This window comes from Drosophila biarmipes, chromosome 2L, assembly GCF_025231255.1.
Source record: "Drosophila biarmipes strain raj3 chromosome 2L, RU_DBia_V1.1, whole genome shotgun sequence".
Taxonomy (NCBI): domain Eukaryota; kingdom Metazoa; phylum Arthropoda; class Insecta; order Diptera; family Drosophilidae; genus Drosophila; species Drosophila biarmipes.
The window spans coordinates 7,734,736-7,795,683 of NC_066612.1; the positions used below are offsets into that span (position 1 = coordinate 7,734,736).

Genomic DNA, 60,948 nt, shown 5'->3' on the forward strand with positions numbered 1-60,948 from the left:
ACTGGGCACCCGAAAATTTGGGAGAACTAGGGCCTTCCCTAAATTAGCCAAAAACAAACAAATAAAAGACTTAAACAAATAAATCAATTTGGGGCACGGTAAAAGTAGCTGAAGGTGGGAAAGTGAGTCACGATCATAAGATAATCATTAAAAAAATATATATAAACCATTTAAGTAATAGTATGTCAAAAACTTGCTAAAAAATGATATAATAACTCAAAAACAGTTTTATCTTTTCCATCACAAACAATATAAGAATATTATTTATTTTAGACATTCAATTCGACTACCGAATATTTATATTTTGTATTTATTCAATCACGATCACCCTTTCCATTCTCACGCTGCCATTCCCATCCCAAACTACATCTACTCATTTTTCTAAGTATTTCATTTACTTGAATTTCACTTTGAAATGCAAACCAGACAAAAACGTGGCGCACAACGCATCCGCTAATTATCCACCACCAAGATATCACCCACCCATTTTCCATTTCCCGCCTCCCACACCCAAAAAAAAAATCAGACACCCGTGGAAAGTGTAAACAAATTTTGGAAACGTTTTCTCAAACACAAACTTAAGTTGGCAACCCTTTTTTAGACCGAAAGTTTTCACTTGCTGACTGATGCGCTGGGCAGCTGAAAAACTGTGGAAATGGGTGGAAAATAGGTGGTGATTGGGGGGTGATGGGGTCGGGGGTTGGGCGGTGGAGTGTGGGAGAGCTTTACAGATCAAAGTGATATTTTTTTGTGGCTGCAGCTCCGTGCTTCTTGCCGCTTTGACGGAACCAACAAACATGTTCGCCACTTTATTTACATTGGCTTCCGGTTGAATTCGGTTCGGCTTTCCTCTGGCTCTTCGCTTTTATTTTGGTTTTCCACAGTCAATCGGTATTTTCAGCATTTATTTGTTGTTCTAGCGAAATAAAAAGCAAAAAATATGCTTTAGCTTTCGTTTGTAAACAAACATTGGAAAATTTAACTAAAAACGTGAATGAAAGAAAAAACATCAAAGGGCTTAAAGATAAATGTAAATAATAGTTGACCCATCGCATTAGGTTAGATAATCGCGGCTAAAAGCTTTTGGCCCTAAAGATTATTATCTAAAGATTTCAGTGGGTCAGTCGAATAAAAACAAAACTCATTCGATTTTCGGAGCACGTTTTCAGCAGCTTATTAGAGACAGAAATATTATCTGAACCGTTTATCGGAAAGCCATAAAGTTTTCATTATTACACGGGAATCACCTCATACCTTTCCTTCGGTACCGTTGTCTCTTGTTTAATTACGTTTTATATTGAGCCCGAAAGGGGCCAAGGGCCCCAAAGAAAACAAAGACAATCACGTGCCATGCGCAACGTTCTAAATTTCAATTGAATTCGATTTAATTAGCCGAAAGCGTTAGAAAAAGAACCATTCAAAGTTGTCGTGTCCCCCGAATAATTGTTAATTTGTATGCCATGAAAGTAGACTGGCTGGCGAGGGTGGGGCCTTCCAGCAGATGAGACTGACATAATTTGCATTTAATAGTTCCTTCTAAGTGCTCATTTTTTCTGTCTTGTTTTCGGTTTGATTGCGTCGTGATTCAGTGGTGGCATTTCGAAGGAAATGACACGAATAAAATTCTCATGGCAGCTGAGTTCGTTTTGATCAGCCACTGCCAGTGTAATAACAAACACATTGCCCAGATATGTGAATTATTTTCATACTCCTACGAGTCGACGGCCGGCATATGTGCAATAATCCCATTCCTTTCATTCGGTCCCCTTCATTCGCTTTGTTTACTTAAGCTGAGCTTTTCAAGGCGCTAAAAATATCCAAGTGTGTCGTTCAAAAAACTGACTCACTCTCGCAATTCCTAGAGAAGTAGCCGTATAGCGCTTGGGATTGCAAATAAATTAAATAAATAAATCCCAGAAAATTATTACAAAAGAAAATCGTTAGCTTTTGTCTGTAATTAAGTAAAATATTTGAATATCAAAGGTCGAGTGCCTGAATTAATAATAAAATATATATATCTTAAAATAAACAATAGAGGGACCACAAACTTCCCCCCTCAACATGGAATTTATTTAAATTGAGGGAAAATTCCAGACACAAACAAGTTGACAAACCTGAACAAACTGCCAAAGTTTTAATTAAATTATGACAGGGTTTAAAGTAATTCAAACGAAAACCGAATTGGGAGCCTATCGGTTACCTCATTACCATTCAAACTAAATGGAGAGATGTGTATTTAATTTGCAACCATAATTTGCAATACAGCACACCCATGTAAAGCAGATTTTGGTCCGGTCTTTTGCGGTCTGCTCTGGAAATTCAATCACTGACCAGGAACCAACGAGGGGGTCTGTGGGAGGCTGGGAAACTGGGAAAGCTGGGAAACTGGGGGCTTATCAATGGTATACGCATTTCAAAGCAAACATTTTAGGCAGATTTGTGCACACAGCGCAAACCGAAGGGGGAAACTCGGATATACAGATGGGGGGAGCGGTACTATCAACCGAGTAAGTTTATCTTTTGGCATGTTCAAGGACAATGGCATCCTGCTGGATGACTGCATTCCATTTGCACCCGCTCGTCTGCCCTGCGCAGTGCGCATACATATTTATTAATTTGTTTATTTGTATTTACACGCTGCTAACATATTCATAGACAATTGGCAAATGTAATTAAATACGTTTGCAAAAGCCCTGCCAACTTGGGCTGGTTGGTTCCTCCCCGCATTTTGGTTTTCGGCCCTCGGTTTTCTCGGTTTTGTTTCGTACTGGTCGTGTTTTCATATTTTGAACTCAACTCGCCATGTGGAATTCTACCCCACACTTCAATTCGGTTTGGCTTTGTGTGACAACATGACAATCCGTGCTAAATGCGAGACACATTTTCCTCTGCGGCATAAATAATTGCTAACAAGTCAGAAATCTGAAATCTGAGTAGCAAGCGGGACTTTCCCCTTTGAAATACAAGTTCTACATTTGCTAATCAGCTAATTAGGATTGCAAGATAATGTGTGATTTCATTTGGTAAGTACTTTGATTGTTGGACTCTCTTGTGCGACAAAAACATATACGAACTTGGAACTTCTTTAATAAAAAATCATTTAAAATTACCACAGAATTTCTGGTGCAGCTCTATTATTATTTTAGACTGCTTGTCACGTGGATTGGAGGGTATAAGTCAGCTAAGTAACTTGGCTAACAGTTTAAGCTAACAGTTTATGTGCTTTTATTAATCGAGTTGATGGCCTTTGAAGAGGATATTTTGGCTAAATCACTCTTGAATCTCACCGAGTTCTAAGGTAAACATTTTTACCGATAAACTAAGGAATTTGCAAGGCTATCGATGGCGCATTCTCCCGGATCTATCGCCACCCAACACTTTTAGTTATACCAATGCCTTGGGAGAATATCAAGTAGCTGGATTTTTATGGAATTTTATAGCCACCTTCGCCAATCGTTTAAATGCTGGATTGGAAATAAAAAAAACCCAGCTGGCTACCTGGAGGACCTGGTGATACCACCTACATGTTGGAGTTCACGGGTAATGGAAGTGTAGACTTTGGACTAACCCTCATTTTGATGAATATCTGGGCCGTCAATCTGTTTTCCTATCCGAGTCACCAGCTGGTGGAGAAACCTCTTCCCACTGAGGATCTCTTCTGTCATGATAGTGCTACTTTTAACTTTTCAGTTTGGCAATGGAAACTTTTCTACTTGAGCTGCTGTTCTACTATATCAATGCTTTTCTTGAAGGTTTTTAAATTTTATTACATTATTAAAATATAAAAATAAAATTTGTTAAAAAATAAATCTAAATTATAACGCTGTTGTACAAAGTTCTGTAAAATCATTATACATTTAATGTGATTTTTTATTCCTCTGACACTCGGTCACCTTGGCAATTTCCTCAATATCTCACCCAGTTTTCACAACCCAGCGAATCCCATCTGTTCCATCCTTCCCTCAACCCATCAACTGTCGACTTTATGCTAACGTTCAGATATATCTATTCGAGTCTAAACAATTGGCGGGGAAAAGTTTGCGCCCGATTCGAAAGTAAAACTTTCCTCTTGCTGACAATTCTTTGTTGGCGCAGCTGAGCCTCCTTTTGCACCCCAAGCCCATACAAAACTAAATCCAGATCAAATGGCGCAAAACTTTTCCGCTCCAACGGGGTTGACACAATCGAAATCGGACTTTTCCAAGGATTTATGCGAGATTAGCAGAGGGCAAAAGTGGAAAAAAACTGCTTGAAGGATTCTAAATTTATAAATGGGCATCAAGTGTTTGTGAGTTTTTCCCTCCAGGTCCTGACTTACATTTGTCACGACGTCATTGCTTTTTGTTCTCACACACGACAGAAGACAACAATTCACTCTTCGCAATTAGTTAATGTCATTTGATAAGCAACAACTTAATCAGAAGACCCGAGCCAAGGAAAAGGTCAAGTATTTGTAGCTCCTGCTAATTTGTTGTGTTCGCCGGGAACGTGTGTGTCAAGTGTTGTGACTTTGTCACGTAGCAAAAACTTGTCTGTGCCGTAACCCCGATCCCCGAATCCCCTGCTGCACCTCCTCCAAAGTTGGCTAATGAGACCAACAGCCTCGGGCCGAGTTTCTGAGTCTGAGTCTGGGCCTGGGTTCCCGGGTTTCGAGGCTCCCCCAGCCAGAAAATTGACGGCAGCTGCAAAGACACAGATAGACCAGCGGCTGTGGAGATATCCTCAGATAAAAGGGGGTCGGAATGCAGGGGAGACGGGAAAGACAGGGGGCGGATATGGCAATTTTTGTGCCTTGAAATCGATATGGCATCAAAGGCACAGGCACATTATGCCATTATCCAGGGACGCGGACCGAGGAAAGGCCGCCAGCCACAGAAAACAAAAACATTTTGCAGATATATTTTTATTATGCTAAAATAATCGCACATAGGTTAAGGGCAGTGGAGTGAAGGTATGAAAATGGGAGGCACCAAAATTAATCGGAATTTTTATGTTTTAGGAATTGGTTGTAAAAAATACGTTTTTTAAAAATAATTTAAATTGTAAGAGTGCTACGAACCTATTTTCTTTAAAAAATTGAGAACCTTGTTAGAATCAAAAGAATTCTGTTTAAACTAAAAAAAACAAAATATCTATGAACTTAGTTTAAGCAAGTTTAGCTGGAAGGACCAAATTCAGGTCTTAACTATAAGGAAAACATAAACACAAAATATATTATATTTTTTATAAAACTTTTTTGTTGTTGCGAATTTAATTGGTATAAGTCTTATATTAATGTATCTAAAAACAAGAAAATATTCCTTCATTTGGAACATTTTTTTACATTTCATATTTGTAGCTTTCCAATTTGGAAACCCCCTGAACCACTGTTCCAACTGGGTGGGTGGTGCTCGGTGGTGCCTCGGATGTGGTTGTAGGGGACCGTTTCCGAACGCGAATCCGAGGCTAAGTTACCTTTTCGGTTAGCAAAGCAACAAATTATCTGCGAGATGCATCTGAATATTGCAAACAAAAGATAAAAGCCGAAATGCAACGACAACCGACTCATAGTTGGCTGCCACAGCCGCAACATGCCACGGACGCTGTCCGCCCCTGCCCCCTTTATGGACCCCCTGAGCCACCAAATCACCATCTCCATGTCCATGTCCGTAGCGGTTCGCCTTTCGCTTGCAGCCACGCAAAAGGTGATTTATTTGAACATGGTTATCAACTTAGTAGAATAACAGGAGCAGCCAAAGCGCCGCACCGCCAACAACAGCAGGAACTACAACAATAAGCAGGGCAGCGGATCCCCCGAAAAAAATGAAACGATTGGAAATCTTTTCCCTAGAGTTTCCTGACTTTTGGATACCAGGTTTTACAATTAATTCACCTATTATTGTATTCCCTAAAATACATTAAAAGATTGTATTTTTCTTTCTGCCTTAATATAATTTTAGATATAAACATTAAAAATAATATTCATATATATTTTGTTTTCTGAAAAAGCCTCTATATTTTGTTTATTGATAAGTCCAGAACTTTGTTCAAACATTAAATAATATTATTTTTAATCACTTCTTTAAACTGATATACCCTCCGTAACCTTCTTATCCACCGGGTATCAAAACAACAATGAAGAGCAAACAATGCCAGATGGAGAGCAGCAACGTGCAACGTGCAACTTGAACTTGTGCTCTGACTTTGGCTCTGGCTCTGGGTTTTGGCTAGAAAGTGCACAGCCGTAAGATACGATTGCATTTACATGCATCCCATATCAGCGCCTGCATCGGGGCGTGTGTATGTGTCCGTCGCCCCATCATGCCCTGCTCCACGTCCCTGCCTGTGGCTCTATCTCTATCTGTCCGTCTCTATCTCGCCGTCTGTCTCTGTGCGCACCCAAAACACACACCCACTAAAGAAGGCAGAAGGCACGAGGCCAGGGTCCCGAAACAAAGACTTCATGCACTTAGAAAAAGTATTATTATATTTATTAATCTAATAATAGAGGTCGGAAAAAAAGAGGTAGTGCATTTTAATTTTATGTCTTTAATGTTGAGGATCTTCTGCGTCTAAATCATATAAGCCTAATATGTATAGTTATGGCAAATATGAAATAAATTATAATTTTCTAATCATTTAAAAAAATAGTTTTCTATTAAACATATTTTGAAAAGCTTTTACATGTACATTATTTACAAGTAAACTAATAAAATTGCAGTTTTAATGAAAACTTTGTAAATATCATACATAAATTTAAAAATGCCTCAGATTTTTTTCCAGTGCGCCAATACCCATCCCAATGCCCCACACCACACCCAGGGACCGACAACTATCCCGAAAAGAGCAACCGGCATACAATTTGGCCGGCAGCGAAATTTATTTGAAATCAATGCTTCTTGTTGCATTCTTCAGTTGCAGCGGCATCGACGGCAGCAGCCACAACTTTCTGACTCTGGATGCAGCCGCTGCCGTTGCCGCCGGTAGTAGAAAAGGGTTCTACATTTCGGCCGGCAGAGCATATGGGTTCACAATGGACCTGGATGGATATGGACAGACCGCAATGTGGGTAGGTGAACAGTTTGGGGCGAATATCATCAGAAATTGTAGGTATAGTATATTTAAAAATACTTTAAATTTATATAAATGGATTTCTAATTATGAAATTACATTACTTTAATGAGGGATTGACAGTGTTTTACCCATTAATTTTTAAGGAATGTATCATTTATGGATTTTTATGAATATTGACTCATTGTTGTATTATAAAATTGATGTATGCATATTTTTAAAAGTCATAAAAGATATAATTTTCTAAGAGCTTAACATATTCTTTAAAGATACTTTTCGTAAAAGTAAGGGATATATTTTTACAGCTCATTGTCCTAGTTGGCCCGGCCGAAAAAGCCAGAGCGCCGAAAAACTTTCCTTGCACTTGCCATTAGTCCCCCGACACTCCTTCGCTCCTTGGGAAAGACAATAATTGAATATATATGGGACCTGGAATTGTAAGAGCCGATATGCAGCCGTTCAAATATATGTATATCGTATGATGATTTCAGGCACTCTGAGCAGCTGGCCGTGGATTTCGTCCGCCTTTTTCCACCGGCTAGATGGTCACGAGTTGGGGCGATGTTAACACCGCCTTGACTAAAGATTTCCGATTCGAATTCGCGTCGAATGCCAACTGCAACTGCAATATTATTCGGCCATTAAAAGGCCGTTCCCGACCGGCAGCATAGAGACGGCTAGCTGGGATTTGAGAATGATAATGAAGTCCAGAACGGTAAACGCTGCCATGGGCGAGAATAATCCAGCAGCAGGTTTAACGGACTGGTGGACTGCATAATTCCGTGAACTATTTCCATATTTAAGCGGAATAAGAAAAAGATGAACAATAAAGGAGGTCATATTTCTATGATTTCATGTCCCACCAAATATAAGCCTTGCCCTAAGTGTGTCCCCACTCTGTGCACTCAGCGTTTTGCTCAACATTTAATGTACTGAGCAAAGTTTACGCTTTCCCAAAATCCATCCCAAGTACACCGAAAAGGGAGCCCTCCTGGCCGAAAATAAGGAAAAAATACAAGAAAGAAAGATTGTTTAAATCAATAGGCGCTGACTGGGCGGTCGACTGGCTGCCTTTCGGCTGTAAAAGTGTGAAATGCCAAATGCCTTTGCCTTTCTGTTTGCCAATGCATTTAGATGGTAGATGGTCTGTCCGCCGGTCAGCCGGGGGCTTATTTCATTTTCTTATATTTGGTCATTACGAGATGGCGACTCTGTCTGTCGGCGAGTGCGCTTTGATTAATGCCACAAACTGCACACACACCATATTCAATGGAGTTGAATCGGGGGCAGGGGCCCGGGCACTGGGTACGAGTATGAGATCTCCGGTAGATCTGCACAGGTTTTCGGGCCGCGATTCACACACATTATTCATGTGCATTGTTCGGGCTAAATAAACACAAAATCTAGACGCAAGAATCTGCAACCATTCTTTAGTCGCGGTACCGCAGCCCCCTTCTGGCCCAATCCCCCCCATCGACAGTGCAAATTCAATGGCTCTTTGCATACATTTGCGTTTAGGCAGCCATGCGTAGCCCGCTCATTCGCCGCCAACCGAATCACAATCAAAACAAGAAAACGGTGGACAGATTTAATATGAGAAATGAGGAATTTTCAATGCCCTTTAGCTGGTTTAAATTGAGTTTTTAAGACGAAATGCAAATCCTTTGAGGTCTTTTTTTATATCATTTCCGAATTGGAACTCATAACAGTTGGAAAATCTATTTTGGTAGGAACCACGCTTTAAAAGGATATTTCAGTTTTAAATGGAACAGAGATATGATTATCTACATTGTACCATATTTGAATTATTTCTATAAATCTGTTATCTAAAATTTAAAAACTCAATTAAAATATATGTGCCACATTTAATAAAAATTCCAGAAATTATTAAGTAAACCAAAATTCATCTGACTGACGGAACATGTTTTAATAATGTGTCTTTTGTCAAGTTCATTTACTAAAATGGTTAGGAAAATAAGATATTTACATTTTCAAAATCCTTTTCTGAGATATGATTTTAGTTGCAGGACCTTTCCCTAAATTCTGGGACCTTTCGCATACCCTGCAATCTATCAGAAGCCAGGCTAGTCTCCGGTAAAGTCTTTGTAAGAGTCGCCAGCGGCGTCGGCGCACCACCGCCAACAACAACAACCAGCCACAGCCATCGGAATCGAGGACGGTGAGCTGCAACAATGGCCATTCAGTTGCTGCCGCGGCTGCAGTCTGGCCAAAAAACAAAAAACAAAGGCCAAAATACGAGTAACAACAATGCAAAAAAAGAGAAGGAAAAAAGCGGGGAGAAATATGTATATCAGATTTAAAATAAATGTAACTGCGCGGCTCATTATGCCGCGCTTACACAGAGGCTGCCGGCCAGGGGGTTCCGAGGGGGCAGGGCGACCCCAACCCCCCAGCAAATGGAGCGAAGGCTGCGCATGCTCAGCAGCCTGGCTGCACTTAATGGCCTGGGCAATCAACTTGGATGTGGATGTGGATGAGGAGGTCTTTTTGGCTGGATGGCTGCCTTGGCTGCGACTTTTGGAGGCTCGGTGGGTCCAACATGCCGGCTAGTTAGGCGGCAGGTAAGCACACAGTGAGCCCTCGAATGGGGGTTTTATTGTAAGTACTAATAATTACTTTCATATTGATTCAGTTAATATAAATTGAAAGCTCTTCATGCCAGTTAATTGTATTCCATTTGCATTCTGGGGGTATGCTTATTAACATTATTAGTATTTATTTAAGATTAATAATGTGATGTCTACATATATGGAATAAAATTTATTTAAGATTTTTAATTTAACATGTTTAATGATGATAATAAAGTTAGTGCTAAATTTATTTTGCCTTAAGTAATAAACTTTAAAGAAAGTAAAATTTTGTATTGAAAAAAAAGTTTGTACCATTGACCATTTCTAACTTATACCAAGTTTAGGAAGTTGTAGAATTACTTACCTCAATAAAAAAATGTATACTTAGATATTTGAATGCTATGAAAGTCTACAAAGTCTTTCCATAAGGAAAGATAAATAAAAAATCTGCAACCTGAATGTACATTTTAATGAATGCATAATTAGTTAAAGAGTTCAATCCATCGAGGCCCCACCGTACATCTAGTTGGGGATCCACAACGCATTTTGCGCATTTAAATAAACATTTCTCAGTCGAATGGAGGCAGTGGAGTCGGGGTATTGGATGGGGAATGGGGCATTGTTTGCTGGAAAAGCTGCAAATAGAAGGAAGATCCACGGTCACAGACAGTCAACTTGGAATTGGCTGAAACCAGGGAGGCGGTAAAAGGGGTACTAGAGTGGCAAGAGACAGCGCAGAGCTGGAGATACTTTCACTCCGTAGAACAAAGCTAATGTGTTGTCTCTCCAGCACGTGCATGCCAACCTGCCCTGCCGCCTCCTTCATATTTGCATGATCATTTCATATTTCCCCCCGCCGAAGAGCAAACAACTTAATCGATTTGCGTTCATTTGCAATTTGTAATCGAAGTGCACTGCCCCGCCATTCGTGCAACGTGTGCTGCACACATGCCGCAATTTGTTGCAACGATTAGTGGAAAAAATTGCATTTCCATGGCTTATTAATTACCCACGATAGCGGCCACAAGTGCAGCATATTTGCAACGAATTATTCTTGTTCTTTTTTGGTTTTATTTTGCGGGCTCTTGTGCGGCGTTCTTTGCATTCAATGCCGCTGGAGGAACGGTTTTTGAGACATTTGTTGGTTAATTATCATGGGAACTTTATTTATGGAAATCGACTTTTTAGTTGTCACCCCAGGGGAGTTGATATACGTTGCGCCTACTTAATGGTATAAACCATACCAATATTAGAATATCAAATACTATGTTCTATACAATGGAGCTCATAGATTTTTAATCATAAAGTGAATTTTGTTCAGCCGTGCTAAAGGACTTAACTTTATTTAAATAAATAACTAACAACTTCTTATATACTTCTGCGACTTCAAACGTTTTTTATTATTTAAGTGACATTTTTTGACGTACAATTCACATATATTACTCCTTTTAAAGGACATTGTCCCCTGGGCAATAATCAAGCATTTAGGCGCTTTAACGCCTTTTAAGCCCAGTGCGGCGATAAGCGACAGCAGACACGCAATGGCAATGACCAAATCCCAGACACCAAAGTGTTGCATGTGGGGAATCCCCCTTCTCCTACCCATTCCCATCCCTATGCCTGTTCACCTGTCACGCCACTGGACTTAAAGGGGGGCTTAAAGGATGCTCTGGGTGTCAACAGTGCCGGGTCGTATCATTATCACGCAGTCCCAGGCAAAGGCAAGGGAAAGGGGGATGCCAGGGGGATATACACACGTAGTACAGATCGTGTGGGGAGCCCGGCTGAAGTATCTGTGTGTCATTAGGCGCACCGCACTGTCCCGCTGTTTGTCACCTCGTTTCAAGTGTCCGGTAATGAAGTCAACTGAGACGCCCGCACCTGGATTTCGTATCTCTCGTTTTTCCACCTGGCCACCCCTCACCCACTGAATCTCGAGTTGTCCGAATCGTTTTGCCAGCGAACTCTGCCTCGAAAACAAGGCGGTTTGAGTGTGGATCTCGTTTCACTTCCACTCCGTTCCTCTTGTTGCTGCCACGTGTGCTGGCTGCAACATGTTGCCGGCGGCAGTAGCAACATGCAACACGCGGGCAACAGGTTTGCGTGCAACATGAGCAGCTGACTGGGTTTTGCATTTAGTGTAACTTGTTAGTGGGAATGGTAAATAATTTAAATTCGGGCATCACATTTCATAACATTTTTATATAAACATTTTAAGTTTTAGAAAATAAAACATGTAAAAGAATTACCTATAGAAACATTTTAAAGACTAAGCGATAATAAGTAATTTCGTACCTGAAAGCAATCTATTTAATCTATTCATTAACTTTTACAAAAAATTATGTCAAGTTAGGATAACCCACTTTTACTTTCCAATATCCAATCTATAAGAACAACATACTATTAATACCAAACTTTTACTTAATAATAGTTTCTTAAACAATACCATATTTATTTTTAGAAAATTCGCACAAAAGCCTGCCGTCATTATATTCAAATTTTAGCGAAACCAATTTCAAGATGTCAGTTGTACACTTCGAGCAAACTCAGGCCCCAGCCATAGCATCTCATTATGCTCAACCCAATTCCGTTCTTGAGAAGGCTTTGATTACTTTATTAAATGCGGACAAGACCTGATCCGAAAAGAATAATAATTATTATGGAAATTCTCTTGCCGAGTCTGTTGTTTTCAGTTTACACTGACTTTGTGTCGAGTCATTGGGAATGCCACCCACGGCTTAAGCACACAGTACGAACTCGCATGTACGGATATTGTTTGCTATATGATCGAAAGCCAAACAACTCACGATATTCTAATTAAAACACATGCGGACCTGGCTGTGGATCATGATCATCGCCTTCGCTTTTGTATGCTGCCCTTTCCCCGAGTCGATGAAATTACTGGGAAGTGTGATTCAGCACATTCTCGAGTATCGTTTCAAAGCTAATGTTGGATTGTTGATTTCCATGGCCCAAAGTTCGATTCAGTCAATAGGGGCTCGAACTTTATTTGAGGTCGTTTTCAGTCGCTGGCAGTGTCTTTTATGTCGCGATGACAATTTACATTAGGAAGACAGACAGGCAGATGGATTCGAGGGGCATGGTACCTGATGTGACAGCAAATGTGGGTTCGGCACAGCACATTCGATTCGAAACGAGAGCAGCTCCGATCGAGAACCAGAACGGGAACGCGACACCCCGGACATGCCCCTCACATGTGGCTCTAAACCAGCCAAAATGGAAAACCTAAACTCGGGCGTAATAAATGAACATGGCTATAAATAGGTGATGTTAGGGATGGTAACGTGAGGGGCTGGGGAATTGTCCTTTAGATAGATAAATATCATTGAAAAAAAAGAGTATCAATGCAATTTTTAACGAAGATTTTTTAATCTGTTTTATTAAAGATAGGTTTAAACTAAGTACCATAGACATATGACTATTATGATGAGCTTGTGTTATGATGCATTTTTTTATTTGCTCAAAAATAATTAGTCCTTTAATAATAAATACCCTAAGATAGAATGGACCTTCAAATGAATAAAAACATTTCTGAATAATTAGTTTAATGCACCATTAAAAAACCTCTCACGAACCCATCTCTATTTAACTAGGGAACCCTTGTGCATGCCCCGCCGAACATGTTTGGTTGCATATTGAGCACACACTCCACATGAAAAGTGTGGTGTGGCTATATTGGATCTACCTCTATAGAGAAGGTTGCATATGACGCGGGAGGAAGATCGGAGAAATTAACAGAACGCAAGCCATAACTCAAGGGCAATGAGCTGCATAATTGCGCTGAGTAATTCTCACTTTATTTCGAGGGCAATTTCAAATGGGAAACCCCAGTCCCCAGACCAGACGATCGGCATCCGTTTTAGATTAAATAATACGTGTGTACATTTTCAAGTTCGCTTGTAACCTCAGCTTTACTCAGCTGTCGATAAGGAATCGATTTTTTTCAATATACGTAACTATTTGCATGCCAAAATTGAGAAAAGAACTCAGGTATTTTTCAATGAACAATTTTATTGTTTGGTAAAAAATATAGTGAATAGAAGGGGTTATGCAAGGATTTTTAGTACATTTAATACGATTTAAAAGCAAGGGTTTTTCTCTAAACGCTCTTTCATGAAGCCTTGCACTTTAATAAGGTAAACTGGGCTACACCAGGTTCCATTTTTAAATGTCAGCACTGTTGTCAATTTAATCAAATTAATTCCACACATATCCCTATCTAACATTTTAATCATATCTCGCTGCCATTCAACTTCAATTTTCTCTGGCCATTGCCAAAAAGGGGAACGAGAACTGTCCAAACTATTTTACCTGTGCGGAGGAGCAGATGAAAAAAGTGAACAGGAAATTTTTGTACTCAGTTCGTATTATATATTTTTATATTTTGTTCCTTTGGTCCCTTTTCCGTTCCCTCTCGTTTATTATCGCATATCAAATAAATGCGGGATTATGTGAATATTTCGCTTAATGAGAATTTCTCGGACCACACGGCAGCCGCACACAAAAAGATATAAACCAACCTATAGGTACGTGTATGCAGGATCTGACATTGACCGGAGACAGAGTTGGGGCAACAAAATGAAGAGAAGCGAACCTGTAAAGTTGTTGCTTTGTCTTCGCCGGCGCTCTCCGTGGGCATTAAGAGATGCCTATCGGTGACACCTGAAAGAGAAGAAGGTGAAATGCGATCCGATACGATCCATGGCAAGGTAAGAAATACAAAAAAAGTGAAGTAAACCAAATAAAACAACAGAAATTATTACTCTCGAAGGCAGTAGCCAGGGCACAATTTCTTCATCTCGACCTGCGGATGGTATTGGGTTTCGGCTGCTGCCTGATATTTACCTGTGTTTTTGCCTCTTCCTCCTCATTTTATTTGCTGTCGCTTCGACATTTATCTTTTCTTTTATTGGGCTCAGGGTCTTGTGTGTCGGCATATCTATATCTCTCTATCTGGCTTATTTTGTTAACTTCCTTTTTCCGCTGCTGCCTCGCCGCAGCTATACGCTCTATATAGATGGCTTTGTGCCGATATGCCAGTGTAATTTATGCTCGCTTCTATTCAAATAAGTTGAAATAAAATATTCCCAAGCGAGTGGTTTTTGTTGTGAAAGTTTTTCGACATCGAGACGATGGCTCACTAATTGCTCGGCTCCGTTTCTATATCCTAGATCCCCGCGCCCCCTGGATCCAGTGCTATTTCTTCATCTTCGACACGTTGCAGCCAGACAAAAGTTGCCAAATTAGCGCAATCGTATGGAGGGTGCATGCAACAAAGTATGCAACATCTCAACCACAGCCGAACGTGATGCGGTTTCCGTTTTCCACCTACACTTATTTTTCCGAACTTTCTATCAACTGCCGCTAAGTGTTTGTCTAGGGGTTGGCAAGTTTGGCAGCTTAAAGATGGGCGAGCTAAGCCCATAGAAAAAAATACGAAATATACTTCATATTTTTAGTCATTTTTCGAAGACTTATTTATGCTAAAATTTTAATGTCCAAAGCATTTATGCCTAAGCCTCGTAATCATTTTCCCTGTAAGGTATAGATCCCCAAATCAAAAGCTTTAATAACCGTGGGAGACTGAATTAGCGCCATAATCAATCTATATTACAAATATCCGAAAAACACAGATGAAATTTCATAAACCTCAAATGCTAAATACTTCCGCCTTCGGTTTACACAGCTTTCAGACGATGATTGATGGCGAATGGTCGAGGGGCCAGAGTTTGCACAGATTCTACTCGAGATCTCCCCGCAGTGTTAAATGTGCTCATGTGATATTGTACGTATACGCGGCTAAACATGTAATCCGCTGAGCCGGGCACTAAGTCCCTAACTGTCAACCAGTCGCCGCAATGATGCAGCATGTATTGCCGAACCTACGTACAGTGCGTTTCATAAACGGAAATCCAAGGGTATGCCAAGAAACGAAGGAATCTTGATCAATAAAAATATTGAATAATATTAAATTTAATTATTAACGGCTTATTTTCTGCACCATAAAATATAATATTAGTTCAGTTAATAACAAAATCAACGTTTGTATCTTAAAGATACATCTTAGGCCGTTTATATGTAGGCTTATTAAATATAATAAAATGATGCTCTTTTAATTTTTTTTTAAATTTTTTTAATATAGGATTATGTGGATTGATCCGTACTGTCTCTTCTTGAGGTTGTGCCTGTCGGCCTGGGAATAAGTTCCTTGAGTAAGCGTAGTAGGAATCGAATTGCGTCTGCGAAAATTAATTAAAATTTCCTGCGCTTCAGCGAAAATTGCCAGCTAGTAAAAATGCATCTTAATTTTTTTATGGCTTGCATTTTAAGAACAATTCCAGAAAACAATTAAGACAGAGCCACACGAACAAGCACGAGTACAAGCAATGAAAACTCGTTATTTAATGTTGCCGGTTGCCAAGGCTGTTATGGATGCCCGGATTTTCCGATATTGACTTTGCTTACCTCCAAGGGCTTCATTCGCGACTTTGGCTTCGGAGATTTATTTTTGTTTCGCAGCATAAGCCGCTTACACGGAAAATCTTTGCGTGTTTCATTTTTGGTTTGTTTAACGTTGAGATTAACATGGCCTCTGATTTGTCATAGGGGTTGCCACTGGCATGGGCATGGGTTCAACATTTAATTACAGTCGCGGGGTGAGTGGGCGGGCGGCGGACCGTGGGACGATGGTCCGCAGATACATCTCAGGGATGTGTCCTTCAACTTTGATGTCTTCGGTTATTTGATGCCAATTAACTGATGAAAGCTTAGCCGGTCAGAAAAGTAAGATTGCATCGGCAACTGTGTCCCTTCTGAGCTGGGTAATATTCCCTTGATTAAAAGTTCGTCTCAGGCCGAATTAATCTATTTTGGGAATTGATTTGCCGAATGCATTTGACGTGCGCAGATTGCCTGCTCATTAAAGGATGCCTAAAAGCCTTGCTCTTCTTTTAATTGGGGTAAGTCTCCCAATAGTCGAATTTTAAATTGAAGTTAGATACACTCTTTATTGTTAACAATTGAAGCAACTTAAAAATACCTGATTTTTCTTCCATTCCTAAAACTTAAAACAATTTTCCAATCGCTTACATGAGCTTTATGTGCGTAAGCGCCTCCGGCATTTTCCGAAAACTGTCTGTTATTCGATGCCAATTAACTAATGAAAACTGAACTATTCTGGCGTTCCTGGCCGGGCTTTGTTTATCATTTTCCCCAGCGACAGTTGGTATTGTTCGGAAATCGGGGAATAGGTTCGGCATAGGATACATGCATGTTGGACGAGCAGGGGGAATCGGACAAAAGGCGAGCCTCAAACAGACGGCCATCAATCAGATGGAGGGCAGGGGTTCCCATTGAAGGCAGGGAATGAAAACCTTTGCCAGACCGAAAATGATTTACATGTGAGAGCGCGTGTCTTTTGTTTAATTGTTGCCTGCCCACACATCATTACAACACCACTTCCCTGGATCGGTTTACTTTTCGATGGTAATTGATTAATGTCCGTGCCACATCGGTTCGCTGGGGTAAACGGTTTTCGGTTTTAATTATACGTTAGCAGGCCATAAATCATAATCCATCAAAGATTTTGCAGCTCAAGCTCAGAAAATTCAAATCGCGATTGAAACTAAGCCCCATACCCCCTCCCCACTCCCTCGCCAAGCAAAGGAAGTAAATACTTCATGGAAAACAATACCAAATTTTTGCTGATGCAAAGGCTTCCTCATAAGTTGCCAAGTGCTGGCCGTAAAGAAGACCCCACTGACATACAGAAAAATCAGGGAAAAGGGGCTGAAAAGGGGGCGTGTCCGGCGGACCGCCCGCTGACTCAAAATTCCCGGCCCTCGGTTGCTGATTACCGTTGATTACAATCACTTCAGAGCCAAAGAGCGTTGGGGGTGTGCAATTGCAGTGCTTAACCAATAGGCTGGTAAAGATACTCCGTGGGATTCTACAACAAAAGATATATTTTAAGTTTTATTTGTACAAAAATCTATATTAGACGCTTTTTTGTAAAAGTACAAAACGTAACAAGTCGGGAAATATAATAAGAAATATTATTTAAAAAAAATTGTTTACGTAGGAGCTAAAACTTTTAAATACCAATAAACTTAAATTCAAAATCAAGAAAGTTTTCTGAACTCGAGTACTTTGACTAGAACTCTGTTAACTGTTTTGTAAAATATTGTGCTTTAACAGTAAAAAAGAAAGTCTTTCAGAATTTTAAAAGTGAAAAAATTAAAAATTTTAGAATTCTTACAGATATTTTTAAAAGTATGAGAGCTTTTAAGATGAAGTGAAGAGTTACACATCATTTTAATATTATTATTTATATATGTATAATATATATAATGTAGAGCTAAATTTGAAGAACTCTAACCAAAGTAATCGTTTTAACCCACGAACCCCATCTAAGGGTTAAGGTTCGTAAAATCATGCAATTGTGTAAATGTATCTGAGCAAATCGGTCGATGTGTGTGTGCGGCTTAACATTTACGCACGCAGCGGATTGAACTGTGTTTACAATTTTTCTATTGACGTTGCTGCTTTTATGTGGATGTTGCCTTGTTGCGTGGCTTTACGACTACAGCAAAAAGGCCGCACCGTTAATTCGATTCAATTTTGAAAATGTTTGGCTAAACACGGAGAATGGGAGTAACGAACATGCAACATGGGGAATGCAAAGCGATTCCGAACCGGGGGGCAGCTCATTTGTCAGACTCTTCGGAGGCATTTGTCTTACTTGCCGAGTGATCCGCGCAGCAGCAACATCTAATGCACAGCAGCGACATGTACAGCAGCAACATTTGCAGCAGCGGCAGCAGCACCGGCAACAACTTCGCCAAATCGCATTAAGGACTCTTAATGAAAGTTGCCGCATCCTTGCCATGGCAGACACATCGTTTGTACGATGATTGATTTCACGCCAAAACGATTTCAATCAGCATTTCCGTTCCACCATCTCTTTTTTTGCGCTTTCTTCCCACCCTGAACAACTTATTGCATTATCCGTATGGGGGTTACGTATATTGAACGTAAATGGGATTGGATGGGATTCGATTTTGGAAGCCTTCGATGAGTGCGTCTTGAACAAGCTCGGGCAATCGGTTCCGTTTCCATTAATTTTCAAACTGGGTCAGGATTTCAGTTGACTTATAGGGGTTACTCGAAAGGGTAATTCGCCATGCATTTCCAGTTTTCCATTTATTTCAAATATTATTTTTATGCTAAGGGATCTTTGAAAGAGAGCAAATATGCTACCATAATATAATATTATTTTTAATAAACACAATGCTAGTCCTTATTGCTCTTTCCTTTGTCAAATTAATAGATAATAAATACAAATAGAAAGATGATTCCAAAACAGGGTTACTACATAATTTTAATGATCAGTAGAATGAATTGCAGTTTAATTGTAGAGATCGTTTGATTGAAGAACCCAAACCCAGCACACTTATCCCGAATTTCCTCAGTTTCCCTTTTCCCACTTGATGTAAGTCCGATGCGGGTCAGCATTTCCCTCTCACTGTCACTGCCCACTCTATATTAACCCCATATATTAACCCTCAATCTCGCTCATGTGTCTAGACGGCAGACTGAAGCCCCAACCTCTTTCCCCCGCAGAAAAAAGCGAAATCTGTCCTTAGCCGCCAGTCAACAACAAATTTATTACCTATTTAGCCTTTAATGGTCCTGGAAATATTTTCATCCTGGATAAATGTTGATGTAAGCCCACTCTATCCCTACGTACACACGATTGTGTGTGTGTGAGGGCGACAGTTTAATTTGTGATTAATTGACGTTAAAAGGGTTCAACAATCAGGCAACCACTCCGACCCACTTCACTCTCTGTCAGCCAGCTCCTTAACTCAATTTTATGGAACGGAAATGATTTCATAACTTGGCGGATGTTTAATATAGAATTCAATTCATTTAAATTTAAGCATTCCCAGGGAAATTTAAATTGAGTTGGTAACGAAAATGTCTTTCGCCGGGGATTAACATTTGGCGCTTAACACTTTGGGGGCATTTATATCCGTCGGCGTCTGAAGACGTGACACCACAACTGCCAAAGCTTCCGTTTCATGTCTGCTGTGGTCTTTATACTCCTTGTTTTTCTTTATTTTTTTTATTTTTTGGTAGGACAACAAAGGTTATTAACAGTCTAAAGACGTGCAACTTCCCGCAAACCAAACAAATGGAGAAATAAAAGTAAAGAGGGACAGAAATCTCCCACGCCGCAGGCAACTAAAAGTCGAGTGTTCTCTATTCCGCACTGACCGCTTGATTAACATTTTCTTAACATGTTCCGCCGAGAGAAGGCCAGAAAGGGCCTGAAAAAATAAGGAGGAATACGAATAAAATGAAAGTCCCACCTTGTTGTATTAATATGCCCGCCGTGGCCATGGGCAATATGTCAAACATGAATTCCTAAGCGGAACACGTACGCGTCCAACACTCGAAATTCGTGGAATGCCTTCCATTTTTTCGTGCATCCATTTACACCCAAAGGACACAAGTTTTGGGCCAGAGGAAGTAAAGTTTTAATGCCCTCGCTGTGGATGTATGCTTAAAAAGGTGAAGAGTTAATGCTATAGACCCCTGTATTCCCCAAGTCCCCCAAGTTGCCCGTCCACCCAAAAAATCACTCTTCCAAAGTGCACAGATCCGTTTGCATGCAATGTTTATCCCTTGGGCCTGCGGAAAGGTGGAGACTTTATAAGTTTATCTAGCCAGGGACAAGACTAACAAATTTTCAGCAAATTCCATGCACAAAGAACATGGCCCTAACCCCCCTTTCAGCCCATTCTAATTGAATTGAATGCAAAAATATCAAACGACACAAGAAAGTGTTTCAATCTCGACTTTGTTAACTGGGAAAAATCATTGGCTGTATCAATCCAAATTTCCTTTATTAATAGAACCTGCAAGATTCATAATTTAAAAAAAAATAATAATTTAAATTTCTCTTTAATTTCCTAATTATACATTGTTTTAATGATAATTTTAATATAATTTATAGTATTTTTCCGGGTGTACTCCAGTGTAAGCTCAGTACATAAACGATTCATAAGCGAGTACATTTCATCAGTTTGCTCATCTACTCTCCGCTCCTTTTGGACTGCATCCTTTTGTGGACGCAAATCTGATTCGTCCTGGGCCTGTGTCCTCCGCCTCCTCGTCTGGCTTTGGGGTCTCCACTCGACTCCATTCGACTGTAGTCATGTGCACATATCAGTTGTCTGGCAGCTGTCTGCGGCCTTGAGCCCACCACCCACCGTACAAAGCCCAGAACTCAAAGCCACAACTTAATCGCTTCCCCCGGAGGACTGAAATCGGGGGAACGAATATTAACAACTCCGGAGAGAAACAAAAACATTTCATTTTATCATTTAATTTGCCATGTCCTAAAGGTACAACGTAATGGAAACAAACAGTCGCTTGAAAGTTTGCATGTCAGTAGATTTAATAAAGTCATAAAGTGAAAGAAATATTTGCCTCGTCTAATTACCTTACAGACATGGAAATTCATTTAAACTTTGTCAAAACTAATTTTACAAAGTAGTAAGGAAATATTTTTTGATTTAAGATGATTTATATTAGTTTAAATTAGTAGTTCTGGAATTACACTGATATTAGCAAAAATATCTGAATAATAAACAAAGTAACTTATAAATTTATTTTAAATACATAAAAACCATTCAGGAACTGCTCCCTGAAAGTATAAATGCTAATCTGAAATATGTCCAATTAGAAACGTTTTACGGGGCAAATAAAGGCAACCCCGAGGAGAATATATGGATTTGTGGTCACCACTTGGTGTAAAAAGAGCCGACAACTGGCATGGCTAATGCTCTCCATGGGTTTCGCTTATTTATTTATAACATTTTTTGATCGGGTGCAGGAGCGTAACGTTTGAACTTACCCTCGAAAGGAACCGCCACATAATAGAGCGATTTTTTGGTACTGCTTATGTTGGAGTGCTGCCTAATTTAAGGAATACAAAGTAGCTAAAATATATATTTTTATAGCTAGAAATATAAAAAAATAATAAATAATATTATTTGTTTCTAAATCAGTATGGTTATTAATTTTTACATATTTTATATTTAAAAATTATTTATTTTTAGCCTCTAAAATAAACAAATTTGGCTATGAAAGAGCTGTGACATCACTGGCTGTCTAGGTGGGATTGGTTTGGGTTCCGTTTTCCGAGGAACCGCCATCGAGTCGAGTCACTTGGCTGCCTTCCCGCTTTGTTGCCTCTCCCCTCGGGCTCTCGAGTTTTTCCTGTGGGGCACGCGCACGCTCTGGCACTTCCTTGCGCCTTTTTGGCCACAGAAGTGGAACAAATGGTCGCAGGACGAGAAAATGCCCCGCACAGCTGCCTGCTTTGCATAACTTTGCCACTTTAAATCGCCCTGCTCCCTGGGCTTCTCTGGGTTCCCTGCAGTCCCTGTATTCCCTGTATTCCCTGTTCCCACCATCCAAATCGCCATCCTCGGCGGCATTTTCAATTTCATGGTTAATTGTTTTGCACGCGGCATTTGGTCCGAGTTCAACATCTCGGCATTCAACGTCGTCTGCGCTGCCTCGATGGCACATTAAGTTTCATAATTAGCACACCGAAATGATTGGAAACTTTTTGCGTGGCGAAAATAAAAAAGATTCGTATGGCAAAAAAGTGTCTCTGCTGGGCGCAAATAAGCAACATATGGATGAGATCGTATTGGAGATGCATCGCTAGTACACAGCGAGGAAATCTAATATCTTAAAAAAAAAAATCAAAAATATTTTTTGGATAATATTAAACCTTTTTTTAAGATCGTCAAAGTAAAAACCTTTAATCTTCACCTTTATTTTGAAAATATAACCAAAATATAAAATAGGTATTTTATCTCTTAATGGGTTTCTCTGCATTCTTATTTAGTGATCACTTAACCTATAGAGATTGCCTAGGTGTCCGAAATGCTCCAGTAATTCTCTGCAGGCCCCATAAATTTGGCTGCAGTGTAGGCGAGTGGCAAGTGCATTCCACACCATACGATTCCATTCCAATCCGCAGACAACAGCCGCCAGTTGTTTCACTTACTCAACAATTTTACATTGCCCCGGCAGCTGCAGACCGAGGAGCACTTTTATCTTTGACATTTACTAATGACAAATTTATTCACGCTGTCACTTGGTCGCCTGTCCCTCCGGCTCACTGTCACATCGCAGTGCCCGGGTCCTCCTTTTCGAGGTTGCTCCATTTTGGCCCTTGTCTCGAGGTCCATCCTTTGTGCCGCGCTCCTTTGTGTGGGGAAACTAGAGCAGGACTCGTCACAAAAGCCGCGGCTCGAGATTTGTTTGCACCACTTTAATTAGGAGACGTTCCCGCTTCTCCTCATTTAACATTTGCCATTGAAGTGGCGCTCTTTGATCTCTTCGGCCCACGTATTGATTGATTGATCGACTGATGGATGGCTGCGACTGGTTGGAACAGTAGCCGAGTCTCCGAGTAATTAATCAAGTTCATGAACGCACAAATAAATGACATTAACGACTGCAGAAGATGGGGAAAACATTGAGAAAACGGAGACTATTTTTGGTAGTTGAATGCTCCACATATGTGAAATAAACAAATAAGGAAGTTAAATAAATGAATAAGTTAAATGAAAGATGATCTATTGATCATCGGTCTAGTTCCGGTTACAGTTAGGAAAATTTAAAAAATGATTGTTTCAATTACACAACCATTACAAAAACCATTCGAATTTTATATAATGATCGTTAGTTAGTTAAATCTAAATAACTTCCTCTTTCAATCCAATTGAATAACGAACAATAAAAAATTCAACGTATGCCTGGGTAAACAATTAAAATCTCAACGATTTCAATTTTCTTGCCCACAATTATTTTAAGCTAAACTCGAATTTTACAAAGGCAAACTTCCGGATATACGCCCTTCAGCCGACTCTTCAATAGATCAACTCCCTGGAGGCCCTCGAAAAAACGACGCTGATTGGTTTGGAATCCATAGAGTGGGCCAATTATTTGCGTAGGCCTTTCGGTAGACATCAGATTCTCAAATCTCTCCACAAGAAGACAATGCCAAAATCGGGGGGGCAAGGAGGAAGAGAAGGCGCCTTCTGATGTGGCATTGTTATTGGAATAGCGACGTGCCCCCAACTCTCCTCCTGCGATAACAAACCATCCTTCAAAATGAAATTGCGCGGAAGCATTTGCAGGCAGTTTATTGGCTTCATTGTGAACCCTTTCATCCGGGCTCACATATATTTATATATCATTCTTTCCCCTGATTAGCATGGGGCGTGCTCGGAGAGCAGCCATTGAAGCGGCAATAATTTGCTTCGCTTTGCATTGTTTAAATTTTACAAAATTTATTGCACACCGCCGCATTATATACATGTTTATTCGCCAGCCAAATCGTTGCCATTTCATGTTTCGTGCCTGGCAAACATTAAGGCGAAAAACGAAATGAATTGCAAATTGGTCGGGTTCCAGCGACTTTGGCTGGCAGATCCCCAGAACAGACCATCCAGAGAGCCATCAAGATCGTTTCGGTTTCGTTGAGTGCGAGAAGTTTAATGATCGCCCAGCGCTGATGATTTTCCAGAAAAGATAAATGACAACGACCACCGAAATCGCCCGGAGGTTTATGCATATATATGCATAATGAAAACAAACAATCATTCGCACAACGTGTTGAGAGCGGCGGAAACAGAAAGTAGGTTCGAGTATTTAAAAGATGAAGGGGGATAAATAATTTCAAAATCGTGGGAACAAAATGTAGTTATCAATTTTTTACTTATATTTAGGAAAGTAGCCAAAAATATTGGTAAATCTTTGTCGTAAAAGCCAAGCTTCTGAGGTTACATGCGTTTTTTAATCATCGAAATGAATTAATTTTAGGCGGAAGGCTAATCTGCACACCAAAAATTAATAATTTATTTCATCATTAGGGACAACTCGAAACTCTTCCCTTAATTATACCTACACCATCTTATAATCTTTGAATCCATCCCTCAAGTAAGAACCTGAAAGAATTCCTTTCATATGGGAATTTCAATGGCAAGTCTCCTATCGTTTTCGCCCCCTCGCTCAAAACCAATTAAATATGTATGAGCCCAATTTGCAATGTGCCCAAGACGCCTGCCTGCTGTTCCTCGTGCTTTTCTTCTTGTCCTTGGCCTAGGCCTAAGAATCTTGTGAGATATTTTTTAATCAAGCCCAAGACACAACACCTTTCGCTTTCATTGCGCTTTTATATCGCCAACATAACGAGCAGATTGTGCCCGGCACGTTTCATCATTAGTCGGTGCAAATATTTGCATAATGTCCGGGCAATATTTGCCATTAGGACCAGCCGCCGGAGATCCGAGCTGAAGAAAAGAAATATCTTCCGGGGCTTAGGGACCAGAAGCCTGACAAACTGCCGGCCATTGAGGGAGATAATCGCAGCTGCTGGGCTGACCATAAACAGCATTAGAACCGCACTCACTTCCCGACTTCAAGAGGGGGTGGGAGTGCAAAGCCCCACCCCGCGGCACGCGGAGCCCTATGCTAATCATAGTAATTCGAGTCGGGAAATGTGTGACAGTTGTTGGTCTAATCCCCGCACAAATGTCACGAATCGGGCCCTCGGAACGCGATCTCGTTTGTCTTGCTGGCCGGAACGCGAGGCAAAAAGGTGTCGGCAAGCCAAATGTAATAATTTTAATGATTTTTCATAAGTTCAAAACCCGGGGAGCGGGGCACGCATGCCACAAGAACAGGACACCGGGCCCAGCAGGAGAGGATGGCGCTTAAAGGGGTGGGTATTCGACCAGCGAGTACCCTAGGATTTTATTTAAATTTTTACTTTTAGAAGGAAGTTGAGGGACTTCCATAATAAATATATTTGGACCACATATAAAATTAGAGTAAAATATTTCCTTAAAGACAAAATGGTGTTCACTATATCTCTGATATTATATAATGTAAAAAAATAAGTTATTTGATTTAGGTTAGGACTGTGGTAAAATATATTTATACATTATAAAACTATACATTTTTTAGGAATTTTGGAATCAATGAATTTTTTAACTTAAATTTATTAAATTCCATTTCCCACAATAGACCCTCGATACCAAGGGTATCTAAAAAACACTTAGGGGTAGCACTACCCCACCCCTTAGCCCCCTCCGCTCACTACGCCCCTGCCACCTCCTTGGCCTGCTGTTGTGACATCGCTCTTGCTGCTGCACCCCTTTTCGGCTTATTTAACATGAAGACTTACACACCACTGAATGCATTGTTGGGATGTTATAATTGCGCATATTTTAAAATACAAATTAGCAACGCTGTAGCTGAATTTCAATAGCATCTCTTGAATCCCGTAAAATGCCCGCCGGCAGTTCGGTGCGCACATTTTTTGGGAGTGTGCCTGACTTTAGGGTTCAGCCTGAGTCGCATTCTCGGTCTCAATTCCCCAACTCCGTTTCTGTCGCTGACATTGCCTTGAACCATGCATCAAGGCGTCAACAGTCAGTCTGCTGGTGTGGCATTCGTTTTGGCATTTCATGCATAAAACACCGAAACCCAAACGAACCAGACCAGAATCCACATCTCAGACGAGTAGTTTGTCAAGCCATGCAGAGGAAAAAACGATTATCTATTAGAGTGGGCTATTAAGTCCCAACGAAGATAGTTTTTCTAAAGCGTGTCCTCTTTAAAAGCTTCCTTAAGGTTATTATATCTTCATTATGATGGTATTCCTGTTCGTTCTCCCTGCCTACTACACAAAGGACCTGAAGAATTCGCGTCCTCTATTTGGTCTTTCGTTTAGAAATCCCTCTTAAATAAAGCACAAACTGGATGATCTTCAGTTTTTTTTCAGTGTCTAGCTCTGAGTTTTTCTTTGTTGTTTTCCTGTTTTCGGCTACCTGCGCATAAATAGCCCAAGCACTTTTTGGGATTTTCCGCATGGCACCAGGTTTCCGGAAGGGGTTCTACATTTATCACTGCCAAATTCGTCATGACATTGCCATTCGCATTTCCCCCCAAAACCAGAACAAAGCTCTCGAGTGTAAATGGAATTTCTTGGAAAATGAAATTGCCAGGCAAAAGAAAAGCGAAAACTATGAAGGTGCAGTCCATATGATTGCTGGATTTTTGTTTTTGAGCTATTGGTTTTAAATTGATGATGTGTGCGGGTATGAGTTGAAAAGGGTTAAATTGGAATGGTGTTTGGCGCTTACCCAAGGGCAGGTGCAGTATGCGACATATGGCAAAATGAAAAACATTCAATCAAGTTTAGAATGTTAATCAAAACTCTTGTCTAATTTAATTGACTTTTGTTTAGATATGACATACGTTTTATAATATTTTTCATTAGTTACAATTATACAATTCTTGGCAATAAATACTTCACGAGCTGCCTTGCGCAATGTTTTCCCAATTGGGTTCGCTGTTCTAGTGAATCCATCCACCACTATGCCGCAACATACTGATAACTGAATCTCTCCACTCTAAATATCTTTGCGGACATATTTTCTGGCCAAATTTGTCGGGGCTCAACATAACTACCAGGCCCAGACACCCACAGACCGTCGGGACATATGTAAAGGGACTTTCAACAATGCAACAACTTGCCGCAGTTGTTACATGGTCAGAAAGTTGTGAATTGAAATTGAACAATCGCTGTGGCAACGTTTTGCCGAGTAAAAAAGGAAGAAAGTTAAAATTTTAAGAGAGAGATAGGTGGAAAGTATCTGAAGGGGTCTACAACTACTTATATCTGGGTGCCATTTGTCGCCAGATTCATAAAAGGCAGTGCACTTCAAGGAATAATTGTAATTTATTTAACTTTCGAAAAACTGTAATATTTTTTTGAATAGTTAAGCTGTGAATTTAAAAAACTATGCTCTTAAAGTTTGCAATGCATTATAGCCAAGGTATCTTATTGTTTGAAGAGACCACTATATAATGTTATAAAGCAAAAACAAGAGTTAACCTGGGTTTGTTTGATACATTTATGGACTTTTATCGTATTTATTTTTCTCTACGTGAACAGACCGAGTGTTGAGCTTTTCCTGCTAACTTTACCACTGCGGGATGGAAAGTGGGACGGGGACGAAAGTGGATTGCCCCGTGTGTGCATTTTAGCATTGAGTTTCCGACTCCGAGCCCCTTCCGATCCCCTGATAACTTATCTGGAGGCAGCCGCGATGTCTGTTACAAATGTTGCAATATTTATGCCCGCACACATGGAGGTGGGGCAAACCGGATGGGGAGGAAATTCGTATTATGATTTGCACATTATGCAAATTGGCGTTATCGTAAGTACTTCGTTTCATTTTTCTTTGCCATGAAGAAAAGAGGCCGCCGCCGTGTGCTTATGATAAATGTGATAAGCGATATTAGTTCGAAGGAAAAACAATGCGCAGAGAACACATAAATAAAGGCATTCCGTTGGGGAATTTATGTGTTTAATAACGTAACGATGTATTACACACAGATATGTGCTTTTAATGCAAAGACAACTTTATTGGGGCTCCCAAAAGGTATTGAGGCATGAAGTAAATTCCGATTACAGTCTCGTTTTAATTTTGGGAATATGATAGGCCACTCTTTTGATCGATATCTTATTGCCAAAGCAAAAGTAGCTTAAAATAAATATCGAATGCCTTCCTGACATTAATTGAAAGCCATTCGAATTCAAGTACAACCGTGGCTAATCGAACCCACATCGCCGGTAATGATGATGACTTCGTTTCGTTTTAACCACCAATCGAGGCTGTCAGAGTTGGAACTGCGAAGGGAATTGATTTATCTGCGATATGTGCACCCGGCTCAAAACCGCTGTTAACATATGATGTATGCAAATTGCCAACAATTTGATTTGCCATTCCTTGGCAAGATAAGTATTTCGTCAAGTGCCAATATGCAAATGTCGGTGGAATATGGAATCTGTGAGTGTGCTCCAAACTGACAATGACACTCACAATGGATCCGGGCTCATCTTCTGGCCATTCATTGAATGCAAATGAGTAAATCGGTAAACAGCCAGATATGCATACATTGTTTATACGAAAGAGCTCTTTATACAGCTCCGAAAAATGTGACTCACAAGGAGGTGAAGGAGAGAATTTCCACAGTTCAAGTATGAAATATTTATAAACGCATAAATGCATGACTTGTGAGGCGAAGTGAGGTGACATTTGAAGGATGCACTGGGAACGCAGCCAGCTGCAAGATCATCATCCCCCCATCATCGACGACATCAAACGAAAACGAAACGTGTTGCCACTTTAACTGCCATTTAAATATACACATACAAAACGCAGTGAAACACATGAAAGGCAACTGCCCTCCCATTACCTGGCCCTCAGCTCATTGCATTGACATTTATTGGCCGCATTATTTCAACGCCGTCAGTCAACACTCAAGGGATCTCAATCGAAACGAGGAGCTCCTTCTACTGCTACTCCATCTCTTCGCTTTTTTCTTCAAGAGTGTCTTTCCCGAATGGGCAAACTTTTCATATCCAGCTTGGTTTGCGTGTGCCTTGGAGGGTCCATTGGGTTCTGGCCTTGGAATGTCGCACCCGAGAGCTCTCAGTACCCTAAATGGTGTTTACTAAAATTTATATATTTTTTTGGAACCCCTTATCACTTAGTTAAACAAATTTAATTTGTTTATTACAGGTATTAACGGTCAAGTTAATATGCATTTTATGGCCTAATATGTTTAAGTCTTTATTCAGGTAAATTACTTTCGAACTCATAAAAACCATGCCAACCTTATATACTAAGTTTATTTAATTAAAACTTAATTTTTAGTTAGTTGTTTATAGTATAATGAAATTAAAAATATGTTTTTATAAGCATTCAACTGCAGTTGAAACCATGGTTTCAAAATCATTCTACCTTCAAAAGCGGGCTTTTTCTAGAATTATTTTTAACTTATCTCTTCGATCACAAGGTATCACTTAGTCGCATTCCCAGGCTCCCAGCTTAGCTTCAACTTTTTAAAATGATTTTTGCATAAAATCCGACAGCGTGAGGGCGCGGGTTAAAGCCCAGGCAATTTATCAACATGCTGCCTACTACTTGTCTGAAACTTTTTGGTACCTCAGTTTGCACCTTTGTTCCCGCGCAGTTGTAAAACTTTTGCCTTAGCACCGCAGGCGTTTCGAGGATCCCAGTGGGTGGAAATCGAGAATGAGTGGGGGTTACGGGGTCCCGGGGTTACGGGGTTACGGGAAGGGCGGAACACGATGCGGCGCTAACGAGGACAAGCGTTTATGTCAAAATCCAATACGTGATGCATTTAGCGCAGTCGACGCCACTCGCTGTGCGGATTTTCTGCACCGGCAAGAGAGACTTGCTGGAAAATGCAATCCATTGGGCCGAAGGGAAGAAGCAGGACAGGATTTGGGCCCGATACGCTGTTCTTGGCCTAATTGGATAGCAAATGCTAAGCATTCCGTTTGAATAGCAATCTTAAGGGCTTAAAGATTGCAGGACAACTTAGAGGAGGGAGATTGATGAAGGCTAAATTGCATTATAAATGGGATAGGGATAAAAAAATTAAACTGCTGTGGTGGCATTTAAGTTAATATACTTAAAATCCATTGCAATGCTACTTATTATACCTCATTTTAGATAAAACTTTTAATCTTTTTAAATAAGTTAAACATTTCCTAAACTTTGATTTGGTTTAAGTGTAAAAAAATATGTTTAACTTATTTGGACTCCGGCATTTGGAAGTTTACACTTAAAAATTATTGGTTTAATCCCCTATAAATTCTTCCACCAGTTAAAGATACATTCTCCAAAACGAAAATTATAATTGGGACGCTGATTGTCCCTTGCGAAACGAGCAAACAAATGAGGAAGGACGCCGGATTCTCACCTGAACCCCGCCCAATTTGGGTCCTTTTTGGACCAACCCCCCTGAAAAGCGGCCTGTGGATCCAGGTCCTTCGTTTGGTCACATGTCCTATCGCCATTTATCTTGATTTGTACAAACCTAACGACGTTTAAATGCTTGTTTCAAGCATTTTCCACCATTTGCAGTATTTTGGCTGGCATCACGTTTCCACTTGCTGGCCCCCTTCTGCATTTTCCACCCCCTTGCAACCGTTTTACCCCATTTTGGGTTCGTCATCGCTTTGGTTTGGGCCATGTTTATGCTTGAATAATGTTGACAAAATCGGACAGCGGAGGAGAAGGGAGCTTTTGGAGGGGGAAAGTGGTAGAAAGGAAGTACGAAACGAAGAGAAATAGCTGCAAAAAGATACTAACCAGTTACACGCCAACGTGGACATGCAACCGAAAGACCCGACCCCCTTTCTGACCCCTGCCCCGCCACTGGGAAAACCACTCCTCACCCTTTTCCATGGCACCTCGCGAATTCGCAGACAAATTGTCCAGCTGAGCTGCCTTTCGGCTCGGTCCACCGTTTTCCTCTGTCTTGGGTGTGAAAATGTTAGCAAAGTGCCAACAACAATGCCCAGCCTCTGTGTGCCTTTCTTTCTGGTGGAGGGAAGGGGGAGATAGATCTAGAGATGGCAGCAGATGAGGTATACGGATATAGATGGCAAGGTAAGGTCGTGACTTTGATTTGAGATACTTTTTGTGGATGCTAAAAAATAAATTTGTTTTTAATTAGGACGAAATTTTATTTAATTAAAATAGTTTTGTTACGTAAAATAATGATTAGGCCATTTTAAAATATTTCAGATAGATATGATATGAAATAAGAAAACAAAGTTAGAAATCAAATCAAATGCTCTGCCTTTAAGATTGTATATCTCCAATGATTTTTGTATCTGTATCTCTTAATACATTTTAATGTCATTCTTTGTAATAACTTACTTTCCCCCGACAAATGTAATATTCTAGTGACTTTCGCACCGTGCCGTTTTCCACTTTCCCACCTCTATAAGGCCTGCTGCATTTAGTTTTCCCTTTTGCCGTTGTCTCCGCTTTCCGGCTGATGGCATGGGTAAATGTTTTAGCAAAACGGTAACGGTAACTCACCGCCGTGTTATGACAAGTGGCTGCGTTCCGTGTGGCAGCCATTCCGGCCATAAACCAAATTGATGATGAAAAACTTGCCGCCATGTCATGGCCTGTTAAATGCTGGCAATAAAAGTGAAAATTCTTGCCAGCTTGCGGTCAGCGTTTGTTGGCCAAAATCAGCGCAATATTTAAGTGTCCTCAGCCAGTGTTTGTGTTTACTTATGCTTATTTATGTTTATTCATTTTGATATTATTGACGGGATATTGGTTTGCGTTAGCCACACCTGCGACAAAATCATAACCATAAAAGGAAGCCGCGATTTATGGACCCGAAACGTGTGCGTTTTAGGGACATAAAATTACCATAAACAAAAACATAAAATACTGGGTTATAAAATCCCGCTATTTTCTTTTTAGATGCACTAGATCTTTATAGATTTCCATATATATAAATATTCAAAGTTTTTATATACCTTGATTAACTTGACTTGCTTAATTAAGAGTTTTATTTCGGATGTAAACCAAAAAGCAGTACGCATTAAAGACAATTTATTCCCCAGCTTCCTTTGCATTTTTCCTTGGAAACTCACCGATTTTTCCAACCACCAACATTTATTTTTCCAGTTTCACTTGTACCATCTAATGAATGATAAATTGCCACTACGTCGGCAACAAGAAATAAAAACCGAAGTTGCTGTTGCCACCGCAAATAATCAAAATCAAGTGCTCCCAGGCCACGCGTCGCTTTCGCGAATTGCTCTGCTGATTGAAAAAAGTTGTAAATTCTGTAATGGCAAATAAAAAAATAATAAGAGCAGCAGCCACAAAAGGTGGCAGCCAAGTGGGTGACAGAGACGGCAGCTGCTGAGAAGTAAGAGACAGCAGCAGAACGAGCGAGTTGGGCAATTGATAAATTTAATGGCGTTACGCATGTCAAACCCGGCAAATCCTTAAAAGTGTCAAATTGCCTGGCCCAAATAAACATCAAAACAACAAGAAAAATGGCCAAAGCTGGCTAATGAACACAACAAAATCTTGGGGGAACTAATGGATATACAAACATATGTATTTAGGTATGCAAAGTGCCAGGTGACGTTAATAAATTGCTGCAAAAAGTTAAGAGAAAAAAGCACTTTGATAGATGTGAAAATGTAAACCGGAATTGCATGGAAGTCTACCCAAAGTTGATCCCAACTTTCTGCTATAATCCTCGAGAACAACTTTTTCTTGCAGATATCATTAATTTGTTTTGTTGTTGACAAAAATGAAATTAATTGATTTTGTTTTTGGGCTGGAAAAGGAACTCGCTGCGGTGGCAGGTGAAAATACAGAGATTTGTCAAGGGACCTAAAGATCATAAATTATTTCGGAAAAATATTGAAAACAACAACAATAAGATAAGAAGCTAAATGAAGGGGAGTAAAATGCTATTTTTCTTGCAAATAACAAAACAATTAAAACAAATAAATTGAAAATTAAAAAAATATATTTCATATGAAAAAGACAAATATAATAAGAAGTTCCTGCAATTTTAAACACAATCCTGATTTGCATTTCAAGCTTAATATAATGCGGCTATTTACATGCAGCAAACAGCAAGTACAACGTCATTACTTGGCTCCAATCGACTTTGCCCACAAACTTTGTCCCGAAGCCGATAAGATACTTTGGCAAACACTCTCTTAAGTGATAAGCCCGCTTGACATTCACTTTCCCCCGACATATGCCTAGTTAAATATTTAGCATTTAAGAGCCGATCTGCCAGCCGTCTGTCAGGCCAATTTAAAGTTGGCAGGCCATAAACAAAGTTTATAGCTAAACAATTTCCGGCCACATGAGTTTACATTATTAGCATATTGACGGGTCCAAAAGGAGAGTAAATCTCTGACAAGGAGCCCGAAGTGGGGGCCTCCCCGAAAAACTGTCTAGTCATAAAACTTTGGGCCAAAAGCCTCTGCTGGTGGCTGTGGGGGAGTTTTGAAAGTTTGTGCCAGAGCACATTATCATCGCCCGAGAGTCCTTGACAGACATCATTTCAGCTTTCAGACGTCAGCGCCATTAATCCTTCGGGGAGCAATATGGCATGGAAGGAAAGCGAATTTTGGGGGCGAGGAAATGCAAAATGAAATTACGTCACAGCTGGGTAAACACACGACTTTAAAATGGGGATCTAGTGCACCCATTACAGATTGATAAGCTGCACGGCAGCCGAAGATTCATTAAAATTTGCACAGGGCAAACATCAAACGACGGCCTAGTCCAGGCCTCATTTGCAGCATAAAATGCACAATTTACTCCGCATTTATTAAAGCAAACATTTCAAGAAGTCATCAACATGGTCGTCGGTCCACTTGACGCAGTGCATCAATCCGCTAGCGGAAGAGCTGCAACAGCGAGTGCAATGCAAATGCAAATGCAAACATAATCAGATTCGGATTTGGATTCAGATTCAGCATCAGCATCAGCATCAGACTCTGAAGACAGGCACTCGAAAGTTCAAATGCGATTTGCTGCTCGCCGCAAATGCAAATATTTGGATATCAACGCAATTAAGGCAATTATTAGCATTTTACAAAACATCTGCCGCAGTCAACTTCAAAACGCTGCGATTATAGCCCCACACAGAACTCTAACGAACTCGGAACTCAGAGATATATGCATTTATTCCTCGGGGCAATTGAAAGATTATGCAGATATTGGCGGGTGAATTTGAATCTTTTAACGCACCCAAAGTGCGGGTTAATGCAAAATTTATTGCCATTCCGTCTTTTCAGCAGAGGTAAAAATGTTTTCCCTTGAAAAAGTGATTTTAGTGGTGTTTTTGAATGGCTGAAAATGGGATGAATAAACTTTTAGCTCGCTGGAAAATTCTCCAGGGTAAGTTTTTGTAATGAAGTGGCTTGAAAAGCTGAAATTCTACTTATTATTCGTTCCAGTTCTTATGTGATGAAAGCTATAGCCCTCAACAGAGGTCATTACTTCTGGATGACATTGAACCGCTTTTACATTTTCCATTCCATTCATATTTAAGGAGTACTGCCACCCCGAAACACCGACTCCATTGGCCAATTGTTCCATCCTCTTAGCCACGCTCAAGTGAAGTTCAAGACAATGAAACGCTAATACGGCAATCGATGGCAAATTAATTAATATAATCGCATTGGTCGAGGGGCCATTCTAATGCCCTGCCAGAGGACTACCGAATGGGTTTTGGATTGGGATTGGCACTCGCATTGCACACAATTTCATGCTCGCCGGACCATAATGGCAACCGCTAATATTTTGCTTCAAATCCTTTAGCAATTAAATTCCAATAAATTAGAATAGCTTCGACTGGGCGAGCTTGGGGGATTATTAAGCTTAATTTGCGTTTCGAATTGTATTTATTTATGCGACTCGCGAAAAGGAAATACGAATGGGTTTAGCAATGGCTGAGACTTAAATGGCAATTAAGCGGAGCCATTAAAGTTCGCCAATGTCCTGGGACAAGTCAAAGCTTAAACGGGTTGAAGAAGAAGAAAAATAATTATGGTTTATTAAACAAACCATTTTATATATCAATCAAATAATTTCAAACCCGTTTACTGCCAATCACGTTTGTGGAAATATTTATTTAATATTTAATTCCTAAAAAATGTTAGTAAAATCAACTGACAGCCAAATAAAATCCGTTTTTGCTGGCATTGAGGTCCCCACAAGCGGAATGCATTTGATGGAAAATTCAGCAAAGCATTTTCGGCCAAATCAAAAGCCAATGGTTCGGTGTGTATTAATTGGGAAAAACTCTTTGCCAATCATGATTTACCGTGATTTACCGGACACAGACACACACATTTCCAGGGAAATATTTTTGAATGGAGCTTAGTGAGCTGTGTGTCAGAAACACAATTCCACCCACTCTCAATCGCACACTGGGACTCAGATTCGGACTCAGATTTTCCCATCCCAACTCGGACTTTCGAGCTCTCGATGACGGCTAGGTAAATGGCTCAAATTGATTGAATTTTGCACTTTGGCATTCATGATGGCCAAAATGAAATTTGCATTTCTGGCCAACCGAATGGAGCAGTGCGATTGTGTAAATGTCAAAATGGGAAATTAATGGGCCAAGGAAATGGTCGGAATCCAACGAAATGGGAATAACTTGGCCCTCGAAACTTTTTTCATTTTGATTCATTAATGAAAAGTTCGCAACAAAAACAGCAACAGAGAATGGCATCCGAAAAAGAGAGAGTAAGAAATTCATTTAATGGATTTTAATTATGCATCAAGGCGTGGCAAGTCGGAAAGTTGGCCACCACCGCCTTGAATATTTGATTGCACTCATTGAGTGCCACTTGCCGGCGAAAGTTGTTGCATACTTGGGGCTAGTTAAACGAAGCAGAAGACACCAGAACAGACCCAGAAATAGAGCTGCAAGATGTCCTTTTTTTCTATCCCCGGGCAGTCCTCAATTCAATTTGTCCGCATTTCAATTTCCTTTCATTTTACGCTTGAATCCGTCGCATCCAGGAAAATTGGTCCATCAAAGCTCAACCGCAAACAGCCTCACATATGCTGAAACCACCCATCCCCGTACTCCCTACTTGCCTGAGAACATTTTCGCAAACTAAACTATACATATTTTTTGGTGATTTTATTCGCAATTCGAAGTTCATTGTACTCGGCTGGTCTTGACAAATGAGCATCGCCTCCGGAGTTAGTTATGATAAATTATTGCCGGCCATTTGAGTGTGAGCCAAGTCCTTCGCCAAGACAAATATTTTTGGCTACTCGCTATTTATGTTTGTAGATTTATGCATGACAAACAATCAGAAATCTTCAGGATTGCTTAATCTTCGCGTAGTAGGGGCAGTTCTGGGGGTTTATTGATTAGAAATTTATTTTTAGTTGGCTGAGACAAACTCAGAGAAGAAGTAAATTACATACGGGATATTTTTATAAAGTAATGGTTTAATAATAAAAAGTCAGTACTCTGATTTTAAACACCATGTAATTAGCTAAAATAAAGCTACTACTTTAGCCATTAAAAAATATTTTTCCACGAAAGTATTTACCCTTTCAAACGAACTTTACCAACAAATCTTTTGCATTTCATTCCCATTTCATTAATCTATTTCAACTTTTTTTCGCGCGGGCTTCTCGTGTAAATTCATCTACATTAACATTTTAGCTTGGCATTTTAGCATTTCGTTTTTTTAGCCCTTTTCTACTCTGACTTGGCTATTTTTAAAATGAGATTTTGCCGAAACAAATTGCAGCTACTTGGCCTGGCGGGAAAAAATCCCAGTAATTAGACAAGTAATTAGTGAGGATTTTTCAAACGAGCTGCAAAGAACAGGAACGAGAAAATGAAGCGGCAGCATGGCCAAGATAAATTCGCTTAGTGCAGTTACTTAGCCGAAAGTGTCTACGAAAAATGTTGGTAACATGTGGTGCTACACCCGCGCACATTTGCAACCAAAAAAAAAATGGAAAAAAGGAAATTCTCTCCATAATACTCGACACTTCTGCACCTTTGGTGGGGCTCATATAATGCTAAAATATTATACCGATATTATGCAAATTTTTATTGTTTTCCAGACGAACCAGACACGCTGGAAAAGGCAAAGGACGAAGGCTCATGGCTAAAGGGATTTGGTGCGTGATGAAATTAGGATAATTTAATAGATTACGCCCGGCGTTGATTTTTCATGGCACTCACTCGGATTTTCGGGGGGCGGTATGGAGTATCATGCATTATACATAATACATAATACCTGCTATGTGCCGTCTGCGCGTATTGATTGCATTTACCTTGTGCCTGGGCATTGTTGTCTGGCTTTCGGGCCCAAAACCCCCTTGGGGATTTAGCCTTAATGTGCCACCCCAATATGCCGGTGGGTAACTTTGGATTTTCGGGTATTCGTTTTCGGTTTTTCCTCATTCTTTGCGAACTCACAGTTTTCCCCTTCATGTTTGCGGCTTTTGGCAGGCAACTCACGTAGTTTTCAGTCGCATTTCGTCACCTGAACAAAAGCCTCAATGACTGCAGCTCAGATTTCCACGCCAAAGAGTCTTGGGCGAAGGGAAAGTCCTTCAAGTAGCCATTTACGTGCTGGTCCAGTAATGCCCCTTAAATTGTTATTCTATGCTAAGTACGTCCAATTGTTCATACTTCGACGTTGGAGATTTTTCGGGGTTACTTTTTTATTGGCTTTGAATGTTGGGAGATGAATGTGGGGATTACCTTAAAAAGCATATTTTCAGGCATTTTATTTTCATGGTAGCTTAAGTTTAAACAAGATTTCAAAAGGAGTTAGTTGTGATTTATTATTTTCTTTAACTCTTAGTAATTTTACATACTACCAAATATTTTTCTTTTATAATAATAAATTTATCATTGCAATTTATTCATTTATTTCCCATAATATATAGCGCAATATTTACATTTTGGGGCCAGTCAAATGAAGAGGAAAAAGTCAGAAAGCCCAGTTCAATCAGTTCCACAAGTAAACATTTATTCGCATTGCATTTTTCATTTTTTGTATCGGCTAGTTTCCTCTTTTCCCAATAGTTATTTTTTAATCTGCCTTACCTGTTGACTTTTTGTTCATTTCGAGCTTTTGGCTTCGTGTTAGCCTTTTTTGCACTTTTAATTTTCAGTTGGCAGCAAATTGCTGGCATTTCATTTTCATTTTCGTTCTCGTTTGTTGTTGCTGCTGCTGTTGTTTGTTAATATTGTGCCTAGTGCGGGCCGATATAAAGTCAATTTATGCAATATAATGAACTGTAAACCGGTAAACTGTCATCACTGTCCCGGCCGTCCTTATATATGGCCATTTAAACGTGGCCAACCGAAAAGGATGAGGACCGAGGACGGCCGAGGGGGCCCACATGCAGACATTTTTGTATTTATTGATTTAATATCTTGCTGCTGGTTGCCTGCGGCCAATTTAATCATCATTTGTAGGAAATAATTAAAATTTACAATGCAGACAGAGGCGGACTCGAAGTCCTGGGCCCGGGACTGGATCTCTTGTTTGCTATGTTTTAATAACCAGCAATAACAGAGGAGCCCAGAGTTCAGGGAACGAGACACGCAGCAGACAACTCAATGATATTGGGAAAATATGAGATATCTTGGGCACAGTAACTGTTCTTTAAATAATATTCCTTTTTTTAAAAAACCCTTTGTATTTATTTGTAACAAATAAAAAGCGATGTTTTTAAACAGCATTTCAAATTTTTACAAATGAAAGATAGTATATAATACTTAAATTAATATTTGAAAAAGAAGGGGCGCTAGGGGATAAAGTCTTTTGGCGCAGATAGAATTTTTAATAAAGTATATTCCGAAAGTCCAAAAAAGGTTTTTGATTTGATCAGTTAACATACTGTTTTGTAAGTACTCCAAATTTTTAATATTTATTTTTACGTTCCTGTAATTAATAGTACAACATTTAATAAATCTAGGAAGTACTGCACTTAGCTTTCCCCTATTCCTTAAATTTCTCCCCCTTTCAAAGAGTTGTCGCTAATTTTTCTGATTTGGCTACTTTAATTTGAATTAGTGTTTTACATTTTCGCACTTGCTGCTGCCCATAAATAATGCAAGTTGGCGTTGGTTGGAGGGAATATTTATTCGACGACTGTCTCCCCTTTGTTTGTTTTGCCTTTATGGTGCATTCAAATATCTAAATACACACGGCACTGTTGCTGTTTCTGGTAAGTGCCATTTCAAGCTCATTAGTGGCCATAATTAGCCAGCGGAGTTTATGGCCCACAGACACTGGGCGAAATGCAGACCCATTCGGGGCACAGACAAAACTACTTACAGTGCGCACTAAAAATACGCGGCATGTGTGAATCTCCTCGGAGTCTGGTCGGCCTGGTCGATCTGTATATGCTCTCCTCCATAATCCGCGCCTAAGCACCTAAATCCAAAAACATTTTGCACAAAGCACCATTGAGAAATCGATTTTCGTTGTGACACTGACACAGTTCAATTTCGCACGGCTTACCTAGCCATTATGCCCGATGTCGGAGGAGGGAGGCCCGCAAATGCCCTATGAGTACCACATGTACCCCATTGTCAAATGTAATCTCTTCTGCAAAAAAATATAGGGATCTGGAGGGGGAATGCGTGCAAAACTTCGCACACTCACTCGAAACATAAAATAAAAAGGGCATGTGTTCGCACACAAACAGTGGAAAAAAACACAACAATAACAAACAGCAAACAAACTGAACTGTGAAGATACTTTTCGGCTACCCTCGCATTAAATTTTGCTTCTCTCTTTTCTATACCCTGCAATGCGATGTTCTGAATTTCCAAGGAAAATAATAATAATATTTTAATAATAATCTTTAAAATAGTCTAAAAGTATTGCTTTAAAAATTATGTAAAACCTATGCAACTTTTAGATAAACTTGTTTCAATCTTTTAAAATGAATATCCTGTCATACATTTTTTTAAAAGTAATTTAAATATTTAAAATTAATGAAAAATTTATTATGGATTAAAGATAGTTTGGAAGTATTTAGATTTTTTTGTTTCGATAAAATAATTTCTTTTAAATTTATATTACTCAGTCATCCATTTAATACACCGTAAATATAATATGTATTTAAAACTCATATTTTAAGGGTATCTGAAGGTTTTATTTTCCGAATTTGGTCACCTTTGGCTGAAGGTAAGTCGGAGGCGAGTGTGAGGATACTGAGAGGGACTCGCCAACTTTACGGCCCCGCGTATTACAAACTGAAACATGTGTTTATTGTCCGCCAGTCCTTGTGGGCTTGGGCTCCCCGAGTCTCCTCTGTTCGCCTCCTGCTAAAAAAAATGGGAAATTTTTATTTTCGTTGTCAGCGCGGCGACTGCAACACTTCAAGTGACACTGCAGACACTCTGCCTTCGACTTTCCCCCTGCAAATCCCTACCCCCCATTTAGCAAGTGTGCGAAATGCTTTTAGTTCGCTATTTTCTTTTTACCCCTGCCACGGCTGCTGTTTTTGTTAGTTTTAGCCAGCTCTGTCATTAACAAATGGCAAATTAAATTGCGCTTAAATTTGCTTGTCAAAAAGGCAGGGCGAGGAAAAGGTAAATATGCTTGCCTTAAAATAGCAATGGTGTAGGCATAAATATAGACATTTCTTATGGGTTGCAATCATAAGATTATGAAAAAATGACACCCGTCCCCAATTTTCTCATAAAAAATAACTGAATGGTATCTTAAAATACTGTAATGTGCATTCAAATGATGTTGAAAGCTGGACACATTTTGTGAAATCTTAAAATAACGAAGTACAATTTTGTTAAATACTTTTGTGTCTTATTATTTTCTTTCTTTTGACCATTGTGAATGTGCTTGGTAATTTGCTTATAATTTAGAATGTACCACACAAATCCTTTAAATTTACTTACGAACCTTTAAGTTGTTGACTTGCCTGGGACTAAAGACTCAAAGCCCCTAGAATATCCCTGCTCATTATCGGCTTGATTGCACTTAACACTGCAGCTGTCCGCAATTAAAAACGGAAGCCAACTTTGTCACTTGAGGTCGTTAATAGGCCTTAAGCTGATTTAATCCAGGCAAAAGGAAACGGGAAAGTAAAAGTTAAACGGGAAATGCCCCCCTGTCACTCCTTCCTCAATTGGCTTTGTTTGGATCACTGTTTCTCCTGGGGGAGGTGAAAGTCTCATCCGTTTGTGCGATTTGATTTAGCATTTTCTGCTTCGATTTCAGGCTGCCTCTTTTGGGAGTACACACCCTTGTCAGAAATCTTTGTGACAGGCCAAAAACTTTGCGCTTAAAAATAAATCAAAACTTTTCATACCAGCTTCATTTTCCCACTTCTCAGCCTTTTCTCTTCCCCAGATAAATGTGCTGATAATTTGTATATATATTTTTTTTGGCTCTCATTTTCCTTATTTTGCATATGTCAACTTTTGTCAATGGGCCAAAAGCGAGTTGCTGGCTAAAAGTTTCTATCGGGCTGAGACATGGCAAACTTTTTGCATCACCCTGGCCTTTGTTCTTGGCTGGGATTTGATAAGGATTTCGTGTGTGTTGGCCAAGTCTGTGGGTTAAGCTTTGATTGTCGCTTATCAAAAGCCACCAGACGGGTTTCTCTTAATCTGACAAAAAAATTTGGATCTCCATTAAAAAAATGCTGAAATTGTTATGATTGGTTTTCATTTTCTTAGTTTGTCTTTATTATTTATTTTATATATTTTATGGCACTTGCACTTTTGATTTGCCCAAACCTTTTTTTTATGTTTTATTTTATTCTGACTTCAGGTAAATCTAATGGAAGCTCATCAATTTTCCTGCTAGTCTAAGATATATCCGTTAAAGTATTTTCGCTCTTATATGTCACAATTTGCCAAGCAAAATTCGCTTACATCGAACTCAAATTCATCAATGTCGTTTGACTTTTGGATGTCAACAAACCCTGCAAAATTGATGGTCTGAAAAAGCTTTTAAGCTGCCAATGGCACATGCAGAAACTCCCAAACTTTTGAACCCTTCGCAATCGTTATTTCAATGTAAACAATTCAATTGCATAAATATGCCAAGAGAGAAATACAATGAACATTTTTTTGCTTTAGGATGGAGAAGGCTAGAAATAAATTTCTAACAATTTGATTCAATCAGAATCGTAACGATATCCAATACTGGGAAACGGAGTGCCTTTGTCACCTTTATAAGAATGGAAACTTTGCCGAAAAGTTATTTAAAACATTTTCCCTTTTCCCTGTTCTTCCTACCATTTTCCATCCCAGACTTTTCTTCATTGTTTGCGCTTGAAGAAAAATGCGTTTTTCATGCTAATGTCAAACCTTAATAGACGGTCGCCACCCACTTTGGGCCTCGGGAAATCCTTGTAGAGAGGCGTGGCACTCCCACCTTTGCCAAACATGTGTTCAGAGATTTTCCGGTGGCATTTCCATTTCGGGGATAACCGAGGAGTTGGGGGTCATCGTTGCCTGAGTTATTTCACTCTAGAGAGTTTGCGATTGGACTGGTTTCATTTTATTGGGAGGGCGTGATTTGCGGAATAGCCAATTTTCAAAGTTTTCTCATGAACCATTAAATTGACCTAAATAGTCAAGAGCCACACAAAGTGCTTACATAAATTTCCCTTAAACATTTGCTATTTTAAAGTGGTTTTAAATGTATTTAAACATAAAATGTATTTAACATAAAAGTCATGCATAATTTATAAATAAATAAATAAATTTTTCCTTGTGTGTATATTGTAATTCTTTTCACTCGGATTATAATTTACCTTTCCTCAGAAACTGGCCTTGGCATTCACCGTGTTGACCAATTATTTGGGATTTCCATTGCTTAGCTTGTTTTATTTATTTTTATCCACAATATTGGCCACTGCTGAGTCCTCCAATAACGAAAACAATAAACATAACTTGGCTCTAAAGATGTGGCCTTCGCCTTGGCCACAAATAAGCAAATAAATACAGGGAACACAGCTCAAGCTACTTGGGAGAAATGCAACAGCTGGAAAGCCCATAAACAACTGCCAAACAAAGATCATTTTGAAATACATGTACTCACCATACAATGTGATGACGTCTTTTTTACGCCATATTTACTTTGCTCGTTGATGTGGGCATAAAAAGTATTTATTAACTGACTCGGAACTGAAATGTTGACCTGACCCCTGACCGCAGAGCAGGCAAGGATTTGGATTTCAGCATGTTTGCACTGGCTTCGAGTTCACTTCGGGAGCAGCTCGGACAGGACAATTGATGGACAAACATATTAGATATGTATATCGTACATACATGTCTATATGGGTCCATCTATGGGCTGTGTATTTGCGTGTGTCCAAACGCAGACACTACAGCCGTAGTTCAGTTAACTAAAACATACAGCCAAGTGCACACACACGACAGTTATTTGCTTTTATGGCAGACTGGGCCCTCGTCCCCCCTTCCTGTCTGCCGAAATCTGGACATGTTGTGTACGTCAGTTGGTTGAACAGTTTATCCTGCATATAAACTTCAACAACATACACAACAAGCTCCCGGTTTGGGCCCCCTATAACCCCTATACGCCCACCCATCCACCCCATCGCATTGGCCTACAACTATTTCCGCTTACTGCTAAACAAATCCCAGCTAGCAAAACATTTCAGTTCGGGAACAATGGACGCACAACGCTACGTATACGCAATATTGGCAGTTGGCATATTATTGGAGTTTCGTCATTCAATTGACGGATTGAAGGGGATGGATTGGATGGGTTGGGGTGGGAGAAGTTAGCTGGAGAGCAAAGCCCAAGCCAAGTCTTTAACCCAGGCTCATTTAATATGTTGACAAGTTGATAAATTGTTTTGCATGAACATATTTTGCCTTCGGGTGAATCATTTAATTGGACTGAGTATTGAATGGGATGACACGGAATCGAAGCTGACAATTGACTTTTAGATAGATTTTGCTGGGGAGCGGGGATGGGCGATTGTGTTATGATACAATAGAAATAAAAGTTAAATATTATTTTTTGATTTGTAAGCATGGTCAAAATTACCTGCCTATCTATCCTGGATTAAAAAGAAATTATTCTTCTATTGTTTAAAAATCAACAGAAAAAGTTTATCTTTTTAGTGTCATGTTCATAATTTAACGTCATTTTGTCGTAAGTTCTGGGACAGTATCCCAGCAGATGAGATACATTTTATTTGATTTTCAACCCGCAAAATCGGAATAAATTCGATGTAACTTCGAGAACTGTTGCTCCACATATCCACAGATTTGAAGAAGAGGGTGCTAAGTGCTAAAAGAGCTAACACAAAAAATGGCAAGTGTGGCATAAAAAAGTCTGCGTAAAAAAGATGTCACCAGCTGTCGCAGGCAATATTAATATTTGATGTCGAGACACGCAGCGAGGAAGCAGCTGTGACCCCAATTCAGTGTTGGGGATAGGAGAAACCCACCCATTCCCAGGGCTCCACTCGAAACGCCAAACATTAACAATTTAATGCATTTGCCAAAATAAAATGCATAAATTTGATATGCTAAATTAAACCTGCAGAAAGGATGCCCACTTAGAGTGGACTGTGTGGTCCTGCATACGAAATCAGTTGGGTATAGTTGATTATAATGATTATGGCCCTGGACCGGGCCTGATTTTCGTGTGATTTACAAGGGTCCTAAATGAAAAGTAGGGGTTCCTCGTTTTTGGCCGATGAGATGCCATTGTAAAATGCCAGAAACAATTTAATGCTTCATTGATAACCGCACATATGCGACCCCTGTGACTGACAGCCCAGACTTTTCTTGGTTTTCCCTTCTTTTCTTTTCACTTTTTGAGCCTTCCCCATCCAAAACTTGTCGTCAAACGAAATCGAAGCGAAGAAAAGAACGGAAAATACATCGCAACTGTGCGATAAACATATGAAAAATGCACATGCGGTGGGCCAAGTTCAATTCCAGAGGCCAAAAGTTTACGCCACTTAATAGAACTTGACGCAAATTCAATTACAACATGGCTCCTCACACCCGGAAGCCCACGGACCCGGTTGCCGGAAAAACTTGCAAAGAAATTTGCGGAAAAACGTTGGCAGTCAACTTTTAGCCCCCAAGCTGAGAAAAAGAAGGCCATTTTTGCCACATCCCAGATTTTGGGTATTACATTTACTTCAATACTTTTGAATTAAATACTTAACTAATGAGTATTTGTTTAAAGTATTGACTATAGAACAAACATGATTGCTTCATTTATATTTAATTTTATGAATCATAGATTGTATTATGGAAATTTAATTTATTAATTGACAAAAGATTTCAGCAATGAGTAAAATCAACTTTTTGTTTTCCACAGATTTTTGTAAACTTTGCCAGCGCCAAAGGCTGTTTTTAGGAAAATAGTTGGGGATATTGAAAGAAACTCCAAATGGAATCGAAGTTTTTCCCGAGTTGCGGACTTGTGGGCTGGCCCTCACTTTGGCTACACTTTTGCTGCAATTAGCAAATAAAACTTGGCTTATTTTCGGTGGGTAAATGAGGCGTGGTTCGGTCGGTCGGGCGCTTTGGAAAACTTTTGCAATCACTTTCGTTTGCATCCATTATTGGCCGAGGGAAAAGGATTTGACTGCCAGTTTTCTTTGGGCTTGGGTCAACTGGAAAGCGAGCGAAAGGAGATACACTTATTCAGTTCTAAAAGTTTTTGTTTCAGCCATTGATTCTACTGATGACATTCTAGAGTGGATTTTGTATAACGAGTGTGTAAATGTTATTTTCTTTATTGCTGAATAAACATGTTTTTAATGGTTTATTGTTTTTATAATGATCTTACTAGTTCCCATACTATAATAATATGTAAAAAAAATATGTAAGTGCTTTGTAGTTATAAGTTTTCATTCAGTTTTAAGTATTTAAATAATAAAATGTTAAATTTATTTCGAATGATATGTAACTTGTGTGGGTAGGCACTTACGCAAAATCTTGCAACTTGCATCAAAATATTTTATCATATTAACGAAATTGTTAAATTATTGTTTGTTCGCGGATTCATCGCTAAATTTAACAAAATGAAACATTTTAGAAAAATCTGATTAGTACATTCACTCAAATTTAAAAATATTGGTACGTCATTACTTTTTAGAATAATTGTGGATGACGCAGAAATCTCTTTGGGTGAAATTTGTATTGATGTTTGCATACAATCACCCTACTTTGGTCTGGATAGGATTCTGTGTCACCCTATAATATAGAATTGGCTATTCATCTCGTCTCGTGCAATCGTGTCACAGGGGTATTTAAACGACGGAATATTTCTAACTTTATATTTAGTTTTATTTTAATATTCCCCAATAAAGGTTCTCTCGTTTAGAATGCTAAAAGTCAAGACTTACATTTTGATGGCACTTATTGCCTGGAATCTCAACGTATCCCTCACAAAATCACTGAATGCTAACCAGGAGCACAGAAGGCTGGCAGTCATATCACCAACCCAGCAGTCATCATTACAGGAGACTTTCAATAAAATCGTTCCAGAGAACTTCATGGAGAGACTAAGAAGGATTGAGGATCAACATAAAGATATTCAGAAGTCAGTTTTAGATCAATCTACAGCTCAATTCAATGATAGAAAAAGGCGGATATCTCAGATTGAAACAAAAATGGCAAACCACGAGGTAGCCTTGCAGGAAATTGGAAACACTATTTCACAGGACCTCGTAAGAGCAATAAGAAGGATAGGAAGACAACAGACAGAAATGGCAACGAAGATAGAAAGCCTACATCGAGTTTTAGAAAACAAAATTACAAGCCGACTTACCTCTTTACCAGAAACAAAAAGGAACATTCCACAGAATTTCAAAGGGACACTGGATAAGATAGAAAATGGTGTGGAAATTATGCAAAAGGCTCTCACCAGCATGGCTCACTTTGTAAAGATTGGCAACCGATACTTCTATATCGAGACAAAAGCTAAGCAAAATTGGTTGAAGGCTAAGGAATCCTGCCGTGAATTGGGCGGCTATTTGGCATCCATTAAAAGTGAAGAGGAATTCGCAGAACTCGATCAAAAGCTAATTAAACCCGAACACTACTGGCTCGGCATTAACGACATGGATAATGAGGGCAAATTCGTTTCAGATGCCTCCGGGAAAACGGCAACATTTTTGCCCTGGCAAAGCAAGCAGCCTGACAACTTCAGAAACAACGAGGATTGCGTTAATATCTCGTCCATCGCATATCTACGGAAAACTATGAACGATCTCCCCTGTGAGGAGGAACATTACTTCATTTGCCAATTTGACAATAAAATTTAGAAAACAAACAATGGATCATCTTAGTTATTTATTGTTTTTTTTTAAATTAATTATTTATTAGAAATTTTTGTGACCTTTTTAAGAGTATTTTAAATGTGGATAATAAATGTGCATTATCCACAGAATTAAATGAAAATTGTTTTTTATATATGTCTTTTTTAAGTTGATGAGCCATAAATATATGTGTTTAATTTCTCAATTATTAAAAAAAATAGCAATATTAATAATATCAAGTGTTCTGAGTCGCTTTTCCCTTGGTAAATTTTGGAACTACAATTTTTACATCTACATACATATGTATGTAAAAAACGATTGCTTCGTTTTTTGTCTGCTTAGGTGGCGCCACTCTCCGTTTTTAAACAGACGAAAACATATATACAAAAACTGAAGAAATCAAGCCGAAGTTTTTATACTCTTTCAGAATTTGTAAAATACCTTCAGAAATAGATTTATTTTGTATATTTTACTTGAGCGTTGGTCGGCATTAAAATCTTAACTACAGACACATATATTAAACGATTATAAAAATGTGATACTAAGCTCGAAAAAGTTACTTAAAGAGACGGTAATGCCTATATCGACTTGTCTAGATTGTAAGGTCAAAAACATTTCCTTTAATAAAATATTCAGAGTTTAAAAAATGTTTTAACTGCGAATACAAGTTATGAATAATACGTTTTTCTATATAAAACATAAGTGTTTTTTATTGAATAAAACCACGTAACAAAGTAATAAAAAGTTCCGGCCACGTGGCAAACTTATCCTATATATTTAGTTATAAACCAAAGCAATAACCAAAAATACCTCAAGTTTCCCTGATTATAATGGAATTCTTGCCTAGGCTTCTATAAATACGTGACCTCTTCTCGATTTAGGGTCAAAGTGACGGCGTAGAACAATGCAGTCGTTACAAAAACTCGGACTGGCACTGACCTTAGTGCTAATTTTGTGCCTCGCCCAGAGTATTGTGGAATCAAAAAGATGGAAAAAGTCACTGCAATTGAATCTGCACAGGGAAAAAAATCACACTAAAATCCTAAGGAGCTTCGAAAACCAAAAGCTGAGACTTAAGGAAAAGCTGAACCCAACCGCAGATACAACTTTGACCTCGCTTTTGGTATCCGAAACATCCGTGTCAAAAGACTTCTTATTCAACTCTCATAATACAGAGTACTATGTTACAGCGGATATTGGTACCCCCAAAACACAGCAGGTCACTCTTCTTCTAGACACGGCTTCTGCAAACCTATTGGTTTATTCCTCGAAGTTCGTAGCAACATCCTGTTCACAACACAATGGGTACAACTCCAGTAAATCCCTGACTTATCAGGCCAATGGAACAGCCTTTGAGATACAGTTCGCATCGCAGGACGTACTGACGGGAATTCTTTCCTCGGACACCTTTACATTAGGCGACTTGTCAGTTAAGAATCAGACCTTCGCTGAAATCAATACAGCGCCTCAAAACCTGTGTAAACGCTCTAATTTCGATGGTATCCTTGGACTGGGACTTCCAGAGATAGCAATTGATGGGGTGACGACCCCTCTGGAAAATATTGTGGAACAAGGACTCATCGATGAACCCATTTTTTCGGTCTACGTCAACCGAAACGATTCTGATGCCAGTAATGGTGGAGTGTTGCTGCTTGGAGGATCGGATCCCACTCTTTATAGAGGATGCCTGACGTATGTACCACTTTCCAAAGTGGGCTTTTGGCAGGTCACCGTGGGCCACGTTAAGATAGGAGGTAAGAAGCTATGTTCCAACTGCCAGGCCATCTTCGACGTGGGAACTTCTTTGATAATTGTTCCGTGCAAGGCTCTTAAAATAATAAACCAAAAACTGGGCCTTAAGAAAACTGACTTAAAAAATGGAGCATATATCATTGACTGCAAAAAGATTTCAAGTCTGCCGAATATCGTACTGAATATTGGATGGAAAGACTTTACTTTGACCCCGTCCGACTATATACTCAACTACAGTGGAACATGCGTATCTGGTTTTTCAAGTATCTCTGACTGCAATGGCGATCAAACCAATGATGATGGCGAGGATTTGAAAGATGTCTGGGTGTTGGGCGATGTGTTCTTTGGGGCCGTTTTCATACTCTTTGATTTTGGCCTCAAACTCATCGGCATAGCTCCTAAAGTGTAAACAAGTATCAATGATAGAGCACAATAATATTTTATTGAGGAATTTCTTTTCTAGTTGGTGGTGGGCAGGAATTTCTCAGAAATTTACTTATTATAATGGATTTTTTCTAAATTGTTTATATTAGTTTTAAGGATATTTGTAATGTTTTAGAAATAAAGTGGTTGTGGGGAAAAAAAAATTGTTATTATTGTAGTACCTAATTAGAAAGAACAAATAATTGTTGAATGGTAATTTTGCTTATCACATAACTTATACCCTTACAAACAAAAATAACTAAATGATCAAAACAGGCCAAATAATTTGTTTACAGCAAACTCGAGTTTGTTATCTTTTGGGGTGCAAAATGTGCAATCACTTTCGAGACTTTTTCATCGAAGGTTCGCTGATTTACCGGGAAGTTTATCTAAAATCCCATCGGCTGAATTTGATTGCTTCGTGTCTCATTTCATACACGGCACCAACCCGTGTAAACAAAGGCCAAGATCGATAAGGACTATCGATCAAATTTGATATCTTCGTCCAGTGCGCTTTATCGATTGGTGATCAATTTTGGACTTATCACCGACCATATAAATAGCAGTACCCGATCGAGTCGTTCCTCAGTCTAGCCCCAGACAATAAAAAGGGCAGCAACAGTATATCTTGGGAAAGCTTACAAACTGAAGTAAAAAATCAAAATGTTTAAGTGGCTGGTTTTGTTGACCATCCTGGCCTTGGTCAGTGCTGAAATCCAGCGGATCAAGATCCACAAGAACCAGGATCACAAGAACACCCGTCAGACTCGCAAGCAGGCGATTCAGGCTCTGAAGCACAAGTACCATAAGACGGAGGATATAATCATCTACGACGATGGAGTTCCGATTTATGTGCAGCCCGACTACGGATACGACTATCCCAGCCAGAACACCGATGACTACACAAACGAGGAGCTCGGAAACTCCATGAACATGTATTACTATGGTGAGATCAGCATTGGCACTCCACCGCAGTACTTCAATGTGGTCTTCGATACGGGCTCCGCCAATCTGTGGATCCCATCGGCCCAGTGCCTGGCCACCGATGTCGCCTGCCAGCAGCACAACCAGTACAACGCCAGTGCCTCCTCCACTTTTGTGTCCAGTGGCCAGAACTTCTCGATCCAATATGGAACCGGCAGTGTGACGGGCTACCTGGCCATAGATACGGTGACCATCGACGGTCTGGCCATTGCGAACCAGACCTTCGGAGAGGCAGTCTCGCAGCCGGGAGACAGCTTCACCGACGTGGTCTTCGATGGCATCCTGGGCATGGGTTACCAGCAAATCGCCGAGGATAATGTGGTGCCGCCATTCTACAATCTCTACGCGCAGGGACTCATTGATGAGCCAGTCTTCGGTTTCTATCTGGCCAGGAATGGTACCGCCGAGGAGGGCGGACAACTGGCCCTGGGTGGCACCGACCAGAGCCTCATCGATGGGGAGATGACCTACACACCGGTTACCCAGGAAGGCTACTGGCAGTTCAGCGTGAACAACATCACGTGGAACGGAACAGTGGTCTCCGATGGCTGCCAGGCAATTGCCGATACTGGCACCTCTCTGATCGCCTGTCCGCCGGCTGCCTACACCCAGATGAACACCCTGATCGGCGCCGTTCTCATCCAGGGAGACTACTACGTGCCCTGCTCCACCGTGGACTCCCTGCCTGTGCTGACCTTCAACATTGGCGGCACCAACTTCGATCTGCCCCCCTCGGTTTATATCCAAACCTACACGGAGGGCAACTACACCTCCTGCATGTCCACTTTCACCTATATCGGAACCGATTTCTGGATCCTGGGCGATGTCTTCCTGGGTCAGTACTACACCGAGTTCGACTTTGGACAGAACCGCGTAGGTTTCGCCAATCTGGCTTAAATCTTCAACGAGCGAACGAACGAAATGATTATTATCTAGGCTTAGAATGGTTATAAAAACACAAAAAAATATTATTAAATGCTTCATGAAATGCAATTTTTTTATTTGATTGATTGCAATAATAATTATAATTTTTGTGAGTTAGGGAACCTTTTCGTCCCACTGTGACGCATAATTCGCGATTGCCAACACCCCCAAAAATGTTCGAATGGAAGCATGCTCTGCATTATCGCGTGTGAAATTCTTGGCTCAATGGTGTGAAACGATCGGCCTCAGCTGCACACTTAAGCTATCTCAGAGAACCAAGCCAGCTCGTGCTCCAGAGCTATAAATACGTGACCAAATAGGCCTCAATTGGCAATCGAAAACACAGACGATGAAGGTCAAGTGGAACCATTTTCAGTTAATGCTGTTCTGGCTAACAGTGTTAAGCCTCTTCGCCTTCAAAGTGGATGCTCGCAAACGTCTCAGAATTGGATTGCACAAGAATCCTGAACCAATCGAAGAAAATGTCCAGAACGAACTTAAGACCCTGTCTATAAAACACAAGCTGAAAGTGGAAGTTGCGACTTCTTCGAAATCGAATAAAAAACATTCCGGATCAGCGGTCGCCACACTGGAGAACCTTTATAACACGGAGTATTATACGCCAGTGAAATTTGGGAATCCTCCACAGGTTCTGAGAGTGCTGATCGATACAGGCTCGGCGAATCTCTGGGTGCTTTCTAGCAAGTGCCCAGACTCGGTTAAACCCTGTGCCAATCAGGTAAAGTACAATGCAAGTGCTTCCACAACGCATAAGGATGTTGATAAAGCATTCACTATTGAATATGGAGCCGATTCGAATGGAGGAAATATTGCGCTCTCTGGCATTGAATCCCAGGACACAGTTAACATAGCTGGATTTTCCATAAAAAATCAAGTTTTCGCCGAGATTAGAAATGCACCCGAGACAGCATTTCTCAAGTCCCAGTTCGTTGGAATTTTGGGCTTGGGATTTTCCAGCATAGCCATCAATAGCATCACACCGCCTTTCTACAACTTGTGGGCTCAAGGTCTGATAAAGAAGCCTGTGTTTTCGATTTACCTAAATAGAAATGGCACAAATGCCGTGAACGGTGGTGAGCTGATTTTGGGAGGCAGTGATTCGGGTCTGTACAGTGGATGTCTGACCTATGTGCCCGTTTCGACTGCAGGCTACTGGCAATTCACCATGACCAGTGCCAAAGTGAAAGATTTTAAGTTCTGCGAGAATTGCGAGGCCATTCTAGATGTAGGCACTTCGCTTATTGTTGTGCCTGAGGAAACTCTAAGTAAGATCAACCAGATATTGGGTGTTCTCAACCCAAAGGATACGACCAGTGTCTTCTTGGTAAACTGCTCAAGGATCAGCGAGTTTCCGGATATAATCTTCACCATTGCCCGCCGCGAATTCCGCCTGAAGTCCACCGATTATGTGCTGCGATATGGAAACACTTGTGTTTCTGGCTTCAGCAGCTTGAAAGGCAACACTTTGCTGATTCTGGGCGAGATCTTCCTGGGAGTCTACTACTCGGTCTACGATATTGTCTATAAAATTATTGGACTCGCACCAGCAGTGCATTAATTTGATTTTTTTTAAATGTGTTAAATAATATATCAATCTACTCAAGCATTAACCAAAATAATAATAACCAATATCCCCATTTTATTCAATATTTTATTTAATTAATAAATATCCCCCTTTTAAAGAATTAAAGCAACGCCCATTTTAATTTAATTTGCGTATCAATCAGTTTTCTCCATAAATCACATATCCCAGTCCAAGTCTCAGGTTTTAACCCACTTTACGTGTGAATTTAAATAAACGCGAAAAAGATAAATTCCACATGGCGAAACTATAAAAACAAGTGGAGTGACCAGGAAACGAACCAGTGAGCCAGTATGAATTTACGTGTGATTATCCTATTTTTCTGCCTGATCGTCTTTGTGGATGGTAAAAAAGTTCACAGATTCCGACTGCAGAGGCGCTCTCATAGACACCACAAAGTTCCCCACTCTCATTTTCACCTGCAATTCCGTAATGCCCTGAGAAGAAAGTACGGATACACGCCACTTCGCACAGTGAATGCCGTGAATGTAACTGGTGATCCGGCTAAAGGGGTAGTGCTAAACGAACACCTGATTAACTCTTATGACACCAACTTTTTCGGCGTTATATCGGCTGGAGAACAACCCTTTACGATGCAGTTTGACACTGGATCTGCGGACATTTGGGTGCCCAGTTCCCATTGCAATTTTTGCATCAAAAAGTGTGGCACCAAGTTCTTCAAGGAATCCAAGTCGAAAACCTTTCGAACAAACCATACCCCCTTCAGCATCACCTATGGCTCGGGATCTGTGAAGGGCATTGTGGCTTCCGATGAGGTGGGGTTCGGGGACTTGAAAATCCAGAATCAAGGCATTGGCTTGGTCAACATTTCCGACTCCTGCTCCGTTTTCGATGGCATCGCAGGGTTTGCTTTTCAGGAACTCTCAATGACCGACTCCGTGCCAGTATTCCAGCAAATGATAGACCAACAATTGGTGGAACAGCCCATATTTTCGTTTCACATGAAGAGTGGTTCCAGCGACGGTGGTTCCATGATTCTCGGTGGCTCTAACTCGAGTTTGTACTACGGTCCCTTGACCTATACAAATGTGACGGAGGCCAAGTACTGGACCTTTAAGATGGACTTCATAGAGGTCCATGGCAAGAACTCTAGGCGTTGTGAGTCGGGGTGCAAGGCCATTATGGACACGGGAACCTCACTGATCGTTGGTCCCGTGATGGATGTCCTCTATCTGAACAAGGCCATCGGAGCCGAGCATAATGACACATATGATCTGTATCTTGTGGACTGCGCCACAATTCCCCAACTGCCCATTATTGTGTTTGGCATCGCTGGTAAGGAATTCTTCGTGAAGCCACAGACCTATGTGATTGTGTATCAGGACTTTTGTTTCTCCGGCTTTATGGACATGCGGGGCCTGGACCACTGGATTATTGGCGATGTCTTCCTGAGGGAGAACTACGTAGAGTTCGATTGGGCTAGGAAAAGATTGGGTATAGCACCAGCTGTTTAAATAGAATTCTTAAAAGATTATATTATTGAAACACAAAACAGCTTTTGTGAAAATTAATTTAATTTGAAAAAAATATATAAATGAAGTAGATGTATTATTGTGTCTACATTTTTAAATGATCAAGGGTTGGACTTTAATTTTGTAACAAATTTGAAAATAATTGTATGTATAAGTTGAGTGAGTTGTGCATGTAAATTGAAAGTTTAATAAAAAAAAATGATGTTAAAATATTAATTGGTTGGAAGACCAAGTAATTGGCAAGCGTTAAAGTCTGACCTTTGATTTAATGAACACAAAAACGGATGATTTTATTTGTGACCTCCTGCTGGAGGTTCCTTTCCTGTGGGTGGAGTGGCTCTTCCACCGCCCGACTGACCACCAGAGCCACCGAAAATGCCGCGTGGCAAACGAGACTGTTGCAACTGCTGTTGCTGCTGCTGTTGCAACTGTTGCTGCAACTGTCGCAGTTGCACCTGCTGCTGCAGCTCGAGATTTTTGTAGAGCATGGCTGCAGCGGCTGCAGCATTATTAGCATTCGGCTGCGAAGATTGTTGCGGATGTTGCTGGTGGTGCTGCTGATTTGGACGCAGATTGCGGGCCATCAGTTGCTGGTAGAGCAAGGCAATGTCATTGGGATTGGAATGGGCCAATCCTGCCAAGTCACCAACACTGGGTGTTGCTCCAGGACGATGTTGCTGCTGCTGCTGCTGCTGCTGATGGTGATGATGCTGCTGTTGCTGCGGTGGCACTCCACCCTGCTGCTGCATCGATTTTTGCTGCAAGTGCGGATTGTGATGATAATTGTGCGATGGATTTAGTTGCGGTTGGGGCGGTTGTTGATGTTGCATGTGATGGTAAAACTGAGGAAATGGTATCTCGTTGAAATTGTTGCGATTGTTGTTGTTGTCAGCGCCAAATGGGTGATGTTGTTGTTGCTGCTGCTGCTGAGGTGTCTGCCTTGGTTGTTGCTGATAACCGCCACCCTAAAATATAAAATATGTGAGCTTATCAATTTAATTTAAAATATTTTTTAGCTAAAAGAAACGACTAAATATATAAAATGGTATAACTAAAAAGAAGGTAAAAACGTAAGCCCGTATAACACAGCTTAAAATCGCGCCTGCTTAAACATATCTTACCCCAGAAAAGTTGGACCCCGAGTTCGAGGTGGCACGTTCCTGTTCCGGAGCTTGTCGTCTTTCGTATAGGGGCATCGACCTGTTGGATCGTTCATATCCCGGTGGTAGAATCCAAGATTGACTCACCATCGGTCCCAGGCCCGTCAAAACATCCGAGTCCTTGGGAAAGTCCAGGAAGTTCTCTCCGAAGAGTGAGTAATTCTCGGCGGCCCTGAAGAAATTATGAGTGCCATATTCCGGATAACCGGTGGTATCTCCATAAAGGGCCCGCTCCACCTCGGTTATGTAAATGCTGGCATTATCGTTTGGGGGTGGCTTTCTTCCAGTTCCCATTCCTGACCCCGAAACGGATCCTGAGCCCGAAACGGATCCTGATCCTGACTCGGAAACTGATCCTGTTCCTGATGAAGTTTTAAAGTTGGGCACAGGTATCTCCACGGGTTCCACTACCCCCAAGCTAATATCATTGGGCGTTACGGCCCAGATTTTCTTGGCCAATTGACTAGGTATATTGGCTAGGGATTACACACATACTGGTTAGAGAAATGCAGGTGACCTTGGAATGTTAGAGGAAAGATTACCTTGGGCAGCAGCCTCAGCTTCTCTGTCATCCAGTTCATCACACACAAATTGGCCCTTATTACTGGTACTCTCGGACATTTTCAATGCAAAAACTATAAATTTGTTAAGAGTATCTTTTATTAAAATGCCTAAACTTAAAATTTTCTACCTTTGCCTGCTGAGTCTCGCAGCTCACTGAATGTAAATCAAATAAAAGCCTCAAAGGCGGCTATTGAATACAAACCCAAACAATTCGCACTTCGATGCGTTTGTTTATAAACTGAATTTATTCGGGCTTGGATTACCGCGTAAACAATTAATTTATTTGGCGTAGTGTGCAGAAAAACAAATGTCAGATTCCAGGAAGTCGCGAGAAAAAACAGCATGGTGGGCAAAAAGTTTTTGACACAAGGCTGATGGGCAGCATTGGAAGTCTTTTTAAAATTGTGTAGATAACTTCACTTTGGCTACACTTTTTAATTTTAATCAATGCCCTTTTGTAAAAAAAATTTATTGAACTCTTAAAAATTAAAATTAAATAATCCTTTTTACAATAATTAGGGCAAAGGAATAAATTTCCAGAAACAGCGCAAGCGCAAATGTCAAAAAATTGTAAGCAGTATGACCGTTTAACCACAAAACGTCATTTTTATTTAAATACCATATTTTGACTAAAATTTCTGAGTTAATTAAAATTAACAATATTAACAATTAACAAATAGTTGCTATCATCAACAGTAATATCTTTATTTGAAAGAGGATTAACGAAGCTATACACAAATATTACATAGTGGCACCTAAGCTTAAGTTTCAAAAAATGCGACAGCGCAAAGGATTAGCGTATGTATAAAATCAGTTTACAGGTTCTGTAATGGCATAACAAAATCCAGCTCCAGCGCCGCACAGTTTGACTGGTGGCAGTTCTAAAAGCGTCGGGGTGCATCTGCAAAAATAATACAAAAAATCTTGTTTAAAATATGTTATAAAATTACATGGAAAAGGTACTCCTGAAAAGAAAGAGAAACCCTACAGCTAATTAATAAAGTAACAAAGGTAACATTGTCAACTGGTCCATGAATTTGTAAATTATTTTTGATTCTTACAAATTGTCAGTGCTGTTGTTGCCACAATTTCCGTGCTCGTTCCATCCCCAGGTGTAAACCTGTCCACCTGTACTTCTCAACAGTCCATGCTCGGCTCCCATATGAATTCTAGCCGTGCTCTGATCCTCTGGAAGCTTTAGGCGAAGCGGAGTGGGTATGGCCTGCTGCTCGCTGAATGAGCCAATTCCCAATTGACCATAGCAATTGCGACCCCACACGAGGATCTCGTCGTTCTTTAGGACCGCTGCATTGTGGGTCCATCCCACGGCCAGTTGTCGCACATCATCGTCGAATTGAAAGGCATTGGACTGCCCAAACTTATTGTCTCCCAATGTAAGGATTCTCTTCGTGCTACCACCGCCCGATTCGCTTAGATCCACGCACTTTAGCAGCATATGATTCTGACCACTCGAAATGGAAACTATCCGCAGCTCGTTAGGATTGTGAGCCTGTATCTTCATCGTGTTGCAGCGGTGCAGGCAGGTGGCCGTGATGTCCAGTTCGATGGGCGGTGGATCCATGATCCTTAGTCGCCCAAAAACATAGATCTTATTGTCCTGCGTGAGGACGGCACAGTGTCGCAGGCCAAAGCTGATCCTCTGAGCGGGCTCCTCCCGTGGAAGTTTCACTGGCATGGGTCTTCTGACGGCATTAAAACCTCGCTGGCAAATCCCCAGCTGCTGGAAGGCATTTGAACCCCATACATAAAGCCGTTTGGTCAGCGTAATGGCACCCGAAATGTCCCAGCCACAGCTAATGGTTTCCACAGGCACCTCCTGGAAGAGAGAAATGATCTTTCAGTCGCAGAATCCTAAGGAAAATTTAAATTTGTTCTTGCTTGCCCCAAAGTACTCGGTGGGAATCATCTTGAACTCGCTGTGGCACTCCTCCGTGGAGTCCAATCCCAGTTGACCGCGGTTGTTCCATCCGCAGGCATGAACCCTTCCATTGATGTCGAGGATGAGGACGTGGCCGCCACCGCCGCGAATGAAGCGAACCTGGGGGGCGGCGAAGGAGCAGTTGGTCACCCGCTGCGGTGTCATGCACAATTCGGACTCAAAGCCAAGGCCGAGCTGGCCGTGAGAATTGGCACCCTAAGACATGGCGGAAAAAAAGGACGCAAACCCAAACGAAGGAAATCACTCATTAATTTGCAATGCAAATGCCCTGTGGCGATGTCTCTATTTTTTTTTTTTGCCTACCCTTGCAGTGGGTAATATAATTTTAGGCCAAAGTTTACGATGCAAGGTGGGGAGATCTATATAATGCACTTTATGTTCTCCACCTTGGGGTTCCCTTAATTTAAACTAAACTTTTTTGCACAACAGAATTTACTTTTTTTCCCCATATCTGAAGTAAATCTATAAAAGATCCGATTTATATAAAATTTGATATTTTCGATGAAAGTTTACTGTCTTATGTTCCTTTTAAAAAACCAAAATAACTGGAGAAATCACATAAAAACACTTATTCTTATATATAGTATATCATTAAAATATTAAATTTGCATTAATTTATATTTGAATTTCAACGTAATTTGATTGGATTAGACAGTTCTGATATAGTTCTTATCTCGAGCCACACTATAAAGTGTAGTTTTCAATGGTGTACTTGGCTTTTAAGTATGCTCTGGTCTTCGGTTTCCGAAGTTCCTACTCCTTTGTTTTAAAAGGATGTAGTGTGTTCCTACCCAGGCGTAAACCTCCATTTCGGTGACCACCAGTTGCTCCTTTCGCGCTGAACTTCCGGTTGTGGTTCGTCGCCGCGTTTTCCCCGGTGATTTAATGCGCCGCAGTCACGCCAAGAATGCGCCTGCAAGCCCGTGATTCCGACTCTGCGATGGCCTCCAGTGCAGCTCCTCGGGGCTCCAGAAACGTACTTCTGCCGTCGGCAGCTCATGAAAAACTAAGGCTTGGCTCTGCCGCTTGAATTACTTTTATATTTCGCGTTTCAGTTAGTTTTTGGCGTCGCATGCAAGAAATGTAAACAATGCAAATGAGGAGCGTTGCCAGACTTTCGCTCACAGCTGATTGGCTAACATAGCTCGCTAGCTAACAGAGAAATGTTAACTTACCGCCATTAGGATATTTTAAAAAGATATGAAAAATTGTAATTAAATCGAATTGCAAATCAAAGCGACCACTTAAAACCAAAGTAATAACACTTTGCTGCCATTTAATGTCTCATTTGGTTTTGGCATAATGATTATATAATCCCGCCGGATGGGCGTGAAAGTCGTGTCAAGCGCATATAAATATATTTTAATTAAAAGCAATTAAGGTTCAGGGCGAAGGTTAAAGTGCATGCAATTTTAATTAAGTTTTAATTGTCGAGTTGGGCCAAGAAAACACACCCTAGTTAGCCACAATGTGAGTTTGCCCAAAAGAAAATCGGGAATTAGTTTCATAAAGGTAAAAGAAACGAAGTTGGAATCTCCTAGAAATATTAAAAGCTAATAACAAATTTAAACAATTTATTTGTTTAATTTATCAATTACAAACTTTTAGATGAGTCCTTTTCTAAATTAAAGAAAAACAGATGACTTAAAACTGTTTTAACTCGAGCCTTTGAACAATTTTTTAATTAAATAAATTTCATTAGCTTAAGCCTACCAATTTCAGTATGAAATTTTTCATCAAAGGTGGTAATAATTACCAAAAAGTCCATTCAAAGTCATAAGCTTACAGGTAAACTGGTTTTTAATTACACAAAAATCACAGCGCTGCAAAAGCCGAGCTACACAAATGGGCAACTGGCGCTAACAGCAGGACATTACAAAGCTGCAATGTTCGACTGGCATGCAATGGTGGCCAGGACCTCCTCCTCCTGCCCTTCTCAAGCCCAACCCCTTCTCATGTGAAAAATGCACTGTGGGTCCGCATTTGCAATTCAAAAATGCGACTTACATTCAAACGGCAAAGGGTGCTGGGCGCTGTTCGCCCCTAAACGCTAGAAATGAAAACTGATGATTTTCACCTGATACCCGCAAACGAAGAAAATCCATGCAAGAAAAGACGGCAGCTCCACATGCAATCGGAGGTGCCCACGGGCAAAGGAAATCTCTTTCGAATTGCAATGGCAGTCAATTAAAACCATGCCGAATTAACCTGTCCACCGTTGAATTTGAATAGATAAATTCAAGGGAAGGATGAACTATAATTGGCCCAGTTGAATGGGGAAATATAGGTAAAATATAAAATTGAAAGTCCAGAGTATTTAAAAGTCGTTAGGCTAGCTTAACTTTGTAGCTTTCGTTTTTGTAAGTCCAGTATGAATTGTTATGCCTATTTCTTGGCGCGAATATGACGGCTTTATATGAGTACTTTCGGTTTCGCTGTGGTCAGCTTGCAAATATATGACAGGAAATCCCCATAAAGCTATTAAAATTCGAACGAAATGAAAAATGAAGTCTGATTAATTTGAGGTAATACAAAGTAGGCATATTAAATTTATAAACCTTAAAATTCTTAAAAGATTGCAGTAAACTTATGTGAACTTACCAATAAAAGTTCTAAAAAATTAGGGAAAAAATTAA

The 60,948-nt window shown here is 40.2% G+C and overlaps 7 protein-coding genes across 11 annotated transcripts; 5 read left to right on the forward strand and 2 right to left on the reverse strand.

The window, feature by feature from the left end:
• The first annotated feature begins 47,059 nt into the window (after window positions 1–47,059).
• On the forward strand, window positions 47,060–47,455 carry LOC108027639 (C-type lectin 37Db-like). Its single transcript, XM_017099156.1, has one exon. It carries the CDS (start codon window positions 47,060–47,062, stop codon window positions 47,453–47,455), a length of 396 nt encoding a protein of 131 aa, XP_016954645.1.
• Window positions 47,456–48,316: 861 nt separating this feature from the next.
• Window positions 48,317–49,788, forward strand: LOC108027720 (uncharacterized). Its single transcript, XM_017099273.2, has one exon. It carries the CDS (start codon window positions 48,354–48,356, stop codon window positions 49,608–49,610), a length of 1,257 nt encoding a protein of 418 aa, XP_016954762.1. The 5' UTR covers window positions 48,317–48,353; the 3' UTR covers window positions 49,611–49,788.
• Window positions 49,789–50,200: 412 nt separating this feature from the next.
• Window positions 50,201–51,601, forward strand: LOC108027941 (lysosomal aspartic protease). The gene has a single exon (XM_017099569.3). The coding sequence runs from the start codon at window positions 50,288–50,290 to the stop codon at window positions 51,503–51,505; it is 1,218 nt and encodes a 405-aa protein (XP_016955058.1). The 5' UTR covers window positions 50,201–50,287; the 3' UTR covers window positions 51,506–51,601.
• Window positions 51,602–51,851: 250 nt separating this feature from the next.
• Window positions 51,852–53,241, forward strand: LOC108027711 (lysosomal aspartic protease). Its single transcript, XM_017099260.3, has one exon. It carries the CDS (start codon window positions 51,882–51,884, stop codon window positions 53,109–53,111), a length of 1,230 nt encoding a protein of 409 aa, XP_016954749.1. The 5' UTR covers window positions 51,852–51,881; the 3' UTR covers window positions 53,112–53,241.
• A 185-nt stretch (window positions 53,242–53,426) lies between these two features.
• Window positions 53,427–54,844, forward strand: LOC108027684 (uncharacterized). Its single transcript, XM_017099232.2, has one exon. The coding sequence runs from the start codon at window positions 53,429–53,431 to the stop codon at window positions 54,608–54,610; it is 1,182 nt and encodes a 393-aa protein (XP_016954721.1). The 5' UTR covers window positions 53,427–53,428; the 3' UTR covers window positions 54,611–54,844.
• Window positions 54,653–56,690, reverse strand: LOC108027682 (cAMP-dependent protein kinase catalytic subunit). 3 transcript variants are annotated; one of them, XM_017099229.3, is made up of 4 exons: window positions 56,555–56,690; window positions 56,331–56,423; window positions 55,876–56,264; window positions 54,653–55,593 (listed from the first exon to the last, which is right to left on the reverse strand). In XM_017099229.3, exons 2-4 carry the CDS (start codon window positions 56,407–56,409, stop codon window positions 54,919–54,921), a joined length of 1,143 nt encoding a protein of 380 aa, XP_016954718.1. In that variant the 5' UTR covers window positions 56,410–56,423; window positions 56,555–56,690; the 3' UTR covers window positions 54,653–54,918. The 3 variants fall into 3 exon arrangements, with proteins under 3 accessions (XP_016954718.1, XP_050741179.1, XP_016954720.1); XM_050885222.1 differs by having other exon boundaries at window positions 55,750–56,264; window positions 56,555–56,685; XM_017099231.3 differs by having other exon boundaries at window positions 55,750–56,264; window positions 56,480–56,627.
• A 342-nt stretch (window positions 56,691–57,032) lies between these two features.
• Window positions 57,033–59,415, reverse strand: LOC108027678 (secretion-regulating guanine nucleotide exchange factor). Of its 3 annotated transcripts, none has more exons than XM_017099224.3 (4): window positions 59,104–59,415; window positions 58,256–58,507; window positions 57,414–58,189; window positions 57,033–57,253 (listed from the first exon to the last, which is right to left on the reverse strand). In XM_017099224.3, the coding sequence occupies exons 1-4, from the start codon at window positions 59,119–59,121 to the stop codon at window positions 57,163–57,165; spliced, it is 1,137 nt and encodes a 378-aa protein (XP_016954713.1). In that variant the 5' UTR covers window positions 59,122–59,415; the 3' UTR covers window positions 57,033–57,162. The 3 variants fall into 3 exon arrangements, with proteins under 3 accessions (XP_016954713.1, XP_050741271.1, XP_043950383.1); XM_050885314.1 differs by having other exon boundaries at window positions 57,033–57,275; XM_044094448.2 differs by lacking the exon at window positions 58,256–58,507.
• Window positions 59,416–60,948: the final 1,533 nt, after the last annotated feature.

Bases quoted from the DNA above. Each gene is read 5' to 3' on its own strand.
- LOC108027639 (XM_017099156.1), top strand. From the start codon at position 47,060: ATGGCTCACTTTGTAAAGATTGGCAACCGATACTTCTATATCGAGACA.
- LOC108027720 (XM_017099273.2), top strand. From the start codon at position 48,354: ATGCAGTCGTTACAAAAACTCGGACTGGCACTGACCTTAGTGCTAATT.
- LOC108027941 (XM_017099569.3), top strand. From the start codon at position 50,288: ATGTTTAAGTGGCTGGTTTTGTTGACCATCCTGGCCTTGGTCAGTGCT.
- LOC108027711 (XM_017099260.3), top strand. From the start codon at position 51,882: ATGAAGGTCAAGTGGAACCATTTTCAGTTAATGCTGTTCTGGCTAACA.
- LOC108027684 (XM_017099232.2), top strand. From the start codon at position 53,429: ATGAATTTACGTGTGATTATCCTATTTTTCTGCCTGATCGTCTTTGTG.
- LOC108027682 (XM_050885222.1), bottom strand. From the start codon at position 56,409: ATGTCCGAGAGTACCAGTAATAAGGGCCAATTTGTGTGTGATGAACTG. The intron at 56,265-56,330 runs GTAATCTTTCCT...TGTAATCCCTAG, and splicing joins AGCTGAGGCTGCTGCCCAAG to CCAATATACCTAGTCAATTG. The intron at 55,594-55,749 runs GTAAGATATGTT...TTTATATTTTAG, and splicing joins CGGGGTCCAACTTTTCTGGG to GGTGGCGGTTATCAGCAACA.
- LOC108027678 (XM_050885314.1), bottom strand. The intron at 58,190-58,255 runs GCAAGCAAGAAC...TCTCTCTTCCAG, and splicing joins TTCCCACCGAGTACTTTGGG to GAGGTGCCTGTGGAAACCAT. The intron at 57,276-57,413 runs GTAAGAATCAAA...ATTTTAAACAAG, and splicing joins AACAACAGCACTGACAATTT to ATTTTTTGTATTATTTTTGC.